At 48.7% G+C, this 72,089-nt stretch overlaps 1 protein-coding gene across 3 annotated transcripts; it reads right to left on the minus strand.

The window, feature by feature from the left end:
- Window positions 1-19,646: 19,646 nt before the first annotated feature.
- On the minus strand, window positions 19,647-51,423 carry YPEL5 (yippee like 5). 3 transcript variants are annotated; one of them, XM_069608657.1, is made up of 3 exons: window positions 51,306-51,423; window positions 40,203-40,375; window positions 19,647-20,604 (listed from the first exon to the last, which is right to left on the minus strand). In XM_069608657.1, exons 2-3 carry the CDS (start codon window positions 40,341-40,343, stop codon window positions 20,380-20,382), a joined length of 366 nt encoding a protein of 121 aa, XP_069464758.1. In that variant the 5' UTR covers window positions 40,344-40,375; window positions 51,306-51,423; the 3' UTR covers window positions 19,647-20,379. The 3 variants fall into 3 exon arrangements, with proteins under 3 accessions (XP_069464758.1, XP_069464756.1, XP_069464757.1); XM_069608655.1 differs by lacking the exon at window positions 51,306-51,423 and adding an exon at window positions 50,580-50,731; XM_069608656.1 differs by lacking the exon at window positions 51,306-51,423 and adding an exon at window positions 49,682-49,821.
- Window positions 51,424-72,089: the final 20,666 nt, after the last annotated feature.

The following is a 72,089-nucleotide window of genomic DNA, read 5'->3' on the forward strand; positions in this document are numbered from 1 at the left end:
GTCATTATGTCATTGCAGGGGAAGACGCACCTGATACTGCTGGGGTTGTGGAGATGGTGCAGAGCCAGGAGGGGTCCGAGGGCCGACCAACCACCAGTGAGGGACGTGGTGTGCTGGTGGGTGAGAACCCACAAGTGCTGCAGGTCGTGCTCTCAAGGGGTGTCTCTGGCTGCACCTCCCCCGAGCTGTACTCAGCTGTTGACTCGGATGATGAGACCTACGTGCCGTCGCAGGTGAGTGTTCCAGGGAGGGATTCTGTTCTGTCCCACCCACCTGCACCAGGGTCAGAACCCTCAATGGGGATGTCAGTGTTGGCAGCTAGGCCTTTGGTGGTTACGGATGCAGGGTCACACTCCGCGACATCTGATCCTGTTCCTGGGCCAGCAGATCAGAGGGGGAATGCAGTCCTGCAGCCTCAGGCAGTGCCAGCACAGCAAGGCGCAGTCCGCCTTGCCCCAGACAGGTGTGGTGCCCGCCGACGTGGTGGCCGTACGCCACCTGGCAATACCGCATGGGAGCAATCCATTTACGGTATGGCTACCCAACAGGCAGCATCATCCGAGATGATGGCTCAGGCCATGGATAGGGTGGCCACTTCCATTGTCCCCCCTGAAAGGCTGATGGAGCGACTAGAGCAGGCAACCGACTCCATCTGCCAGTCACACAGGGAGGACATGTTGGCGTCCAACAGGGACAGGCGGGCGGCACTGGCGACTCTGCAGGAGGCCATCTCCATAGAGTCCCAGGGCCACAGGGAAGCCCTGAGGCAGGAGCTACATCAACTCAGGACGACTCTTGTTGAGCTTGAGGCTTCAACACACCAAAGGACAGAACAGCAGCTGGAGCGTCTCACCCGTACGCTCTCAGCTGAGATGCAAGCAACGAGGGCGGAGGTCCGGGCATCCCGTGAGTTGTTGCATGGGGACCTCCGCACCCTCATCCTCCAGAACGAGACCTACCACACCCGCATGCTTGCAGCCATGGAGGAACAGAGTAGGGCCTTGCGTGGGCTGCCTCCCATAGTGCAACCACCTCCGGATGCAGCTGCACAGGGTGATAATAGCGACAGCAGTGATACTCCCACAATAGGGTAGCCGTGTGGGCCATGAGCCCATGGAGGTGTTTTTTTTTTCCCAGGATCCACAAAGGTGGGTTTTGGTGTGCACCCTGACCTCGGACCTCCTGGGTGGCCTCCCCAACCCCCCCAGGCCCTTTAATGGCCATTTTTTATTTTTTTTTATTTTTATTTTTAATTTTAATTTTATATTTTTCCCAATTTTTTTGGGACAATTTGTTGGCTTCCGTGGTTCCTGTGGGCATACGCTGCATTGTGGCTGGGCACATGCAGGCTTGTCATGTATTAGGTTCAGATGCCTGGGTTTGAGTCACACACACCCCTCCTGCTTCCCGTTTCCATGGGCTTGCAAAGGGTGTGCCCAAGTGACATTGAAGTACATGGTGACATTGGACTCCCACTACATGTGTGGGTAGTCTAGTCAATACTGTGTATACATTCCTAGTGCATATTGCTGTTGTGTTGTACACTGCATGTTGCATTGATGTGTAACTCATCATCTGTGTCTGCCTCCCAATTTGCAGGTCCCTACCTCATGTCTACACAAGGCCCTCTAGTCTGGAGATGGGGTCCTTGTTGGCAGCAGTGCACCTACAACTCTACATGGCGCCAACACTGTTCAGTTGGAAGTGGTGGGAGTGCAGGCATTTCCAGGTGGTGAGACTACTGATTTATCACATTAGTGAAGTCATGTCAATGGTAGTACCTGCTCAAGTTTGTTGTTGGTCCTGCATTACAGTGAGTATTTCAGGTGTAGCAAGTTTCAATTGGGGACACTGTACATCGCAACACTTGTCATGTTGTGGGGATTACTTTGTTTACCTGCACATAGCATGACATGGCACGGTGTGTTGTGTGGCGGTGCTGGGGATGGGTTGGGTGACATGGCACTGTCCTCTTGTTGCATTTAGCAAGTGGGTATTCATTTTAGCTGCTTGAATGTGTTTCTTCACAACACTGCATTGGTTGTGTGTGTGGGTAGGGATGCACACATTGTAACACTTCCAGGTGAACAATCTCAGGCTGATATGCTTTTCACGGTTGAATCTCCAGACATTCAGGATCAGTGTCAGGTTGAGTCATCATTGACTGTCAGATGGAATGTGCCAGGCCAGTGTGCAGTCCACAGGGGTGTGATTACTATGTGAAGTAATTAGCCACTAGCTGTGTACGGGCTGCCTCCCCCCGTGCCCTTTCCCCTCCCATGCGCAGCGGCTGTGCATGTGGTTGGGGATGTGGGGCCACCACCATGTCCACGGCCAGGCCCCGGCGTGTTGCAACGTTGTGCAGGACACATGCTACCACTATGATCCTGCACACTACTGGGGGAGCGTATAACAGCTGCCCGCCAGAACGGTCAAGGGAGCGAAAGCGTGACTTTAGCACTCCGAATGTGCGCTCCACTATGCCCCGGGTTGTAATGTGGGCTGTGTTATATCTTACCTCAGGTGGCGTGGTGGGGTTCCGAATTGGCGTCATCATGTGGGGGCTGAGAGGGTAGTCACTGTCCCCTGTGGAGGTGGTGATTGGTATCATTGGTGGGGTTGTGACCTTGCTCAGTATCCAACATGCATGCATGTGCAGTGGCATACATACTCACCAAGGAGCCATGTATCGCCATGCCACCCAGCATCTAGGTCCCGGCATAGGGTGGACATTCGGTAAATGAAGCTGTCGTGGGTGGAGCCGGGATAGTTGGCATATACTGAGGTGATGATTCCCTTGGCATTACATACTACCTGCACGTTGATGGAATGCCAGTGCTTGCGGTTCCTATAGATGTGCTCAGATGCCCTGGGGGGACGTAGAGCCACATGGGTGCAGTCGATGGCACCTAGCATTTTGGGGAATCGTGCCACACCGTAAAAATCCAGGGCGGCAGCATGCCTTTCTGCAGGTGTTCTGGGCAGGTATATGTGCCTGCGGACTGATGGGCGTGCAGTGATGATGTTCAAGACCTGGTGTAGGCAGCGTGACTGGGTGGCCTGTGACACCCCACCCACTATGGCACTTGTCCGCTGAAATGATCCAGTGGCTAAGAAGTGCAGTACATTGAGAACCTTCTCCAGGGGGCTGAGTGCTTGGGAGCACAGGGTGGGTGATGTGAGGTCATCCTCCCACTCACTCACTCACCAGGTCCAGTATTATGTGTGGTGGAAACCTGTACCTTCCATACACCTGGTCATCAGGCATCCCGAAAAGGCTGGTTCTGGGTGTGAATATTCTGGCCCTGACTATCCTCCTCCTCCTCCTCCTTTGGTAGCCCACTGCCACTGCTGCTAGGAACGGTATGTTCATCCTGGCTTCTGGCTTGTTATTGTTAAAGTGCGCAAATTCATGCTTTGCGCGTGTTCTAGGCGAGCGTGTGACCCGCGCACCCCTGGAATCCAGTTCCCAGTCCAATAGCGTGTGGAAATTCACACGCACAACGGGATACAGGTGCGCTGACGTACTTGCGTGTGTAAGTGCCCGCGCACCCCTGAAATACACGTACATAGGCCAATCGCGTGTACGGCCAATTGCGTGTACGCGCACTTTTGTCCAATTACACGCGATGACACTCTGACGTGCAGTATTTACACGTGTGCTCCGTCATCACGTGCTGGGTGGGGAACACCCGTGCGGGTCACGTCACATACGCGCTTACGCGCTGAGGGATTCTGGACCAATAGAATCGCGTATGCGTGCTTACGCGCTTACGCGCTAAGGGCCTTTCCTCGGATTTCACGCTGACGTGCCGAATTTTCACGTGCCAAATCACTCCGTATCAAGCTGGCCACGCGAAAACACACGGAAGACCACGCTCCTGCCCAGAAGGCCGAGTTACTGCCCCCCAGTGCCCCGAGCAGCCTCCCACGTGCCATCTGCTGCTGCCTGCCTGCCTGCCTGCTGCCACCGTGCCCTGCCATTTGGTGCCTGCACATCAGCCATCTGCAGGGGTCCAGTTGCTGTGTCCACCCCTGCTGGAACTGAAGACTCCCGACTGGGATTACATCGCTCCACAGCCCAGCCCCAGGACCCAGTTGCCCACCCACACCTGCCTCTGGGGTTGCCATGTCGGGCACTTCCACATCTGGCACCAGTGGCAACCCCAGGACAGAGGGGCAGAGGGGCACCAGCTTCACTTCCACCGAAGTTGGTGTCCTGGTGGAGCATGTCCTGGGGCAGTATGATGCCCTCTTTGGATCGTCCCGCGCCAGCAAGGATGGACGGGAGAGGATCTGGGCCGACTGTGTGGTTGCCATCAACGCGGAGGGGGTGGCAACCCGCAACGTCCAGAAGATCAAGAAGCGCTGGGAGGACTTGAGGTCCAGGACCCTTGTGAAGGCCCGGCGCCTCGTGGAGGGGGGCCAGGGCCGCATGAGTTCCATCCAGATGAGGGTCCTGGAACGCGTACGCCCAGCGCTCCACGCCCAGATCCTTGAGAGGGAGGCCCGTCTGGAGTTGAGCGGTAAGTGTCCAAGCATTACTGTGTGAGACAGGGCATGTTGCTGTGTGCTGGGTCTATGATACTTGCCTGTATGTGTGCCATAGGCCATGTATGCATGTATGTGTGCATGGACATCATGGTAATGCATGTGCAACCAGTGATGTGTGACCCACATGGTTGTTGCATGTGTTCAAATGCCGCATGGGGAGCCCTATGCAGATTTTGAACATGAGAGCATGCCAGTCTCTGTACCGGGACATGGGTGGGGGTGAGGGATGGGTGCTGATGCCAGGTACATATGTGGTAGCCATGTCTGTGTGGCTGACCTGCGTGTCTGTGACTTGTGCATGCCATGGATGCATGACACATGTGTGTGACAATGCACAGATTCAGTGAAGCAGCCAAATTGCCCTTGTATCCGCTGTGTTTGTTGTGTTTGGGGCCAGATGGATGTGACTGAGGTGAAGTGTGTGCATGTGAAAGGCATGAGCCATGATGCATGTGAGTTCCATATCATTGAATGTTTCAAGAGTCCATTGGACATGCATGGAAATGTCCATGGCATGCAGCATGCCTGTTACTGTGTGTGTTTTGCCTGGACTGACCCATGTGTTGTGGAGGGACATGATGGAAGTGTACTTTGACAGTGGTGGTCATCTGCTATTGCTTCCTGTCTAGGGGACCATTGTACAGTACCCTGATGCTTGTGTTCTTTGTCTCCCTCTACGCAGCGGCTAGTGAAGAAGAGGGCGGAGACGGCGCTGTGGAGCAAGGCGGCGGGGATGCCCCCACGGCTGCAGCGGAAGGGGTGGGTGAGCCCCCACAGGGGCCTGCTACGGTGGGAGACGGTGAGGAGCCATCCAGGTTGGTGGTTTGCACAGAGGAGGAGGAGGCCGCCACTGGGGCACACATGGGGCCTGGTGGGGGCATCCCTGCTGGTGCAAGTGGTGCAGTCCAGGGCCAGGGGCAGGAGGCAGCACAGGTCACCGTGGAGGGGCCTGTGCATGTCGCTGTCCCTGACCCTGTGAGTGCACCACCATGCCCCAGCAGGGATGCCCCGTCCGCAGGTAGAGGGGATGTCCATGTCACCTGACTCCCCTCCACCTGCGGACGTGGGAACCCCTGGCCGTGTGGAGAAGGTCCTGATTGGGGTCGCGATGCACACCCAGATTGGCTGTGATTCGTGATGCAGTGCGTGCTTCCCGGGAGGAGCACGCACTTCATCACAAAGTGCACCGTGCCGACGTGGCCCAATTGGGATCGGCCATGTTCGGGGGTTTCCTGCATGTGTTGGCCAATGTGGCGGCCCTCTCCTCCTCTGTGCAGGCTATACACCAGTCGTTCTCCTTGCCGTCTTCCAGCCCAGATGCCACCAGGGCCCCCTGTGGACCTGCCCCGACCAATGCAGCCAGCTCGGTGGGGATCCCATACCTGCCACAGTTGGGAGTCGGAGGTCCAGCAGGGGTGGACAACACAGCAACTGGACCCCAGCAGATGGAAGATGTGACAGCATCATCAGGCAGGGCACGTGCACGACGGCGTCAGTGGTTTCCATCAGCCTGGATGCCGTCGTGCTGGCAGAGGCAGTGGCGTCGGAGGCAGCAGCGGGCTCGACGTGGGAGGCATCATGGCTCGGGGCCATCAAGATCAGAGGGGCATGCATCGGCCGGAGGGCAGGGCAACCCTGGGATGGTGGTGTCTTCCGTGTGGGAGCAGTTGGTCCAGCGTATAGGTGCGCAGCGGCTGCGGGTGGAAGAGGAGCGGCTCGCCATGGTCAGGGCGGAGTTCTCCATGCGTCGGGCGTTGAGGCGGGCTGAGTGCCTCGAGGAAGCTCGCAGGGAGTTTGAACTGAACATGGGGTTATCCCTGCGAGACCTCGGGGCCAGGACAGAGTCCCGCCTCCAGGACATCGACATGGAGTTCGATGATGCCCTGGCCAGCAACATCAACAAGTGAGCCGCAGGACTTGCCCGCTGCCTTTGTATATAGTTATATAGTTAGTTAGTGTTAGGTTTCCTTTATTTGTTTTTATTATTTTGGACCGCTCGGACAATGGCCACTTTTTTGTATATATTTTTTTCATTAGGTAGTAGTAGGTTTCCTTTATGGTGTTGGGCTCATGGACCCTGGTACATTCCTGTATATAGTTTGTTTTTTGAAGGAACATTTTCTTTTTTTCGTTATTGTGTTCACCGTGTGGAAATGGTTTTTCATTCTTTTCCTTCTACTTGATATTGCTTTGGTCAACATTTTTTTTTTATTTTTACTTTTGTTCTCCGACATGGACCATTTATTTTGTTATCCACATAGTTGTATGTTTGATTTGTTTACTTATTTTTCATCTTTAATACATTTGTTATTTTTACTTCCACTTGTGTTATTTTGTCTTTGGTTTCATACATGTCATGATATGGGTTTTGACATTCACTTGCAGCCATTGTGTATGTGTGTGTGACGGACATGTGTTCATTTACATACTTGCCATTGGGGTTGTGTCATGTAATTGCATTCACTATGTGGGTGGATGCAATCCTTGCCTGGGTGTTTGTGCTGGGTATGCTGCCCATTACTGCCATGATTGTGTATCGTCAGGACCTGGGGGCAGGGGGACATGGGTGGGGGCCTGGTGGAGGCTGCCCCTGGATGCTGGATGGTGGGTGACATGGGTGGGGGCCTGGTGGAGGGTGCCCCACAGTGCTGGGGGGTGGGGGTGGTGGGTGACATGGGTGGAGGCCTGCTGGCAGGTGCCCCACAGTGCTGGGGGGTGGGGGTGGTGGGAGACATGGGTTGGACATGGGTGGGGGCATGGTGGAGGTTGCCCCTGGTGGGTGGGGGGTGGGGGTGGTGGGTGACATGGGTGGGGGCCTGCTGGCAGGTGCCCCACAGTGCTGGGGGGTGGGGGTGGTGGGTGACATGGGTGGGGGCCTGGTGGAGGGTGCCCCTGGTGGCTGGGGGGTGGGGGTGGTGGGTGACATGGGTGGGGGCCTGCTGGCAGGTGCCCCACAGTGCTGGGGGGTGGTGGTGGTGGGTGACATGGGTGGGGGCCTGCTGGCAGGAGCCCCACAGTGCTGGAGGCTGGGTGACATGGGTGGGGGCCTGCTGGCAGGTGCCCCACAGTGCTGGGGGGTGGGGGTGGTGGGAGACATGGGTTGGACATGGGTGGGGGACTGGTGGAGGTTGCCCCTGGTGGCTGGGGGGTGGGGGTGGTGGGTGACATGGGTGGGGGCCTGCTGGCAGGTGCCCCACAGTGCTGGGGGGTGGGGGTGGTGGGTGACATGGGTGGGGGCCTGCTGGCAGGTGCCCCACAGTGCTGGGGGGGTGGGGGTGGTGGGTGACATGGGTGGGGGCCTGTTGGAGGGTGCCCCTGGTGGCTGGGGGTGGTGGGAGACATGGGTGGGGGCCTGGTGGTGGGTGCCCCTGCACTGCTGGGGGGTGGGGGGGTGGGTGACATGGGTGGGGGCCTGCTGGCAGGTGCCCCACAGTGCTGGGGGGTGGTGGGAGACATGGGTTGGACATGGGTGGGGGCCTGGTGGAGGTTGCCCCTGGGGGGTGGGGGTGGTGGGTGACATGGGTGGGGGCCTGCTGGCAGGTGCCCCACAGTGCTGGGGGGTGGGGGTGGTGGGTGACATGGGTGGGGGCCTGCTGGCAGGTGCCCCACAGTGCTGGTGGGTGGGGGTGGTGGGTGACATGGGTGGGGGCCTGTTGGAGGGTGCCCCTGGTGGCTGGGAGGGGTGGGAGACATGGGTGGGGGCCTGGTGGTGGGTGCCCCTGCACTGCTGGGGGGTGGGGGTGGGGATGGGGGTGGTGGGTGACATGGGTGGGGGCCTGCTGGCAGGTGCCCCACAGTTCCGGGTGGGTGGGGGTGGTGGGTGACATGGGTGGGGGCCTGGTGGAGGGTGCCCCTGGTGGCTGGGGGGTGGGAGACATGGGTGGGGGCCTGGTGGTGGGTGCCCCTGCACTGCTGGGGGGTGGGGGTGGTGGGTGACATGGGTGGGGGCCTGCTGGCAGGTGCACCACAGTGCTGGGGGGTGGGGGTGGTGGGTGACATGGGTGGGGGCCTGGTGGAGGGTGCCCCTGGTGGCTGGGGGTGGTGGGAGACATGGGTGGGGGCCTGGTGGTGGGTGCCCCTGCACTGCTGGGGGGTGGGGATGGGGGTGGTGGGTGACATGGGTGGGGGCCTGCTGGCAGGTGCCCCACAGTTCCGGGTGGGTGGGGGTGGTGGGTGACATGGGTGGGGGCCTGGTGGAGGGTGCCCCTGGTGGCTGGGGGGTGGGGGTGGTGGGAGACATGGGTGGGGGCCTGGTGGTGGGTGCCCCTGCACTGGTGGGGTGGTGGGTGACATGGGTGGGGGCCTGCTGGCAGGTGCACCACAGTGCTGGGGGGTGGGGGTGGTGGGTGACATGGGTGGGGGCCTGTTGGAGGGTGCCGGTGGGGGTGGTGGGAGACATGGGTGGGGGCCTGGTGGTGGGTGCCCCTGCACTGCTGGGGGGTGGGGGTGGTGGGTGACATGGGTGGGGGCCTGCTGGCAGGTGCCCCACAGTGCTGGGGGGTGGGGGTGGTGGGTGACATGGGTGGGGGCCTGGTGGAGGGTGCCCCTGGGGGGTGGGGGTGGTGGGTGACATGGGTGGGGGCCTGCTGGCAGGTGCCCCACAGTGCTGGGGGGTGGTGGTGGGTGACATGGGTGGGGGCCTGCTGGCAGGTGCCCCACAGTGCTGGGGGTGGGGGTGGTGGGAGACATGGGTTGGACATGGGTGGGGGCCTGGTGGAGGTTGCCCCTGGTGGCTGGGGGTGGTGGGTGACATGGGTGGGGGCCTGCTGGCAGGTGCCCCACAGTGGGTGGGGGTGGTGGGTGACATGGGTGGGGGCCTGCTGGCAGGTGCCCCACAGTGCTGGGGGGTGGGGGTGGTGGGTGACATGTGTGGGGGCCTGTTGGAGGGTGCCCCTGGTGGCTGGGGGGTGGGGGTGGTGGGAAACATGGGTGGGGGCCTGGTGGTGGGTGCCCCTGCACTGGTGGGGGTGGTGGGTGACAGGGGTGGGGGCCTGCTGGCAGGTGCCCCACAGTGCTGGGGGGTGGGGTGGTGGGTGACATGGGTGGGGGCCTGGTGGAGGGTGCCACTGGTGGCTGGGGGGTGGGGGTGGTGGGTGACATGGGTGGGGGCCTGCTGGCAGGTGCCCCACAGTGCTGGGGGGTGGTGGGAGACATGGGTTGGACATGGGTGGGGGCCTGGTGGAGGCTGCCCCTGCACTGCTGGGGGGTGGGGGTGGTGGGAGACATGGGTGGGGGCTTGGTGGAGGGTGCCCCTGGTGGCTGGGGGTGGGGGTGCAAGGGGACATGAGTGGGGGCCTGCTGGAGGCTGCCCCTGGATGCTGGGGGGTGGGGGTGGTGGGTGACATGGGTGGGGGCCTGGTGGAGGGTGCCCCTGGTGGGTGGGGGTGGTGGGTGACATGGGTGGGGGCCTGCTGGCAGGTGCCCCACAGTGCTGGGGGGTGGGGGTGGTGGGAGACATGGATTGGACATGGGTGGGGGCCTGGTGGAGGCTGCCCCTGCACTGCTGGGGGGGTGGGGGTGGTGGGAAACATGGGTGGGGGCCTGGTGGAGGCTGCCCCTGGATGCTGGGGGGTGGGGGTGGTGGGTGACATGGGTGGGGGCCTGGTGGAGGGTGCCCCTGGTGGGTGGGGGTGGTGGGTGACATGGGTGGGGGCCTGCTGGCAGGTGCCCCACAGTGCTGGGGGGTGGGGGTATTGGGTGACATGGGTGGGGGCCTGCTGGCAGGTGCCCCACAGTGCTGGGGGGTGGTGGTGGTGGTGGGTGACATGGGTGGGGGCCTGCTGGCAGGTGCCCCACAGTGCTGGGGGGGTGGGGGTGGTGGGTGACATGGGTGGGGGCCTGGTGGAGGGTGCCCCTGGTGGCTGGGGGGTGGGGGTGGTGGGTGACATGGGTGGGGCCCTGCTGGCAGGTGCCCCACAGTGCTGGGGGGGGGTGGTGGTTGACATGGGTGGGGGCCTGCTGGCAGGTGCCACACAGTGCTGGGGGGTGGGGGTGGTGGGAGACATGGGTTGGACATGGGTGGGGGCCTGGTGGAGGTTGCCCCTGGTGGCGTGGGGGTGGTGGGTGACATGGGTGGGGGCCTGCTGGCAGGTGCCCCACAGTGCTGGGGGGTGGGGGTGGTGGGTGACATGGGTGGGGGCCTGGTGGTGGGTGCCCCTGCACTGCTGGGGGGTGGGGGTGGTGGGTGACATGGGTGGGGGCCTGCTGGCAGGTGCCCCACAGTGCTGGGGGGTGGGGGTGGTGGGTGACATGGGTGGGGGCCTGCTGGCAGGTGCCCCTGGTGGCTGGGGGTGGTGGGAGACATGGGTGGGGGCCTGGTGGTGGGTGCCCCTGCACTGCTGGGGGGTGGGGGTGGTGGGTGACATGGGTGGGGGCCTGCTGGCAGGTGCCCCACAGTGCTGGGGTGGGGGGTGACATGGGTGGGGGCCTGGTGGAGGGTGCCCCTGGTGGCTGGGGGTGGTGGGTGACATGGGTGGGGGCCTGCTGGCAGGTGCCCCACAGTGCTGGGGGGTGGTGGGAGACATGGGTTGGACATGGGTGGGGGCCTGGTGGAGGCTGCCCCTGCACTGCTGGGGGGTGGGGGTGGTGGGTGACATGGGTGGGGGCCTGCTGGCAGGTGCCCCACAGTGCTGGGGGGCGGGGGTGGTGGGTGACATGGGTGGGGCCTGTTGGAGGGTGCCCCTGGTGGCTGGGGGGTGGTGGGAGACATGGGTGGGGGCCTGGTGGTGGGTGCCCCTGCACTGCTGGGAGGTCGGGGTGGTGGGTGACATGGGTGGGGGCCTGCTGGCAGGTGCCCCACAGTGCTGGGGGGTGGGTGACATGGGTGGGGGCCTGCTGGCAGGTGCCCCACAGTGCTGGGGGGTGGGGGTGGTGGGTGACATGGGTGGGGGCCTGTTGGAGGGTGCCCCTGGTGGCTGGGGGGTGGTGGGAGACATGGGTGGGGGCCTGGTGGTGGGTGCCCCTGCACTGCTGGGGGGTGGGGGTGGTGGGTGACATGGGTGGGGGCCTGGTGGAGGCTGCCCCTGGTTGCTGGGGGGTGGGGGTGCAAGGGGACATGAGTGGGGGCCTGGTGGAGGCTGCCCCTGGATGCTGGGGGGTGGGGGTGGTGGGTGACATGGGTGGGGGCCTGCTGGCAGGTGCCCCACAGTGCTGGGGGGGTGGTGGGTGACATGGGTGGGGGCCTGGTGGAGGGTGACATGGGTGGGGGCCTGCTAGCAGGTGCCCCACAGTGCTGGGGGGGTGGGGGTGGTGGGTGACATGGGTGGGGGCCTGCTGGCAGGTGCCCCACAGTGCTGGGGGGTGAAGGTGGTGGGTGACATGGGTGGGGGCCTGGTGGAGGCTGCCCCTGGTGGCTGGGGGTGATATGGGACATGAGTGGGGGGCCTGGTGGAGGCTGCCCCTGGGGGGTGGGAGACATGAGCAGGTGTGCAGGGTAGTCCCCTGTGGTGTGTGCTGCCTGCAGGGGCCGTGGAGGGTGTACAGGTAATGCCTGGGAGCACACAGCCAAATCGCGTGTGGAACTTCCCGCGCACCCCTGCAATCCACGTACAAATCGCCTGTGGAACTTCCCGCGCACCCCTGAAATCCACGTACCCTGACTAATCGCGTGTGGAACTTCCCGCGCACCCCTGCAATCCACGTACACGGCCAAATCGCGTGTGGAACTTCCCGCGCACCCCTGAAATCCACATACCCTGCCTAATCGCGTGTGGAACTTCCCGCGCACCCCTGAAAACCACGTACCCTGCCTAATCGCGTGTGGAACTTCCCGCGCACCCCTGAAATCCACGTACCCTGACTAATCGCGTGTGGAACTTCCCGCGCACCCCTGAAATCCACGTACCCGGCCATGTCACGTGTGGAACTTCCCGCGCACCCCTGAAATCCACGTACCCGGCCATGTCGCGTGTGGAACTTCCCGCGCACCCCTGAAATCCACGTACCCGGCCATGTCGCGTGTGGAACCTCCCACGCACCCCTGAAATCCACGTACCCGGCCATGTCGCGTGTGGAACTTCCCGCGCACCCCTGAAATCCACGTACCTGGCCATGTCGCGTGTGGAACTTCCCACGCACCCCTGAAATCCACGTACCCTGCCTAATCGCGTGGGAGACTTCCCGCGCACCCCGGTATACACACACACGTTTTTTTTTCTGTCAGCGCCTGTCTGTGTTTGTGGGTACCCCTTTGCACGTCATTTGTCCTGGAGGGCCACAGTATTGGCCATTCATCATGGCTGTATATGGGTGCTATTTGTTGGCGCACATTTCTTCCAGGCGCAGAGACGCTACCGCCTGCTTTCTTGTGGCAGTCGTGTTTGTGCCTGTGCGCTGGTTTGAGCGTGCGCTTTTTTGCCCTATTCTATTCCATGAATACGTGTTGGAGGCGAGCGTGTGGGCGTTCTGCGCACTTGTACACTGTGCTTCCCCCGTGACGCCCACTTTTTGGCAAGTTGTTCCCCATTCCGAGTGTTACGCCCCGTGTTACGCCTACTTTTGTTGCGTGCGCCGCGCTATATGCGATTTTCGCTGTGGCCTGTGCGAATTTCGCTGTAACCTGGCGCACGCCGTTAGATGGCCTGTGCGCCAACGTGCGCCGCGCACTTTCTTATCGCACATCCGATGGTCTTCTCGCGCACGGCCTTCCATGAATCGATGTGCGCTGCTTTTCGTGCGATTTTCGCACTTGCACTGCGATTTTCGCTATTCCACTGCGATTCGCACGTTTTTGGCCACTTGCGCCGCACTAATTATTCCATGAATCGGCCTAATAGTGAGGTCGGGGTGAAAAATCACAGGCCATGGCCAACCATGGCTCACCGCCTGGTAGAGTTTTAAATTATAGAGTGGGCATAGGTTTCATGGACGAAGGCCACGGTAGTCATCTAAAAAAAATAGAGTGGGCACAGCCGGAGGCCATGGCCAGTGGTCTGGTCGTTTTTGGTGCACAAAAAATTATGAGATAACAAACCCTTATAATTCAATTAAAAAACGTAAATTAATGATCAATTAAGGTAAGAAACGTATCGCAACAAACCCCTTAAATTCAACGCATTGAGGAATTCAGGACCATTTTATCTTATGGCGGATTCACAATGCCAGTATGATGGGGGAGATCAACATGAATGCTCCGAGTTAATCCAGTCCCGAGTTGCCCAATGCGTTGAATTTCACGGGTTTTGTGGGGAAACGATCCTTACCTTAACTGATAATTTTTTCATGGAATATATAAATAAAGTCAACGAGAAATTCAATTGGGATTTCTGAAATAATGACACCCTTTGTGTGTGCACAGTGTCATATTTTGACTACAGAGATCAGGGTTCGATGGAAACCGATCCATAAAAACTAAAAAAAAAAAAAGTAACTGCTCCCAGATTAGCCTCTATACATATGAGAAAGCTGCCCATTTGCCCTGTGGACATGCAAGGCATAAATTGGCACATCAGGTGACCAGAAGAAGCTTTCAACGATTTGGAAATGCAGCAAGGTTATCTTTGTGAAATGTAAAGCATATCGCTGCTAATTGCAGTGCACCAATTGGATTTATTGTTAACAGTAGGCACTGGCAAATTAAAAGTGTGCAAGAAGTTCCACAGTTGAAACTCTGTACTTGGAACAGACTTGTTGAGAAGAGGTCAGTGATTTTCACCATTATATTGCGTATCGGTGTGCAGAGTTGTGCCTCTATGCTGGATTAGCAGGTATTGGAAAGGTGTATGGCAACCCGGTAGAGTTAGGGCATTTGAAGGGATGCAACTCAGTCAGTGTGCTCCTCATTTATGAGGAACCAGCAGTAACAATTTTAAGGGCATTCACCATCCTAAGGATATTGGAAGGTGCACAGAAAGGAATTACCAAGCAGAAGGTGCCAATGAGCGAGAGCCAATCCCAAGACTCATCAAACCACTACTCCAAACCAACCTGCTCTCAGCAACTTGGAGTGGTCGTTCTACGTTAAGGGTGTCAACACAGTGCATGAAGACTGGAGAATAAAGTGTAGAGTGCATTCATCTAAAGGACAGCACAACTTCAACCTCGATCTGCTGCATCTAAAAACATAATGTACTGCGGCATGAAAACCGATGTTCACAGCGCACCATCCCAAGCTGAGGGCTGTGGGCAGTTAATGGACAAGCATGCTGACTAACGTAGATTTGAACGTCATTAGCACGCTGGAAGGGGGAGCTAGCCAATCGAAATGCTCGGAACACAGGCTGTATAGTATGGTACAAGCCCACCTCCCAAGCAGCCTGGGTAGCCAGCTCCTCCTTCACCACTTAGCACCTGTATATTTTTCAACAACAAATAAGAAACTTACCTTTGCTGTGCAGTGATTACCCAAAGTGTAGGGAACTACATGGGTGCTAATAGCAATATGCCCCTCGGCAAGCAGGCAGACCCTGTCGGTAACAGCAATGCGACAGGGGCGGAGGGTCGGCTCGGCATATTGCCTCATTAGCACCCTGAGACTCCCTCCAAGAATGCCGATAGAGGTTTGAACATTTTATGGTGTAGCGGTTTTGTGCTGTGGGAGCAAGCCAATTCCTGTAGGAACAATATTTGCACCGTAAAACTAGAAAGGGGGTCAGGGGAAAAGTCACAGCCATATTCCAGGGGTGGGGGCAATTCCACGAGTGGGTGGGTGGGAACTGGGTACTAGGCAGAGAACAGGAAGAGAGGGGGCGGACAGACCCGAAATGGACAACGGAGAAAGACTTGCAGGCCAACAGGAAAAGACGCCGGTCGCAGGAGATTCACACAAGTGTTTCATGGCACCAGATTGGCTGGCATTTCTTCCTGGGTGAAAATGTCTGTTATGAGATTGCTTCTTTATTTGATTAACACGAGTTGCATGCACCTTTCTTCACCTCCCTGCTTCCAGTCTTTAGAATAGGATTACACTACAGCAATCATTGCTTCGGCCATACGAAGAGCATATTTATCATTATGGATTCCCCACGCCCCCTAATTTCTGCAGAAATAGCCTATATTCTGCATAAGAGCAGCTTCCCCAGGCACACTTTCCTAATATTTTATCCCTGTATTATCCTACACTTACCTTGTAAGCACCCAATCGTCCAAGGAAAGCCTTTTAGGCAAAATCTGCATTCACAGAGGATTACGGTAACTAAAAAGATTGGTTCTCACTTCAAGCCCCCATATCTACTTCCAGGCCCAGCTGGTGCTGCAGTTAGGTATCTTACGTAACTGTCGGGCCACACAAGCACAAAAGAATCATACGCTTTCTAAAGCTATGCGTTTTGCACTACACAGTTGCATCAGCGGTCTTTTATATTTAACATGCATTACATAGGCTTAAGAAAAGTTGCTTTCCAACTCAACGGCATAAAAAGGGCGAAGGCACGTTGACATGGCAGGAATGCAGGTTTGAACTACGCAGCATAGCATACGCCTGGAGGAAAACAGCACGGAACTGAAGTTAGTTTCCCTTTCCATTAGAATGCAGGGTATAGTCCCTGAGCATCTTACTGCGGAAGTGAAATCAAGCAAGGTGGTAAATGTCCTGTAGAGAAAGCGCATTCCAATAAAATGTCAAAAGAAATCACAAGTTCAATCCATATGAATATTACACAACCAGGCATAAGCATTAAAGGATGCCACAATACACACAGCACTGAAGATCGAACTCAAGGCACAAATACATCCATGAGAAAATACTAAAACAAATAAAAATAACTGGACCAAAACATTAGGGTTTCCAGTAGAAAGGGGACAAATAAGATATTGTGGTATAATTGAGAAACAACGCAAGAAAAACGACTCAAATAATAGTATGGAAATATTAAAAATGCACAAAACAAAGAAAATATTTTAGATTGGCCATTTTTTTTTTTTTTTAACCCAGCAGTCAGACAGAATATCCTACAACGGTTAAGTACTGTGTGACATTTGCGATGAGAGCAAGTGTAATGACCAGCCTCATTCTTTTGTAATGGTGTGGAGCCTATAATAAGCAAAACATTTTACAGAACGTCTGATATCCAAGAGAAATCATGTAGTGTTCTGTCAATTGTACGCATCAATATGATGCACTTGTACATAGACGTTGAACATTCAGTGTAAGGTAGTGTTCTCAGTGAGCACAAAGTACACTGCAGGTCAAAGGCAACAGGACGGAATAAAAAAAAATAATAATAAGTACAGAATTGGTTCATTTTAATTGTCCTAAAAACCGATTTTGTGTGTGGTGCAATTACAAGTGACAAGCGAGTCTTCACCATTTGCTAAAAAAAAGTAAAAATGTGACTGTGCCAAGTCCTACACTATGGAACAAACGGCCACTTCCCACTCATGAGCTGGCCAACAATACATTCTTATGGCGAAAACATAATCTGTTTCTGGAATAGGAAAGCCAACGCGGAATCTCGCAGCAAATGATCATGTAGAGGAGCATTTTATTTGAGCTTAAACTGTCAGAATTCTATTTCCGTTGCCCTCGTAGTGTAGAAGAAGAATTCTTCCCACTAATGTACCCCTCTGAATGTGTAAATAAACATGCAGAGGTATCAATTAATTGAAAGATTGGACCCCAATGAGACACTGATGGCTGGAAAGGAAAAGCACGGCACAATTATTACTTTACTCGAAAAATAAACAGGCATACAAAGCCCACAAAGAACTTAGACTGACCTGTGTAAAAACAAGAGAACTATTGAATAGAAGACACAGGAGCGAACAATGCCAAAAGAAACAGCCTGCAAAACATTCAGTCTGGTCAGTACGGAGGATTAAACGAAAACTGAGAAAAGAAAGAAAAAAGCTACATCACTCCTTACCGTATTCAGTCCTTATGAGTTCTCTGTGAATTGTCCTGACAGCAGTGGAGCGGTATCCCAATTCCTGATCAGACGGCACGAGGACGCCTAAAGTTCAAGAAACCTAACCCACCGGCACGCAGATGCCTAATGGGCAGGCACGCACAGGAAATCTAGTCCATGTGCCTGTGCTACGAGATTGTTGAAGATGCAAGGTTTCCTGAATTCCCAAGGATGAGTTGAGGCGGATAACAGTTTGGAGCGTCGGAGTAGGAGGAGTTGTGCAGGGACAGGATTTGTTTTCACTAGGTTGTGCAGTGTGAAAGGTCTATTCAAGCAGCCCTCCCACTAATACACAGTTACAAGGCGAGGCAGACGGCTGCAAAAGCAATCCAGGTAACGTTCCTAGTCGCCAGGTAGCGAGCAATCGGGGCATAACAGTACGATAAAGCAAATCCAATAACAAGGCAGGGTCAGAGATATCGCCACAGCAGACAAGGGCAAGATCCAAAAACACAAGAAAAAGGTTGTAGTCCGAGTAACGAGACAAAATGCTTTACGAAGAAAATTCAGAAGCAGAGAGTCAAAGAAGGAGGGGCTTAATAAGTGCAAGGTTACATGACCATAACCTACATCTCCCTCACGGAAGAGCCATTCTACGCTAATACAGAGGACTCCACAGTTGCCATGAAACTGAGGATTCATAATAGTAGTCCTCTTGTTGGACAACAGTGTTTTTGTCAACAAAATTTTGCACGAGACAGTTTCAGCATCAGCCTGTCTTGTTTTTCTTGATAAGACAGATCTCCCAACTTGAATCCTGGCATAAACGTCAACCTGCTTTTTAAGAGACAACTTTTGATCATTCATGATTGAAAGACCGAGAACTAAGCCAATTAGATCTGAACAGTGTCCCTACTTACATCTTCACTTTTGCTTGGATGTCAAGCTTTCCATGACCACCTCTGCATTTACATAGCTCTGCATTCTGCTTTCATGCCCTAGATATTGCCAGATATATCTTCGAGTGTGTGTGTTTGCTTTATGCCCTCTTCACTTCTTCCCAACTTTGGTGAACCAGAAAGACTCGGACTACAGTGGGTCATGATTCAAAAGTGTTTATTAAAATAAACATGCCTATCTGGCCCTACTGCTATGAGGGAAGCACCCCTACCTTCTAATACAAAACTAAGGGTGATCGTCGGACTCCAAAAGAAATAGTCCTGAGTCAAAATCCAAGTTAACCACCTGGCCCTACCACTTTAAAAAATCCAACTAAAAGAAAAAGAGGATTTTTATTTTAATTTTATTTTTCCTTGTACCTTTGCTGGCTTTCCCAGCCTTGGCATAAAACACTTGAATCTCTTCCACAAGGTTCTACATAGGGTGTATGCCCGTTCAGCTCTCTCAGGCTCATGTACCTTTGTCGGCTTTCCCAGCCGTGGTAAAAAAGTGAAGTGAGTGTGTGGTCAATCTTGGAAACCAAAGTTCATAGCCCTCACAGACTTTCACTTCGGGAGTGTTTGTTCCCCTATTGGTGCTCATCTCGGCGGTAAAGACATTTGTAGTGTAGAGCTCTGGGTGCCGGGCTCCGGTCTTCTCTCTGGTTCTCGGCGTCGGTTGGCAGACATCAGGCCCACCACTGCTCTCCTGTGGTCACGCCACCAGTTGAGACTTACATTACATTTCCATCTTTCGCCTGACTGGAGCTTATTGCTCGGTCAGAATGCCAACATTTCAGCCTCCAGCGAGTGGTTCACTCTTCCTGCATGCCACTGCTCGTTCAGAGAGCTTGCTTGGCTCCACCCCTCCAGGACATCACCTCTACAGATGCTTGCCTCTGCGTAGTCCACTCTGCTCTCAAAAGTCATTAGAAACAAAATAAATATTTCTGTCTTCTTGGATTATGGCATTCAGATGACATTCTAGTTTACCTGAAGCCAAAGGAGTGAAAGAAGGGCCCTTGCTTGTTGTAGTCATACCAGAAGGTTCCAAAGTCTTTCCAACACCCACATAGGCAGAAATTCTGTTTTGGACTGCGAGTTACTTGCAGAATGGGAATCCTTGTCCCCAATAGAGGAAGTCACTCCCAGTGAGTTCCCACTTTCCAAGACCCCTGGGGAGGGTCTTGCTTAGCGGGCTCATCTCTGTAGCCTCAAAGTAGGTGGCTTCTCTCTGAGGAGAAATGACAAATTGTCCAGATGAGCGCAGAGTGTGTAATCCTCCACTGGTTTTAGGATAACTTCTTTGTGCGGCAGACCCCTTTATTTCACTGAATAACTTTGGAAAAAACTAGGACCTGAAACAGTGAAGTTGAAACATATCAGGTTTAATTTAAGTTCAAGAAAAGAAAAAAATAAAAGAAAAAATACTTAGTCAAACCGTACAATTTCTAGCAACTTATTACTGAACGAAACACTTTATTATATTATTACTATACATATAAGTTATATAAAACAAGCTTTTTTGCAGCATTTCAAAACAAAGTTCCCAATCAACAGTTTACTCCTAGTAGTAAAAACTTGACAAACCTAGGAATGGTGATATCTCTGGCCCACAAATGACACAATAAAATGAGTTCTCTGCTACCAATCAACCTCAACAAGACAATGGCGTGATGGCCAGCACAAGCCATACCAACACTGGACCTTTAGCGCTCATCACAAATTCAGACCCCTTAAGATTGCATTAAGGAAAAAATATAGAACTTAAATAAAATGGATAACAAATGTGTACCTATATTGTTTTCTGATATATTGAGAGTTTATAGAATCTAAATCTCAGACTAAAAAAGAAAATCAATTTCTTCCGACCCTACTTGGTATTTTGAAAGTATCTACATGTAAGGGAATATGACCACCACTCTTCAATGGCGGTTGAGTAAAAAAGCAAAAACAAAAAAAAAAAAAGGTTTTCAATTCTTAGTCCATTTCTCACGTTACTCAATGCTAATCCAATTCTGATGCTAAGGTGACAGTGTATGCAAGTCGATGTTTTAACGTTTTGCTTAAGAAAACCTCAGGCAAGAGGAAATTCCATTTATGATTCAGGAATTGTCAGAGGGCACATGCTCCTCGAAGCCCTCGCTTTCTCGGACGAGGGCTCTTTCCAGAATGACACGCCCTTCCTTGTAGCGCTGGCTATCTTCAGTGGCAAATTCATAGATCCACCCTAGTTTGCTGTTGCAGTTCTTACAGCTCACATCTCGAACCATATGACGGCCAGTGAGCATTACACGATCCTGAACTTCACTGTACTGAAGATTTACCACCTAGGAGAGAGAAAAGGAGAGAATTTAAACATTGCTTTAAAATTCCAGGCATAGCTATCTGGCAAATCTATAAAAAAAAGCGAACAAGCTTCAAGGTATCTGGAGGAAACCAAATCACATTTCTTTCTCACCCCAATACACACAAACCCTACCATTTAGCCTCAAGTTAAGATCACATAGAAAGCAAGAGGGACTTGGCTAAAAGTCAGTCTGGCATTAAGTTGAAACACATCACTACATCTGCACTGGTGAATTTCTGGGACAGCATTCTATCCAAGGCACAGGGTTGTGCTCCCTCCATGCTACTGTTGCTAGGTTTGCTACCTTCAACACCATCAACCACTCCTGCCTCCTTTCTGACGAAAACTGTTACAATTGGTATCATCTTAACTTCCCCACCCTCTATGAAGTACCTCCAATATCCACCGATCCTTCTTTTATTTAACTTTTACTTACATGAAATGTATTCATGGATCTTCTACACAACCACATCAAATTTCACTACTACACGGATGAGCAGCAAACCTACGTATGAATTGTCAGCTAAGAGAATTTCCACTGTCATTAGTAAACCTTGCAAGGAGGCTAGCTTCTCTTGAACAGCGACCATATAAAAACAGCCTTATGCTCAATGGTGACCAAACAGAAAAAAACCCAGACGAAAACAACCCATGCTACATGAAACATATATTCTAAAGACAAAACTCTTTGCGAACAGAAGTTTGGTGCGAAGCCAGCAAAGCGTTCTTGGACCATTGCTACAATGTCAGAAATCGACAAGATGAAACCGAATATAATGCATTTGAATTCCTCACACACCACACCTGCAAAAAGAACTCCACCCAATAAACATTCCATGTTCTCCAATTCGTGTGCAAATAACACAAGCTGAACTAACAGAGACTGAAGAGTCAATGCAATTGACCGAGGAACTTGCCAAAGATCTTGACTTCAGTCTGGGCAGCTTGGGCGATTTGTCCTCCACAGCTGAGTCACAAACCACATTAATGCAGGACGATTGGCTAATAAAGTGTTTCTAGTTCTTGAAATGCCAGAATTACCAGCATAGTCCAAGTGCCAGCAACGCTGGTAATTATGTAGTCCCATAGGATTCCATGGGGGGAATTTCCGGTATTACCGGAGGCAGTAATACCAGCACTTTTGGTGGTGGGGTGCGAGAATTACCTTAACATGAAGTCCCAAATGGGATTTAAAATCATGCTTCTCCATCTCTAATCAAGACAGTCATCTACTTCTTTTCACAAACGAACTATACTGCAGCAATTGGCTCCCTTGTTAATTCACACCTTGCATAGGCCAACGACCTGTATGGCAATCTCTCTGCTTGACTTTGATCAGATCGTAATACAGCAGGCCATCTCATCGCTGGCAACATCTTCCTAACTCCCTTTCCTGAAAGAACTCCAAAAGGTTTAACAAATCTGAAAACCATGCCTTTGGATTTTTCACAGCTGTAGTCCGTCAGAATTACTATTTGATTAGCATCATTCCTTCAGAAATAAGCTGGCACGCAATATAATTTACAATTATATTTAAAATAAATCCTGCTTCTTGTCCACTTCAAATTTATACAGTACCTGCCAACAAGAGCACTGAGCCATTGGTGCTTCAGGGCATTGGTTACTGCGGAGTTAGTCACAGTGTGCGTAGAACTTGAAATTAACAAAAAGGACATTTGTTTAAACAAAACATCATGAAGTCGCTGCCTCTATTCTAACTCGGATCCAGTGATCTACTGTAATCTCAATCAATTACTCTGACACAAAGTCGCAGGTATCCTGAAAATAGGAATTTGAAGGATTATATTGAGAAAATAAATTAGTAGTGAATGGCAATTAAGCCTAAGGAGAGATGAAGATCGATTGGGATGCATGCAGTGGAACTAATGAATATGAAAGTGAAAAGACTAGTAATTGGATTTTTCAAAGAGCTGTGTTTAACATAGGAATATATTTCAAGAGTAACTGGTGAGAATACTGTAGATCACTGAATCTTAATTAGAATAGGGCCAACAATTTGATTTTGTTCAAACTTCCTATATGTTATACATTTTCTTTGCTCCATTCAGTGAAGCATTCTCATCTTTTAACAGGCATATTGTCTTCTTTATTATTCAGAATGTACATTAAGATCTTAATGAGGGTACTAAATTAATCATTTGACCTTGATGTACCAACTCTTGGCTGGAAAAGGGACCCACACATGCATATGATTTCGTATTGGTTGCATACACTGTTCAGGGTTTGAAATTGCTATTTAGCTCCTGCTTATAGCAAAGGGGAGCCTGGTTAGCTTGCAATCAGCAACTACCAGAAGCTACTTGGTGCTGTACAAACCTAGCTATGTGATATTAACTATGTATTTTTGGGGATGTATATAAAGGACGATAAAGAACATTTAGACCTTATTGATAACATGAAATGGACAAAATGTTAGCTCCAGCCAAAAAAATGGTTATGCTGGATACCCAGGAGCTGCTTTTTTGTTCCTGGTCAAGAAATGCCAATTTCGATCCGTGTAGCTCATGTGCTAAAAAACCTGGTCAATTATTAAAATAGTTGTAGGATGAAGATGGATTTCAACAGTGGTAAACCTTAAGTAGCAGCAGTAGAATAACTGTTGAAAACGTGGGGGTGGGGGGCATGCCATCTAAAGGAAAGGGGCCCGTGCCAAATGAGGGGGACAAAACGGTGTGCCACGAATGTTGGGGGGGGACAAACACCATTGCCCCCCGTCCCCCACTCAAATTACACCCACGAGTAGCGGTTGGGGGTGCAAGAAAGAAAGTCACGTTTATTCCTAGGTCCCTTCTAGCTCTGCTGAAAGAGTTTTATTATTTAGGTATGTGATGTAACAAGATTTGACAGTGAACTCCTACACGGCTCAACTCAACAGCCTGCTTAGATTGTCTCAAGATTGCCCCAATCAAACAATGGCACCCGCAACTTATCCACTGCCTATTCACACCTGGTCCTCTCCAATTTGCCCTCCTCTTATTGCTTCGCCTTACATGCTCATGTGGTTAGTGGGTGATGTGCAGTGACGGTGGACATGTGCCTGTTGAAATATGTATAGAATCAGGGCCAGTGTGATTTTGAGCTATATGTGGGAGCTTGCAAGTGGTGGAATTACATGCGTGGTGTAGGTTTTCGTCTATTGTGTATCTAGAATGTGGCAATACGCCTGTGTGAGGATTGAGGGTGGGGGAGTGGGTGAAATGGGGAAATGATCCCAAGGGGGGGTGGGGTGCTAGTGGAGCCATTGATGGAAGATGGAATAGGTCTTTAAGAGGAAGGTATGGCTAGGTTTGCGGTTGACGGGGGATTCAGGAGGAGTTGAACATACAATAAATGCACTCTGATGAGCACAATTAGAGGGAATCCTGCATGATGGGACTGTGGCCAATCCTATCTTTATAGGTAATCCCCTGCATGCTCTATTATTGCTGATCAGCTACCAATTGGCCATTAGGGTAGATCCGATAACTGCTCATCAGCATCGCTAACCCTGCCTTATATAGGTATTATTGCTTACAGTTTCTGGGGTTAGTACTGCAAATGCCTGCCTGCAATTACTACAACAAATTCTGCTACATGACCCCTCATTATTGATCAGCGGGCGGAAGCAATGTGGATCTTGTTGGTCAATGCACTTGAAGAACATTGGATTGAAATGTGAAGTTTTAATCCTAATACAACAATGTTATTAGGTTCGCTGCTTACTGACTGAAGTGGTTACTATTCCACAGTGATCCAGGGTTTGTACAAAATTCCGATTTTTACAGATTATGCAGGACTAGAGTAAGAAACGCATCCCAAGGTCATCCTGCTGATGTTCATAAATTCATTCATAAGCAGAGGGAATGTGCTTGTAGATTGACATTTTCTGCACAGGTCAATTATTTCTTCTACTAAACCTACTTGGAGTGATTGCAGAAAGTTACAGTATAAAATTGGCCTTTGGCACATTAAGTAACAAAAAAAAGATGACATTTTATTAACACAATTTAAGAATAGCCAAGCAATCAGCAAAGCTGTGTATAAGTACCCCTGAAGTGGTAGGTTGTCTTTGGTAAACAGTGATAGTGTGTGGTAAAGTGAGTGTCTGGTGAATTGAAGTGCATTTCACAATGCTTGGGGTGGCACTGGTTAAATCTTTTGGAGGCTTTGACTAACAGCATACATTTAAGGCCATTAAAGGCTTGTCTTCCTTCCATTTGCAATAGATTAGATTTTCCACTACACAAGGGAGAGTTCATATGTGAGAAGATATGCACCCAGTACTGCCCTGCAAATCAGTTTGCCACAATAAAAAAAGCAGCATCTATCTTTTTCGGTAGTGTGATAATATAGATTCTTAAAATCATACCCAATACATTTGTTGAAAATGTTGCGATATAAGGACAATTCCTAAATATAATTCAATAATCAACTGTCCATTATGCTCTGCCACCCAACATGGTTAGAGTAACTAGGACCCCAATCTGAACACAGTTTAAGATGTGCACTTCAACATAAAATGCATTGTGATTTGTAAGCATGGGGCCATAATCAGTCATGCAAGTTATCATAATGCTATATGCTCAAGCATAGTCCTAAATTTGACCTAGGCCAAAGTGTTAATAGCAAGTCCAACTACCTCAACTACTTCCTTCTTGTCACATTCCCAACAAATGGAGATCTGCATGTCCTGTGTTGAGGTGAGTTTACAGGGGTGAATCAGGGAGCCGGAGGCCTGCCCAAGCCAGTGGATGATGGGCCGGGAAAGCAAATGGTGAGAATCTCATGGGCACCCTCAGTTGATGCCCTTTAAGTTACAGGAACAGTCACAGAACCCTTGGTGTGGACACCCCCTCCCCAACCAGAGGCCTGAAGGCTTCTGTAAGCAGAGCCAAATTCCTAAAGAAAACAAAGGCTTTGATTCAAAAGAAGTGACTTTCACTCAAACTAAACTTGTATGGTTCATCCTGCTATTGGGACCAGTGAACACACAGTAGCAGGAAAATCAGTTCAGATCCCAAGGGAGATGCGGTGGTTAGGGAAAATATTTCTAGTTTGTGGCTTTCTGACCGTGGGTTTAACCGCATGTGATATCTTACCGATCTATTGTCTCTCGGCAAAGCGTTTCCTCACCAAGAATACAAAGCTGCGAAATGGGCAGGAACCAGCATTCTATGCATACTCAAGGAGTTTTAAAAAATGAATAGCTTTCCAGCAGTCAGTTCACATGCTGGTGAACGGGGAGACCAGGGTCCTTTCCACACAGTGTAAGGAAATAAAGGGGAAGGGGGACACAAATTCCCAGAAGGCCAGGCATGATAAAGAGATGGTCTGGCCTAAGCCCAAACGATCAAACATATAGCGAGAGACACTACCCTAGTATATCCAATGCATAACACAAAAGGACCTTTTCATAGAATCCTGTAGGAGTAAGTTCACAAACACTGCACTCTTTGCTTTAAAAAAAATACAAATATTTAAATGACAAAAATCTAGTGTTTCATTTTAAAATTCGACATCACCATCACCACTTGAGAATTCACAGTTGATTTAAACGCCTAGATTCACTCAGCTAACCAGCCTGAGATTGACAATTAACAAGTGAATAAGTTGTATTGAGTATATGTCACATCAGCCCAACCGGTTTTGTCTCATAACTATTCATTACAACATAATAAAAAGGGACTTCTTCAGGGAACAGTGGTATATGCAGAAACTGTCACAGACGGTCTCTTTGGTAATGTAGACTTCAAAGGAAAGCATTAGTCCCAGTCACGGAAGTCCCTGCGTAGCCATACACTGGCAGGGATATCACACAACAAACCACACTAATTAAGTCTATGTCCAACCTTCTGGATTTGGTTCATACGGAAGATGTAACTTCAATATTCTGCATGCCTCAATACGGGTTATGGGTGGCTACATAGGAGTTCCTTGTGGCTAGTTCACTATTATACACATGTGCTTTTACTAAATCAACTGTAGTAATTTTACTACAGAGCTAGCAAGTGTATTTCATAAACACAACACATAGTTGCTACCATAACATTCTTACTACACATTATTAATTCCATCTCATTTACTATACATGTAAAACTAATACTGAACTTTGTACAAAAAGAATTTGGTTAGATGACATTTCTTTTATCCTTCATTTTTAGTTTGGGCTATTAGGTGGCACTGAAAGCGCTACCTTAAAAGCTGAAACTATTGTCATTAGAGCTTCAAATATTGGCTTTGAATGACGGTCTGTAATGCTTTCCAATGGGGATGACATTTGAGGAGGGATACACAGTTGTAATCCCACCCATTCCCTGGCCCTAGCCAATGTAATCTCTATGGCCAATCCCACCCATCTCTTTGATTTTGAGTGAGCTCTACCAGGGATGCAACCATCAGGGATGACTGTCTCGAAGGAGGCTCTCTGGAAACAAGCCAGGGTGTGTGTGCGCAATGTTGGACTTTGGTATTCTGTAGGTGCTTGCTAGAACATGTCTATAATAGGTTGTATAACCTAAACAGTGAGTGAATATTGCAGTGATGTGCTAGCTATATTTTTTATCTACAGAAACAATAAGTTAATGCATACCAAAACATGCACAATAAGCATGTAATTATGTCGAGTTGCATTAACAACTCATTGTTGACAAACTTTCGTTAGGCATGCTACAATTGTTCTTTATGTAACCAAGGCAACAGATCTTACTCCACAAAAATAAAAGAACGGTTCACTTTGTTGTTCCCTACTCCTGCAGGCCTGGGTAGCAGAGATGTTATCGGGGGACGTGTGCATGCTGTTTATGATTAAGATGGATCGCTAAAACACCAAATTACAGAACCACTTCTATTAGAATGCAGACACATTGTAGCCATTTGGCTTAAGTGTGCAATTAGTTTCATTCTTAACTACATCTAAGATGACATAAAACAAGTATGTTGGGTAAATGGAATTAACTTTCTGCCCATCTAGGCTCAAACCCAATTTAGAAAAGAACACCCACCATTTAGAGATCTTGCTAAATTGGTAGCCTGGATGCTTTATGTGAATGCGTTTGTTGCGTTAGGAAAATAGCAATGTGTGCTAAAAATAGGCTGACAGCACTCCAGCTGTCCTTTGACTTAGGTGCTGTGAACAGATGGGTTATCTCGTGCTTCCAGGGACCCATGCATCTTAAAAGCTCTTGATTTAATGCAATTTGTTTTGTTCTATTCTTTGTGCCATTCTTAGTTTGGGCTATTAGGTGTCGCTATACGCCCAAACAATTGCATTTGAGTACAGATAGGTAGAAATGGCGTACAACTAGAGACACACAGATTGTAGGTGTTGCTAAGTATTTGCTCACCCATTGACTGCACATGGCAATTTCAACCCAGTTCCTGTCCCATCCAGCCTAAAACACCTCCTCATGGGAACTCTTTGAGCTTAAGCCTTTCCATCAAACTTTGCACTCAATTGGCCAGAAAGTGTTTTTTCAAAGCAGTCTTCTGAGAGTTATGAAATTCGAATTGTAAACCTGCTACCAGTGTAATAAAAATATCTTAACTAGATTGCCTTCAGCCACTTTATTTATAAGCACTATGCGTGTCCTTCACTGAAGTCCTGTTTCAAACAAGCATTGGCAAAGCCAACAGTTTTACCTTGGCAAAAGCTTAAAACGTATGCACAGGTACTGCTATTATATAAGGGCCAGCACATCCAGTGTGATGCACCCATCCACCACTATTGCTACCACTGCCAGCTGTGTGCTGGAGGATCTGAGAGTTCATGGCAATGGAGGATCTGAGAGTTCATGGCAATGTAAACTGCAGGCATAGAGTCCCCACTCAGCATGTGAGTGCGCTTTACACAGGAATGCCCCAGAAACTGCAGATGCATTCAGTTAACTGCAGATCTTTGCTCAATCCTGTGAACACGACTGTAAATATGGAGCCAGAAAGTGCATTTATTATCCCAATTATGTGCATTTTTTAAGTGCACTCCCTTAACAGAGCAAGGCTCAGAAGCATCCTTGAGACACAAAGTTTATCTGCTGCTCTCATGATGCAGCTATCTGTGTGCCAGCAACAGAGTTTCACTGGCCAAAAGCACCAGTTTAAAAAACGTATATTCAAGGTTCACGCATTACCACCTGAATTCCTCCATGCGCTATGGAGAGATCTGACCGATGGATGGATGCAGTGCTCCAGCCGAGGTGGGAGTATTTTACGCATGCTTTTTCAAATTAGAGAGTAAGTTCAATATAAAGAGAGTAAAAATTAGTTTTCTCCTCTGGAAGAGAGTAAAACGTATCCAACACATACTATCGAATAGTATATTTTAAAGGGCAATATGCAGAGAGGTGATGAAGTCTTTCTTGAAAGTAACAGCTTTAAAGATTTACTGCGTTTGCTCCAAGTACATTTTTCTGAACAAATACAGTAAAACTTAACACTTCCAGTTTCGGGGAAAGGCTTCCCTCGCCTCTCTGCCTAACAGAATGAGAGTGTGCACATCCAGGGGTGCACCTAGGCTAACATTTAGGCGGGTGCTAACCCTTCAAATGTTGGGAGGGGCACCAACTTCAGAGACGGTGGAGGAGTGGCTAACTTACTTGTGTAGGGGTATCTAACTACATTACTCATTGTAATGAGACTATTCCAGTGCAGCTTCAATGTTGCAATCAGTTAACTCTCTCAATTTAAGTCTGAAACACCCACTTCTTGCAGATCCTGAAGGTCCTAGAAAGTGTGAAAATGGCAGATGGAGTGCAATGAAAGATTCAATATCATAGCATAACAGGACATTGTAGAGTGTTGGGCAGTTCTCTGGAGGGCCCAGGCAACTTCAGTGGCTGGGAGCAACAGGGGAGAAAATGTAATGTTGGTTCTACCACAGTCGCTATACTAGAATCTCTGGTGCAGTGACTGACTGGTGAGACTGTCTGCCTGTCAAATCCAGTGTTATGAGACTGGGGAGGGCCAGTGCAGCAATAAAGCAATTCTATATGCCCCATATAGAATTGCATTATTGCTGCACTGTGATGTGCCTGTTTAACAGTTAACTGCTCACACACGTTTACTGGTAGATTGGCTGTTCCTATAGGAAAGAGGGGCTCAGGGAGAAACTGTCACACAGTGGCTGAATCCACCTGTTATTGATGTTCAAGTGTCTGCATCATCACCTGGACGATTTGCAGATTCCACTTGCGAGGCTGCCTGGTCAGACTCTTTGTAATTGCCCAACCTTTGAAGATATTTACTGCACTGTTAAAGTCAGCTGTAAATGCACAGGATTGTGTGACTAATTGTGCTGCGTGGTGTTGCAGAGCAATGAATGGGTTTGCTAGGGTCACACTTAGCGGTCTGGTTAAAGGCCCTGCTTCTATCACTGAAGATGGATAAATCATATTCAACTCAATGTTAAAGGCTATTTATACTATGCACTATCGCCACTGGAGTGGTCCCCTGGCGCTCTTTCGGATCTGAATGGAAAAAAGGGTAGGATGGGTTAGCAGGCTCGAGTGTGAAAAGTGCAAGAGCTGTGATGTACTGTTGGGAGCTTCAGTTCGGTTAATACCGTTCGCTGTGCAGACATCACACAGGTCCCACCACCCAGAAACTGCAGTCTGCTAGAGACAGCACTAATTTGTGAGGGACATTGACAATTGCCCAGGCTACATTAGCCGCTGCAGAGCCCCGTCATTTATTCCATAGCTCTAAACATGCTTAGTGTTCTCCTTAAACAGAAGATAGTCCATGAAGAACACTTTTTAGAGAGTTATGTCTGCTTGAGGGATGATCCCGTTAAAGAGTACCCGAAAGACTGGGCTTTTGTCGAGGCAAAATTAACATACCACATCCAAAATAAAAACATGTTAGGTCCCAGCCAAATAAATCAAGGGCCATGCATGACATTGTTGGTACTTCCGTTTCAGGCTAGGCCCCGTTCCCAATCAAACTCACCAGACAGAACCTGTGCGTTTTGAAGTATTGATTTAAAAAAGCAACCGCTTGCAGCGATTCCTGTGCTAAGCACATGCCCTTTCCACCATGCCCAAAAGTGTGTGTCCTACTCCTATAACAGTAATATGGCACTGCAGTTCACACAAAGCTAGCATTTGCTAAATATATGTGTTCCAGCGCCATCTACTGGAAAGAAAGAATAGGGGAATTCTCAAAAAAGTACTGTGGCCAGCCTGCGTAAATGGTACGAAAATAAAAATGGCGTTTTTACTTTATTTTACTGCGTAAAAAAGCCCGAAAAGCTCCTTATCTGGAGGGCTGGATGGATGAATGGACAGACAGCATAGGTTGGTGCATTTATTAATGGATCCATGAATGGATGGGCAGACAGACCGGAGTTGAGCAAGCTGGTGGTTTGTGACAAAGAATCTCCATATCTGAGTTTATTAAACAACTTATTTTAACCAACTTTATTTATTTAAATATCATCATAATCAGATACCGTATAGGCCAAAGATTTAAATACTTTTAACATATATCATTTGATTATGCTGCATTTTATCCTTTGGTTTTACAATTATTAGGTATAGCTTTGAACATTAACTTAACATCACCTGCGATCACTCAACAACCCTTCCCCTGTCCCCCTGCCCCGCCCGGTTCCCCAGAGACATAGACCAGTCTTTCTGCTTTCCAATGAGATCCTTGTGTTCTAGTTAGATGGCTTCTGCACCAAGTCAAAGCGTTTGTGCTCAGTTTTGAAGCGCTCTCAACAGGTTTGGTCTAAAAAAGTATGCTTCTCTGTCTCTGACCTAGTCGAAGAAGGGGTCCCAGGTTGCCCTGAATTGCAGGTACTTGCCGTCCTTTAGGGCCCCCACCTTCTCCACTTCCATTACATTCCAAGTTCTCACCTACCAGCATGCTGTTATTGGGCCTTCTGGGTTTTTCCACGCTTGTGCCAGGGTCATCTTTGCTGCCATTAATAGCAGAGTAATAGGCGTAGCATTGTTGCCGGATGCCGCTTATATATCCTAGACCGCTGTACCCAGGAGGAGTATGACCTTAGGTGCTGCTGTGATTTCCTTCATGTGGCCCAGGACTTCCTTCCAGTACATGGTCGCTTTGGGACAGGACCACCACATGTGGTATAGATCTCCTCCACAGTTTCTCCAGCATGTAGGTGGGTAATTGGGGTTCATTTTGTGCAACCTCTGTGGGGTCAAATACCACCGAAAACAAATCTTATATGAGGTCTCCCTAATGGCTGTGCATCTGTTGGATTTCTACACTCTTTTCCAGATTTGCGTCCACTCCTCCTCAGTGATGGGGTCGCCTATGTCTTTTGCCCAGTTGTCCATAAATGGGAGGGTGTCACTCTCTTGTGCACTGTCCAACAGCTTATATATTTGGAGACGGCTCCTGCCTCGTCCCCTTCGTGTAACATTAGTTCCAGGCCCACCGGTACCCTAGTAGCTGCGTTCTTGATTTCCTTATGCGTTATCCAGTGCCAGATCTGGATGTAGGTGTATCTGTCTGCTTCCCCTACCCCAAATTTCTGTTTGCACTCTTCGAACTGTAATGGTATCCCTTCCTGATAGAAGTCCTTCAAATATAAGGTTTGGCCCTGTTCCCAGTTCTTCCAGAAACTGGGCCGTTTACCTGGTGTGAAGTTTTGGTTGTTCACCATTGGGGTGAAGGGACCCAACCCCGGGGTGATGTTCCGTTTTTTCATTGCTCGGTCACAGCCTTTCAATGAGGTCTTAGTTGCTCCTATCGCCTATCTGAAATCCGTCTAGAACTCCCAATGGGTTTGTGGTCCCCCTCTTGCTCAACTCCCACCCATCCCCTTGACGTGTCCTCCCTTTTCCAGGCTAACATTGGTGCTATTTGTGCGGCCAGGGAATATCTCTCCACCTCTGGGACCCCCAGCAACCTCAGGCACCGTGGCCTAGTTAGGATTCTTCGTTGTATTCTAGCTTTTCCTTTGTGCCAAATGAAGGTGGTCATATCACCCTGTGGTGCTTTGCTTACCTTGGGGGGGAACCTCTATTGGAAGCGAGCTTATCGTATATAGCAAGCGTGATAACAGGGTCATTTTGAGTGCTGCAATGCGTGCGAACCATGATAGTTCCTGAGCGTCCCACCATTATAGGTCCTCCCTCAGTTGTTTCAGCAGTGACTTTATGTTTGCTCCGTAGAGGTTTTTATGACTGTTAACTGGATCCCTAGATATTCTATTGATTCTCTCTCCCAGGTTAGTGGAAATCTTGACCCCAGGGCTTCAACCACCCCTTCCCTCTCTGTGATGTTCAGGGCCTTAGATTTAGTAAAGTTTATGGTGAATCCGGATATTTTAGCAAATTCTTGTAGGGCACCGAGTGCTCTCGGCAAGGTGTTCTTAGGATCCCCCAGGAACAGCATAATATCGTCTGCATACAGTGCTTTTTTATGTATGGTCCCCTCGCATGGCAGGATCTTGTCTTATTATTTCAGCTATGGGCTCCATTGCCATGGCGAAAATTAAGGGTGAGAGTGAGCAACCTTGTCTTGTCCCTCTGTATATTCTGATTTTTGCCGTGGGGTTCCCATTAACCATAAACGTCGTGCTTGAGAGGCGAAGGTTTGCCAGGACCATTCTGCTTAAACTGGGGTCGCATCTGAATTTCTGCAACACCAGTTCCAGATATTTCCAGCCCAAGCTGGTAAATGCTCTCCTGGCATCTAGGGCTGCTATGGAGAACCTTTGTCCTGTCCTGTTTCCCAGGTCTAATATATCCACTGCCCGCCTGATATTGTCTTGGGTGTGTCTCCCTTTAATAAACCCAGCTTGGTCGGTGTGAATTATTTTGGGCAGGACCTCAGCGAGTCTAGTTGCGAGGACTTTAGCGTAAAGCCTGGCGACGGTATTAAGTAGGGAGATCGGCCTATAGCTGGTGCAGTCTATGGGGGTCTTTGCCCGGTTTGAATAATAGGATAGTGGTGGAGTCTCCCATGTCGGGAGGGACTGTGCCACTATTTCTTATATGATTAAATAATTTTACACAACTTATTTTATTGTCAAATCACTGAAAGTACAGTGGGCTTAAATAGATTTTTCAGGTTGGCATTATCTTGCATTCTGGGATTTATAGTTTACTATTCAGGATGTGAAAATTAAGGCCATGATGATATTCTTTTGGCTTATCATATTGCTATAAGTATTTAGATGTGGCTCGATTATGCAATTTGTGTTTTTTGTAAGTAAACACTAAAAGACAATGGGCCTCATTACGAGGTTGGAGGTAGCCAAGCCCTTAATAAGGGCATGGCTACCCCCAAACTCTGGTCCGGCACTGGGTCCTGCAAAAGGGGAATAACCGGGCCATTCCGACCTTTGTGGGCTCGGTAATTCCTCTTGAGCGGGACCCGGTACTGGTACATCCCCATTCACATTCGAGCCCCCATAGGGCTCAATGGGAATGGGAAGGATGGTAGCAGCGGTACCATTCATAATGGCACCGTTGCTACCATCTTGTTCTGCTCGCGGGTGCCGCTCTGCATGCCTGGTCTGACCAGGCATCCAGAGCAGCACCCGCAAGCAGAACTCGTAAAGTGGTGGCATGGTAACAACGGCGCCGGTAGCACTACCAGCGCTGTTGTTGCCTTACAGCCACAGATGTAATTAGGCCCATTATCACTGTAGGCCTTGAAATCCAAACTATGTGTACTAAGTCAAGCTTGGAAGGTATGTGGTCAAATTTGAAGTGTGGCACTTCGGTAGTTTGCGATCCTCCTAGTCCATTCCCCCACCCCCTCCGCCAGCTGCCCGGCCACCCCCACCCCCTCCTTTTTGGATGCAGCCAGAGTACCAAGTTTCTTTTTTCCACTTCCACCACTGCACACATCACAGTTCCCAGAATTGTCCAGCACATGCAATAACCCACGCCTTTTCATACATAGCCTCTTCTTGCGGGGGTGGGTTGTCGGATTGCGTTGGGGTATCCGGTGGCACCAATGGAGAGGGGTAGATTCAGGGAGCGTAGGCCAGCCCAGGTGTTAGGCAAGATTGTATGCAGTATCCTTTGGGTGCACTACAATAACCTTGACCTCCTGGCAATAGGGACCAAACCTTTGGTATAAGACTGAACTACACAGGTTGGTAGTCTGGTTGAGCAGCCAGCCAAGAGAGGTCAATATGAGCAGTAATGTTGTGACACACAGTTTCACAGTAGCAGTTATTCAAATAAACACTTACACTCAAGGTTTCTTGATAAAACAATTATTAATTTATTTCACAGTCAGTTGTATAAGCCTTCTTCAGAAGGGAGCAATATAAGTAACAATTAAAATACACTTCAAAACACACTCTTAGATTCTCCAAATCAGATGATACCCATTGGGGATGGCACACAGACACTTCCTACACCCTCAGGTGACTTAAATAGCTAGGATACTGTCGACATTGATTTATCACTGGTACATTCAGAGAAATACTGAGTTTGGTGTAAAAGATAGAATAGAGGACTAAAACTAAAAACAAATAATTCATAAACAGTTGTACTTGTAATACCTTCCAATGAAGAGTAAACTAACCCTTTCCTGGAGGAAAGGACAAAGCACAAAGTCGGAGGTAAAGAGGAGTCTTTCAGGTAGCCAGGACAGCCAATGTTATTGCACAATTTCTAGGGGAGCTGAAGCTCTTCTTTGCAGGTAGGTAAAAAGTCTTGCCAAGTTTTTAGAAAGTTTGTTGAAAATAGCACACTGGAAGGGCCACAAACTGGGAGGCTTGTGAGGGGCAAAGCTTTAGCAACTCTGCAAGGTAACCAAGACAGGACTCAACTTAGAGCAAGTAATGCTACACAACAAGAGGTAAGATCTCTTAGACTTTACAGTATCTCTGGTCAGAAGAAATGGTTCCAGCTGGCTTCTGTTCCTGTACAGCTCTGCAGATCCTGTTCCTCAGTCGTGGGGGACAAGAGAGAGGACGTTGGGGACTGCTGCTCTGCAATGGGACGGTCAGCGGCAGCAATGGGCACACTCAATTCAGTGGTCCTTCGGTGTTTCAGCTCCTCGCATCTGACAGCAAATAGCAACACTGCGGTTCTCGGATACCACTCTAGACTTTCCTCGCATCTGGGGTCCAGCACTCTGTTGAGGTGGGTCAGACTTTGGGAGTCATGCTTCAGGAAATCTGCAGGATCTTCCTGGCACTTGGGTTTGACTTAAAAGTAATGCACGCAATCTGGTGTTCCTCTCCCTGGCACTTTGTTTCCAACAGCAGCAGCAGTGGAAATACTGCCAGCTTAGAGAGGATGTCCAGACAAGCTTACTTTGGAGTTGATAGGTCCCACCAACTCAAGGGGAGAAGTCGTCCTTGTAGGGCTTCTCTAGTCAAGGCGAATTCGGAGCTTGGGCACAGCAGCAGGGCTTCACCGGGCAAACCAACGGTCCAGCAGTGGTAGCAGGCGTCTCTTACAAGTTCTTCTTCAGATTCCTTCATCCAGTGGTAGACTGTCTTCCAAGCCAAAAAGCCTGGCTTTATGTAGGTTTCTCTCATTCATTCCAGCCTGTCACACAGCAGGGTGGTGGCTGTCCTTACCGGACAGCCAGCCGGCCAATCACCTTTGGGTGCATTCCTGTAACCAAGGGGCTTAAGCACAGGGAGTTGCGGGCACCTCGCCCGCTTCCTGCCCCTGCCAGACATACTGGAGCCAGAAGGCGGACTTCACTCATGAATCCTGCCAAAGCCAAAACAGACAAAGAGACCAAACCTGGTTTGTAAATCTCAAGAAGGACCTTTCCAACAAGAAATGGCGTAAAAAGAAGACTGGGGCCATTTTGATGAATTGGGCACCCACGGGTGCCTTACTGTGTGGCTGCTAACGCAGCCCGCGGTAAAAACACACAATGGTAGTAAAAAGTAAACCACTGCCATCAGTCATTAATTGTAGAAAGGGTAACAAAAATGTTACATGATAAACTAGACAAAGGGGATTCTAAGTAACCCCTCCAGCACCCTGTTGTAAGATAAGTGTGAGCTGGTTCTAGAAAGTTACAAAATGTAAGTAAAGTCCATTTCACTTCACTGCTCTTGAAAACAGTAGTTTCACCAAGAGAAGGTATTTAAACCTTTGGGAAATCTAAGACACATCCCTGCGCCACTGCCCTGAAGGTGCTGTGTGTCACAATGTAAAAGATGATGCCTATGGAGCTTGTCAGACTCCACATTTAAAAGAAACACAGGGACTAAATCACAATAGAAATAAATAAGAGGGTGAGAAAAAGGGCTCACTCTATAAAGGTTAGAAATGAAAAAGTCATAAAGACCAGCAAAAGAGCTGGGGGTCTCTAAGGTAGAAGGGAATTAGCACATTTCTGACAATTCTCCCTAACACCAGATACTCACATCCAGGACATGGGGTGCATCTGTGATTCTTCTGTAGGGGCGGGCGATGCCTATGCGAGACACAATCTAATTTGTCAGATTACTGCAGCAGGTACATTCACCCACTGGATTATCATATCGCTGCATGCTATCGAGCATAACCTGTTCTTGCAAGAGCTATGCCCTGCAAGTTCAGAGAGTTGTGGGATCGCCAGCGGTACCAGGTGGCACCAACGAAACGGGGCAGATGTAGGCAGTGTGTCCCAGGTACTAAGTCCAGCTTCCAGGATGAGAGATGCCTTTGTAGGGCAAGTCACACTTGATACCATAACTGCCTCCACAGATCAGCAGCAGGTGTAATCGCCTATTTGGTTATCTTACCAGTGCATGCAAAGTATTGAATTGGCGCGATTCACGGATGATGGTTTGAGGGCCACTTTTTATTTGTTAGCGATGTGCGGGCCACTTTTATTTAGTTGCCCAGGCCAGTTTCTTGTCCCAGTCCAACCCTTGACTTTGGATGCTTGAAACGGGCTCCGAGCTCTTACTCTTTATCCTGCACTCCAGCCCAAGACTTCCTGGGATGCTTGTACAACAGGATTGCCCTTTGACCTAACTGATGTCCAAGCACAATATATGCTGCGCCCCTCCCACAGAGCCCCTCCCACAGAGCCATGACGGTCCTCTAGCATGACACCCCGACGTGTAATTGTAAATGTTCCTCCTTGTGGGAAGTCTTTAAGCGCGCTTTCCACTCAATTTATGAGCACTGTGTAGCCTTCTCTGGAGTCTTGTTACAAACATTGCCAAACTGCAATAGTTTTGGCTAGTGTAGAAGTATTAGGCATAGGCATTTGGCAGGTTACAATAGCCCAAATTATTGCCATTGCCTATGCTGGTTTACCATTATACCAATTTGCGAGAATTTATACTTTTAAATTGTAAATCCTGTTGCATGTGTTCAAAATAACCTATTTTATGTTCGGAGCAGCCAGGAACACATTTTAGCTTGTCATTACAATTCCCCAAGTTGCAGGTGGATCAATTTTATTTCGACAAAATAACTTGGAATTGATCTTAAAATTGACACACAAATAAAGGCTGTACAACTTGTGTTTGTTGAGAAAAATGCACATTAGGAATGTTCTAATGGTAAGTCTTCATGTTATGCAGATCTTCTCTCCTTTCTTCTGGCCTTTTGCCATTCTGTTTAAAGTTGTTAGACTGGCAGTCAAATACTTGGGAGGCATCGGCAAGAGAGCTCCACCACTGCAGAAAATGAGCTAGGCCGGCCCATTGAAATCACAAGGCCCTGCAGACATCGAGCATTATGTCCCGTTATCTGAAGCAGATCACCATTTCGAACTGACAACCTATTTCCTTTTGTTCCCCCTCCGCCCCCCAAGAGTTCAGCTTCCCTCGATTGCAGCCCCTCACCACATTCCAGTCACGCACTGGCTAGGCCATTTTCCCTGCACAGAAAAGAGCCATCACAGACAACAGGTCTGGGGAAAGTTTGTTTTCATCTCCCTTAAGGACAGGCCACACTTCATTGCGGTTGTAAATAGCTGGGACGCAAGAGCAAGCCTTGCAATGGTGGTTGGGGGTGTCCTTTGTAAAGTCTGCCCAACAACGACCTCGGGCCTAAATTAAATTTACATGTGACCCATGGAAACAAAGTAGCCTAAATCGTTGCCAGTATTTTGCATGTGAAGCATAATATACATTATGACAACACACCAAGTCTTTTCCCTGACATCTTTGTGTTAGATGGGGAACATTTTTCTCATGTCTTTCTTTAAAACTGCAAACACACAAGCAAAGCCATTTTAGTGTCAGTGTTCGGAAATCCTGCTTTTAATGTGAAAGGGGCCTTTGAATTTCTTCTGTCACTGTGAATTAACAGGCTGTTAATTAAAACGCTGCTTTTCCTTTTGTAATGACTGATAGTACTTCCTTGTGTTACTTGCAGAAACCCCCCCACAATCTGCCAAACAGCCCATTTTCAGTGTGAAGGCTTTTTTAATGAAGGCTGGCAGGCCCTTCAGTTCTGTCTAGTGGGGCATTTGATTAAACCCTACAAGGTCCCGCTTACCCCAACCCCTCATTTTATTATACATCCACAAGTGCGTTCAGAACAGGCATACTAGTCAGGGTGTACAAAGAACTCTTATCTAGCACTGCTGACGTTCCAGTATAAAGTGTAGCAGTCGGCCACCATCCTGCGTTCTATAAATGTAGGACATTACTGCTCTACAAAACATGTAGTGTACAAAAACTCCTCCCTCCCTTTTTAGGAGACTCTGGAAATATTCAAGAGATTGATGTACATTGAACTTGGGTGAGAATCGTAGATGCGTTTGAAACACTACTTTCTCCTGGTTTATAGCCATAAAAGGTTCTTCCAATTTCAGAGACTAAAGCTCACTAATTCTTCGATTGGAGGTTTCCGCTACCATACAACACAATGCTTGAGCAAGCACTTGTGCAGGGGTTCAAAAGGTGGCAGCACAAGTCTGTGCAAAGTGTGGAGATGCCAAGATGGGCACAGAAAGGAGCAGTGTTTTGGACGTTCCAGAAAGGTTTTGACAACTATTACGTTCCACATTAATATTTTAATAGGATGTAGTGTATGCCAAAGTGGATGGATTATAATGGTGATTGTTAGAGCGTATGAGGAAGGGAATGTTTATCCAACAGACTACCCGAGGTCTGTTAACTGGGGGACTGACTTGGGGAGAAGTTTGGGAATCCACTTGGATATTTTTTGCTGAGCTACAAGAGGGGATATTTTCCACCTTCATTTTTACCATGTTTAGGCAACGGTCTCCGAAGAAGCATTTGAAGCCTTCTTCATTACAATAAACAGCACAAAGAAGGCTGGGAGCATTAGCAGTCATTCATGAGTGTTACAGCGTCAAGTCATTACAACAGGTTAATTTAGGTTCCAGTGTCACAACCAGATAATGTGTGGGTGTAAAGAAGACATATGGGAAAGTCTGGCAAAATAAATTATAATCCCTATAGCAATGACCTTTTCCTGCCCTGACACAGTACCGAAACAGTACTCCCATCCCTCCTACCTATGCCTAAAGCCCTAAGACATGAGGAGAAAGGTTGCTGAGGTAACATTGTTGGACATCAATTGGTGAGAATTGCAAAATGCACCATTTATGATCAAGGCATGTTCTACTTTGTAAACAAATGTACTCTAAGGCAGATTCCGTTTCAATACCATATTTTAAAAACCTACCTAAATATTGATAACCAACCTTATTAAAAAGGAAAGCTCTCCCTGTAGCTCCTGTAAAACGAGTTGATATAAGCTCAGAACGGTTGGTCAGGATTGTATCACAATTTGCACAGGAAAATAGGCGAGTTCCTCCAATATGATCCAAGAAAATTCTGCCCATTGTGTCAGCTTTCCTTTCTCAAGAGAAATCGCCTAACAAGAAAAAAATACAAGAATTAGGACAATTGCACTTCAAATCGGTAGCTGCTCTATATTTATGAGTGCCTGCATACCAACTATCTGTACTGCATGATTTCTGCAAGTAATGTGTGTTTCCAATAGCACTTGCAACTTAAATCGACTCATATATCAAACATCAAAGAATGAACTATACGTCACATAAAAGCAAAGTAACAAATGTCATCAGAAATAAAGCATGGTACTACAAATTAGAACTCAACCAATACCTGCATAGAAGACTGCTCGCAAAGACTGATTACCCATGGTGAATAATTCACTGAATGTCACATAGCTGAGAGTATTGGGGCTGGAAACAAGGAGACTAAGAAAAATTACAAAACTGAAGGTTAATGGCTGGGGCGTTTTGCATTAATCATAGCCACCGGCATTACTCTAGGACAATTTGGCAGGCCATTGTTGTTTAGCCTGCCATGCTATTACAGACGTTGAAAGTGATCTCAGGGGTTTTGATCAACATAAAACCTTCCAGCCATCACCTTTCTGTTTATCAAAGGTCACCCAAATTTGGAAGGCTATTCCCAGCCTTTGCTCAGAGACCCAAGCTACACCTCACTGGTAATGCCTAATGAGGTTGAACCATATCTGGGGTTGGTTGTGGTCTTGTGCAGAAGGGATACAGACTAACAGTTCTGGCTGGACTGCCCCTTTAGAAGTGGGACCAAGCCTGATTTGCATATGGTCTTTGCCCTTCTGTAATGGTATAACAAGGTGGAAAATTGTCATCTGGAAATTTTGCGGAACACACAAGAATCAAAGTAATCTCTTATTTTCTGAACAGGGAAAGGCCAAGAGGATAAAGGGAAACGCAACAGATAGTAAATTGCATAATAGCAGTGTTAGGGTGGAGGATTAAACAATGTGCGTGCACAGGTTCCAATCTACGACGACCTAATGTGCTTGACAAATGTCAAACCAGGTCTTCTTAATCGAGAGCTAAGAGAGGCATCCTCTGAAAACGTCCTTCAGTTACATCACAGTCTGTTCGTTTTACAGTGCCCCAGCATGTTTCTTTCTTTATCTTTAAATGTGGAGTCCATAGGGTGTTGATTTTCTATAGGACTAATTGTGGCCAGCAGGTTTTTCCCGACGCGTCAAGACATTGCCTGACCACCCACTTGCCCTGGGGGTCTTCAGGCAAGTCCATTTATTTGTATTCCCTTGCCCCAAGGTTGTCTGCGTAGGATGGTCTTCACCTGCCTCGTTAGCTTAAAAGCACAATAAACATTAGCGCCAGCCTCCCAGCCAATGCTCTCTTCGCTCTGTTCCCCATGACAGTCTTGATTTCACATTTCACTACTCCCCCTGCCAAACTCAAGCCACAGCAGGATAATAAGTTCTCCTAAACTGTGGTGGACTTGTTGAGCCATTATTATCAACAACTTCTCCTTTTCTGTAGTTTCTAGCTGCCAACAACTTTGGCGTACCTGACCCCCCACCCGACCCCCCACCCAGCCCCCCCTCCGCCCCAGGCAGAGAAGGACTTCATTCTCTAAACTCCTGAGGGGTTTGGGGCATTTTCCTTAGTCAACTAGTGTTTGGTCCTCTAATCTTGATATTAAACACACCAACCCTCTATAACGCGTCTCTAGCTCAGCAGAAATGGCCTGCTTCAGTCTCACTTTACACTGCTGAATTAAGGTTCCAATTACAAACTAAGGGCAGTGTTTGACTATTAGTGCCTTTCCTGCTTTGCTCAGGTTCAGGTTATAGGCTGGCAGCATTTTGTGGGTTCTCCTGCTTTGCTGGCATTCTGTGGGTCCACCTCCTTTGCGTGAGTTTCTCCTCACCCTTCACATTTGCGACTCATTCACATTCAGGTTCCTGAGGTCTGAAAAGATGTCAACCATCTTCGAATCAGGCAGATTTAATAGGGTGGCCCGGCAGACCTACATGCTGCATTCTCCCTTCAGTTGCATACTGTTGCATGCAGGTCATCAGTGTTAAGACTTAATTCTGATTACAAACAATTATTGTGTCTTGCTCTCCACTCTGTGTCCTCTGGAGCCTTCGGGAAGAGAAGGGCTTGGACATAAAATTACAAGCACAACGGTTGCCACTGCCGGTATTCACTTACCTGTGATAACCATGTTTGCCCAAAAACCAGGTCGAGTCCCATATTTCCTGAAAAGAAATAACTAACCGCATTCCTGGAGTAAGGATGCCATTCAACATACAGCATCTGACTGGGTTTCTACAGGATTTCTGGAAGCTGCCCTACTTCATCTGACTGCTGCAACATATTTTCAGTTCAGAAATAGTGTCCGGTCTTGTGGAATGTCCCTCTTCCCAAATGCATGTTGACAGGTCAACTGAGATTGCATTGTGGGGCAACGGCTAGGGTGTCTGACAATTTAAGTGCCATGCAAAATGTTCGATTAATTTTTTCCAGCAAAAAACTGTTGGCAAAAATACTCATCGAAAAGGAACTGTCAATGTAGGAAAATAGACCCCCTAAATCAATTTAAAAAAATTGTTCGGTTTACTACATGTTCAAGCTTCTGCATGTCCCCAACCTGGCTAATGGTACTAAAATCAGTAATGCCATGTCCATCTTTCTCATCCAAGTACTTGAGAAGCTCCAGCCTCCCAAAAGGACCCTTCTGCCAACTTCTTTGCTGCCGCTCATAGTAGAGATTTTGGACTACAGGGAGAAGACATTGGATGAATGAAAGGATCCGGGGCACATTTGAATGCAAGGGTTTAGGTCTAAAATGCATCCTCTGAGGGGTGGTGTACTCTACCCTTTGCAGTCTTCTAGGAAAATTCAATGGCAGCAAAGGAGGCTGTGATTCAGAACTATGTGGACAAAATGTTGCATTCAGCATTCAAAAAGGCCTGTTTCAAGGATCCTTTGGCCAATACATATGGTTCCTACATAGCAGAGACAGTGCTGAACGGGTTGAAGTAGTTTTACAGGTCTGGTGAAGATGGGAGCGATTGTGCTCTTATTTTGGGTAAGATACAAAACAGGTGAAACTGCTTTCGGACATATATGATGGAGTCAGAGGGGTTAAAAATAAAGTGTCAATGGCAGACAAACCTGCTGACCGGCTCCGGAAGGAGAAGACATCAGGGGGCTTCAAGATACTTGGGATACCCTAAACCTAAAATGAGAGAGGTTACCAGGAGCAGGTCAAGCCAGAAGACTAGAGACAGGCCTCCATTAAACAAGGTTAATGGAATATTTCCTCAGGACACACAGAAGTCCTGACAACCACTGTGGCATGGTGGGAAGCAAGACTATTGCATTTCTAAGAGATATGGGATAAGATAGGCAGGGGTATTAAATCATCTTTACGGTACCCAAGCACAAGACCAAATTCTATTCAATTGTGAACCTAAAAGGCTTGCACATCCAAGGGGGTGAAGAGGGGGGTGCTTTAACTTTGCCGAGGCCCAAGGGACTCTTATGCCTTTTCTCCCACGATTTCTCCGATTCCTAGGGTGCTGGGAAAGATCAAGATCAAGGTTTCAAAGGTCCCAGGACGTTATTTTGCCAGTCTTCTTTCAGATTCCTTCCTCTCCAGAAGAACTTGCTTGGTATTGTATTGGCTTGAATGAGGGTGGTTTCTGGTGCTTCTGAAATTAGCAGGGTCGCCAGTGTGGGGGACACCCTCTTGGACTCCCCCTGTGAGCAGACAGGAGGGTGTGCGGAAGGGAAATGCAATACATTGGGCAGTCTTGAAATTGAGAGGTGGTTTAATGAATCTGTAAATGTTCTGATCAAATGGCTTGGCCAGTTCCATGTCGCTTCGCTGACAGTACTCACTTTATGGTCATTACTTCTAAATTGTTAATCTCTTTTTTTGGGGCGGGGCACATGCATTCCTGTCAATAGCCTAAACCCTCTCTGTCCCCTTTTCAACTCCATTGGACAAAGAACTGTATTTTTTCAATGACATTTTGAAGTGATTACTTCATGGTAATTTACCACAAAGTAATTACTGTTTGGCGAAAACAATGGGATACTGGCTTGGTCATTATAAAAATGTCAATGGCCTGCTACGCTCAAGTGTTGAGAAGCACCGAGGTAATTTCCAGGTCTTGTGTGAGTAGCTTTGACTGTTATCATGGTGTGGTGTTCCCTGTTTTGCAATTCTTTCAGGATGGGTATGACAAGGGGTTGGCACTGTCATCCCTTGGGGCTCAGTGGGAGGCAATCAGAGCCTTTAGAGAACTTTGGGTCTCGGAGGGAGAGTGTCTGGTAGGAAAGCTGCTCAAGAGCTTTTCCATCTCTCGCCCGCCAGTGCGTGCAGGGAGTCAAGTTGGGATCTTCCATTAGTGTTCTTGTCTGTTCGGGTGGGCCCTTTTGAACCTGTGTAAGAGCTAGATATCAAGTTCCTAATTCTAAAAGGCTACCTTTCTTGTTGCCATTACTTCAAATCAAAGGTTGGGGGAAGATAGGGGCTCTTCTTGGTTCCCAGTCATATCCTTAAGGTACTGCTGGATGCTCTGGTGATGTGTTCTTACCTTTCTTCGCAAAGTTGTATCCTGGTTTCATAGGTCCCAGGCCTTTATTTTTCCAGCCTTCTTTCAGAATCCTTCCTCTCGGGAGGAACTTGCCTTGTATTGTCTTGGAAGGCCAGCGACAGACAGAATCCATCAGAAATAAGAGTCTATTGGTTACAATTGGGTAGCTCAGGCAGATCATAAGGTCTTGGTTGTTACTATGATCTGGTTGGTCATTTCCATGGGCTGTGCAATGACGGTGTAAGTCACCTCCACGGAAGGTCCAGAGTGGTTCTGCCAGGAGCGTGGCTGCATCCTGAGCTAATGTTTGTGGGGGTCTGCCTGCAGGAGACATGCAGGGCAGCCAAATGGCCTGACCCCAACACTCCATCAAACAGTATAAACTTAATGTACAGCATGACAATACCAGGTTATTCGGTGCAGGGGTCTTTGTAAAGACTCACCGGAGGAGGGTGTCTGTACTTCTGCTCTCTATATGGTAGAGGAGAGGCACAGAGGACCCCAGCCAAGATTCTCTATTACGGTAGCTATGGTCGAGCAATCAAGGCCTAGCTTATCAGGAGGTGTTGCGGGCTGGTTCTTAAGTACAGTGTAGTCCCCAAGCACCCACAAAGGAATGTCCACACACTGCATTAGTTAAAACTCAGTCTTTATTTAAGGTTCAATGTTATATACACAAACTATCACAATAATACACTTTGTGCTCCGACAATTCTAAAATAGCAAATATATACAGTTCTAGGTGGTACCATGATTACTCCGATTCCATTAAAACGCATCAACTGTACTCAGTTCAAATAGCATACGAATCAACACAGCAAAACCACATCAACCATAGGCTTAGGAGGAAGACAAGTTGGTTAGACAATTGGCAGAATACTGAGTCCCTACCAACCAGACACAGTTCTGTATGAGGATCCTCCCACCTGGGCAACCTGTAAGTGAAGATACACTACAAGTCCAGTCCATATATTGTCTATTAGAGTCTTATCTTCTTCTATAGTTCTGCAACCCAAATGTACCTTGTGTTATAGAGTTCTTAGTCGGGGAATCGACAGGCCCTATTTGAGTGAACTCCCTTTCAAGCAGGAGCCACGGGTCGTCGAACTTCCGAGATGAAGAAAGGGTAAATAGTGTCGTTGAGGCAGCAGATTTGGTCCTTGCGGTGCTCGTTGACGAGTGGTCGAAAAAACATCCTGCAACAGGGGAGGCGTGCAGTGCACCTCGACGATGGTTTGTTGCCCGAAAGAGTCAGTGAAGAACTTTGGCCCAGCAAGGGCGTCAGCGTCTGGGACGCGACCACGGCTGGCTTCAGTAGCTTAGCGTTTCTGTAGTCTTTGGGTGGCGGGAAACACACCGGCGGATTCTCCTCGATCGTCGACGACCTTGGCTTTCTCCAGCAGGATGAAAGCGGTTGACGATGATGAACAAGGGAGTCCTTGGATCAAATGTTCTTAGGAAAAAGGGAGCACGGCGGCTACGGTCAGCAACAGTAGTCGGCGACTGTGGACGGCTGTCCGGTGCGTCTCTTTGTTCTCCTCGCCGGGCCCCTATTCCGGTCAGCAGCCTTTTATAGGTCTGTCTACCAGGGAGCTTTGGCAAAGATCAGCTGGTGCATCGTAGCTCGGGGAGAGGTATCCTTACCAGATCCTCTCTTGGATCAGTTCTTGAAGACACAGTAGCTTTCAGATTACACGAAGGGAACAGCAGTTCACCTTCTTCTGGCTCGGCTTCGAGAGTAAGCATCAAGTATCAACTTTAACTTCTGAACGATTTCTAGCAGTGAGAAGCCCCCAGATATACTGTTGATCTCCCCTTCACTCTGCTGGGTAACACTCATGCAATCAATCACTCAGAAGGGCATTCAGGCAGCCAATCAGGTGCACCGGGCATTCAGGCCATTCTTCTCCACCCAGACACGCACAACACATAATGTGGATTCGGACAAGTACTCTGCCATTCAGCACTACACACTGCATTGATACCAGTTTTGGGCAGGGCTGTCTCAGTCATACATATTCTTCACACTCTATTCATCCAGGTCCCACCCCACGGGCATACCCACAACATACGGTTGTTGGGAAGGCTCCAGACAGTCTGGTCAGCACAACCCCACACTAACATTTATGGAACTTTCACCAGACAGCCAGTCAGGGGGAAGGAACAGAGTTAGGGCTTCCCGGGACTTCGGGAACTCAAGGTAACAGGTGATGGAAAGCAGGAGGCCACAGGGGCCATCTTGTCGCCATCAGGAATCAACTGATTTCAATGGCAGGGCTTGGCCATCCCAAAATGGAGGTTGCGCAGGGCACCGGTCAAGTAAGCACAGAGCTGCCACCAGCCTGTACCCTGCTCTGTGGGCCACACACAGGGGCCCAAAAACATACACTAGGAGTACAGGGTCATAATCCCACTCATGGGTGCCATAAGGGTATCCCAAAGGTCTGTTCACTGAACCAAATACAGGAAGAACCGCACTGCCAGGAGTCAAACATGAACTCCTGCACGGAAAACAAGTCAGAACATACATGATAAAACAATAAAGGACAAGGAGTCACAGGCCTTGTCCCTCTGATGCATTTCCAGCATCACAGTCTTGAGTTCAGGGATCATCTGAAGTCCGATTCTCTGAGTTTAGAGTCAATAAAGTGTGCGTGTTTCTGTAGCATTTTGGATGGTTTGCGCAATTCGTTCTCATGGGGCTCTCCTAAGAAGCATTGATATACGTCACAGATAATTACTGGGACAAGAAGGTAATGTTATGATTACTTAGCGATAAACGTCATTACTCCCAGCCCTACACTTTTTCATCTCAGTACTGACTTCCTGTGCCACCCTCCTGTGGGAGTTGGACCCATGATCTTAGTGGGTCATTTAAAACTGGGGACTGTGGGTAAGGAGGTATTTATATCTCCAGGAGGGGAGAGTGGGTAATAAGTTGGGAGAAGGATCCCAGCAGGGAGGCTGGAGCCTCACAGAACAGTGATGTGACGAGGAAGAGTAGGACTAGTAGCATTGACAATTACTGGTAATTAAACATAACATTATCATGCCTGTACTGTTATACTACTTACTTACTGTGCCCTTCGATCTCAGAACACATGCAAACCTAACTAGCACGAGGAAGCACAAAGAACCATGCATAATCACTGAAAAGCAGCCAGTGTCGACATCCTGTTTCGCAAGGGACTGGTACTGCAGCACTTTCTAGCCCAGCAACAACTACATGCGCATGCCTGTACAGCAACAAAAGACATGTCACAACTGGGTAGTTCCATCATCACCCATCTCGCCTATGCCAATTACCTCGTTATTTGTTATTCCACGTGTATCAGAATCACCAGAAGAGCTCTAGCAATTACAGAGTATGGCAAGGATAATGATCAGACTGTGAACATGTCAAATACATACGTTGATGAGATTTGGCAAAGCAAGATAAGCAGATAATTGTGTAGATAGTTGAGAATTACAACTACCTGCGTTATGAGATTTGTTGGCTGGTATCGTCTACGCTCTTGAATGCTCATTCACGGAATGTGATAAGTGAGCAAAAGGTTTGGAGTGTAATATATGGGTCTATCTAGTGTGACTCCTATTGAAGCAGTGCGACTGAACTTGGCTTGCTATCATTGACTACACTAATAAAAATGAATAGGAGGGAAACTACATAAAGATCATGTGTGCTGATGCCAGGTCTGTATTTAAGGCCTTGAATGATCACTTATTTAATGAAATTGCTTGGTCTCCTAAGTGGTATGAAGGAGAAGGCGTACTTATGCGATCTCTTAAGAAGGCATCGGAATGGGTTTGGGCAGTCAACTGTAACCACTTATCTAGTCATTCTTCACCGAACAACATTCTACAGAATAGACTTTACAAGTCGGATAACCACAAAAGTACATAATACACTTTCTGTGCCCCGATCTGGAAAGGATATTTAAGTTATTGCGGCTAAACAAACGGTTGTGGACGTTTAGGGTGCCTGGATAGGCATTCTGAAGAACAATCTAAGTTGTGCTGTGATTCGGGAGTGCTGGAAACGGTGTGTCATGTGCTCCCTGCTTGTAAACACATGAGAAAGTATTACGTTACATTATATATGAAACATGCCGCCGGACTGTATGAAGTAAGAAATGAATCCTTCTGGCTGAATTGGCTGTCGGGACAGAGCACCTCATTATCAACTGTAAAGATTTGGCAGGCCTTTAAAAAACAAATTGCTGTAAAGGAAATGGTAGTGGTATTCTGTGTAGCAAGTGTTTTAGTTCTTATATTCCGTTTTGTGTCTTATATTTTGTACTTGCTTTCTACAGAATGCAGTGCAAAGCAGAGGTTATTAATTCATTTTGCACAATGCGAGATTCTAGGTTGATCGAATTGTAAACTGAACTTAATTGTGTGATTTTAGTTGTATTAAGTGGTGTGTGAAAAGTTATTTTCTTTTAACTGTATCGCATTAAAGAAATAAAAAAGTACCGAGGTCCTGTCCCACCCTCCCGTGGTGATTGGGCCCATGATCTTGGTGGGTAAATTAAAACTGAAGATTGTGGATAAAGAAAGGGGTATTTATACCTCCGGGGGGCGGGGGAGGGTAAATAAGGTGGGAGAAGTTCCCAACTCCTGTCGGGGAGGCTGGGGCCTCACATGTACGTCTGCGCTATGACGAGGAAGAAGAGTAGGACTAGTAGCAATGACGATTACCGATAAACAAACATTACATTATCACGCCTGTGCGGTTAGAAGGACCTGGTGAATAAACAGTCTCTCTCAGAACTAATGCACACCTACTTAGAACGAAAGCACGAGTAAGCGCATAAAGGACCACGCATATCCACCGTCCCAGGGCAGCAAGTGTCCACATTCCGTCTCCCAAGGGCCTGGCACTGCAGCACTTTCTACCCCAGCAACAACTACCTGCGCATGCCCGTGCAGCAACAAAAGAGCCGTCACAGCTGACGGCATCACGTGACCAAGCCTCCCTACCAATAGGCAGGCGCCGCCAGGTGTCGGGTAGCGCGAGGCCGCAGGGCTGCTGACAACAAACAAAAAGACAACAGCTGACAGAGGGGGAGGGACCGAGGATCGCACGACGATAACAAGGAGGGGGGTTAAAGGGCCCCTCCACATCAGCAAGGGGGCGCTACCAATGCAAAGGCATGTGGGGCAGGCCCAGGCTGCGAAACGGGGATTGTTTACTCCTGCAAATACAATGACGTTGCAAGAGGGGACAGTTATGACGACCTACGACGCTTACTTACACCACGAATGCCCTCTCTGTACACTCCCTGTACAAGTCCCTGAAGTTCACAGTCGCAGGTTGGGAACTGGGCCACCGGGGGAATCAGGAAAGGCGCGGCCGCGCCAGTGTTTGTGAAACAGGAGCGGCCGCTTGCCTCAATGCCTCAGTAGACAATAGGGGGGCGGGTGGGGGGCTTGCTCTCTCCGGGGGAGAATGGGTGCGCGCGTGATTACGCGAAACGTACCACCGCCGAACAGAGGCGAGGGAGAGACCTGCCCAGACAAGTGCGCGACAGCTGTTAAGGGTGGGGGGGGAGATGGGGTGAAAGCACCCAACTGCCTCTAAACCCGAGAGTTCTGCTTGTAAACACTGGATAACGCCATGGGTGGTCGCGCCCACGACTCTTGTGTACGAGTCCCCGTCCCCTAAGCACTGCCGTTAACGCACCTTCTGGTGGTACCTCCGATTGCGTCAAAGGCTCTGAAGGTTCCAGACAAGCGCCTGCTGTCTCTGATCTGTCCCCCCCCGAGTTGCGGTGACTGCTACAGGAACGGCAGAAGCCCCGCCTCTTTCCCATCGCACGCCAATCTCGCGAGTGGCCACGCCTCTCACCGCTGCGCACGTAAACAGCACTGGGCGTCGCCTCTTCACCTAGCTCCGCCCAGCCCCCGCACCGCCCCTAGATGCGGTGACTGTCTGCTACAGGACCGGCAGAAGCCCCGCCTCTTTCCCCAGCGCATCCCAATCTCGCGAGTGGCCACGCCTCTCAACGCTGCGCACGTAAACAGCACTGGGCGTCGCCTCTTCACCTAGCTCCGCCCTGCCCCCCCCCGCCCCCAGATGCGGTGACTGGCTGCTACAGGAACGGCAGAAGCCCGCCTCTTTCCCTAGCACATCCCATTCTCGCGAGTGGCCACGCCTCTCAACGCTGCGCACGTAAACAGCACTTGGCGTCGCCTCTTTACCTAGCTCCGCCCGTTTTCCCCTCTCCGGCCGCCTCCTCCTCTGGGACGTAAACACTGAGGGGATTCTCCGCCCACCTTCGGATGCGAGGCCCCGCCAGCGGCCCTGCCAATATACAGCTCGCCTGCTTGTGTTCCCCAGGGGGCAAGGGGAGGTGTTATAGTGTGTACGTGTCGCCAGTGTTGTGCTCACGCGGCAGGGGTTTCTTACCGCACTGTTAGTCTCCTTGGATAGCCACTGTCCTCCTTCCTGAAAGGTCCTTGCTCTGCTTCTGCTGTCGTGACAGCTGTTGGAGTATCACTACGAGGACAGAAAACACGTAGCTGCTGCCTGCTGTGCTATTTACGGATTTGGGCGGCCCCCTGACTCACGCGTTAGGCTGCAGGGTGATTTCATCGTTGGTGGTTGGGTGCTGAACTGCCATTTCCTTCTCGCAGGCTGCAGCTGCAAATAAACCGAATCTTTCCTTCGTGTCTAGGTCTACATTTGATTAAAGCAGTTTGATAGCAATCTGGATGTAATGTAGTGCCTGTTCTGGCCCCGCTCGAGGAAAGGCTCGCTGCGCAGCACAGAAGGGACAGACATAGAGCGATGCTGTATACGTGCTTCTTTATTAACTTCCAAACTTCAACTGTACTATCCCCGCCCTCCCGCGTCACTTCCCTTTCCTTCCCGCTCCCTGTGGTTGTCCCGCCCTCGTTCCCCGGACACGTCAACGTGACATCTCCCCCCTTTTTAAACAGTTACCAAACTCTTTGCAACAGGCGGTGGTCTGGTGAGCCTCTAGTCCATTTCCTCGATCCATCGGTGAGGTTTGTTCGGGGCTCGCTGCGGTCATGCTGGTCCGGGCCTTGGTGACGTTCCACTTTCAGCATTTCCTGGCCCTGCATCCCGCTCTGACTCGTCTGCGTCCCACTGGTCACCTAAGTATGGGTCATCCGACTCATCGTCCATAGGAGCTTGCACCCTCCCACTCAGATGTCTCGTTCCTCCTTGCGGAAGTTCCTTGAAATGGAACGAGTTGCTTGTTACTGCGCTGGTTGACCCTTGAGCGGTGATCATCAACCCCTTCTTCTGAGTGACGAGAAGGGTCTCCTCTCGAAATGCTGCCGTGTGTTTGTGGGTCGATGGTTGACGAACAGCCACTACATTTCCGACTTCTATCTAAGATTGCTGAGCCCGCCGGCGGGCATCCGCATACTCTTTCATTCGGGCCTTGGCAGCTTCGTCTCGCTCCCTGAATTCCAGGCCTAACACCGGCCGTGGGCTGATTGCTTCTGCCTGCGGAATGCGAGTCTGCGTGTTACGCCCAAACATAAGCTCAACAGATGTCTTTCCTGTTGTGCTGTGGGGTGTCCCACGGTAGTCCCTCAACAGTTGATTCAGCACCTGTTCATATGGCTGATCCGTCAGGCGTGCGACCTGCAAGGCTAGCTTGAGATTGGCCGTAAACCGTTCTATCATCCCATTGGCTTGGGGCCATAAAGGAGTGATCTTTCTGTGATAGAACCCTAGGAACTCCGCAAACTGAGTGAATTGATGTCCACAGAATGGAGCCCCATTGTCTGTCTTGGGCCGTGGAAGAGATCAACTGCACGTCTGGATATCGTGAGTACTCGTCCATTACGGCCAAGACGTATTTCCCCCCTTCGATGGGTCCAAAGAAGTCTGCTGCGACAGCCTCCCATATGTTCTGGAGGAGCTCTGACATGCGCATGGGTTCTGGATGTCAATTGGGTGTGATGAGGCAGCACATAGGACACGATCTCAGGACGGCCTCTACCCGGGCGTCCATGTGGGGGAACCAGACCTTTTGGCGGAGCATGCGCTTGGTGGAGACTATGCCCTTGTGGGTCTCGTGTGCGAGATTGATGACTTTCGCCCTCATGGCCTCCGGGATCACTAATTTGCAGTCTTTGAGTAGCAGGCGATCTTCCGACACTGCCAGCTCCTCTTTCACTAGCATGAACCGTTCCACATCTTCCTTTATTTGGCCTCCCGCTGCTTTTCCTTTTTCTTTGGCTCTTCGCCACTGTCCGGACTCTAGTCCTTCGCAGATGATGCGACAGGCTGGGTCATTCTCCGTCTCTCTGGCGAGTTCCTCCGTGTTGACACCCTCCGGTGTGGTTTAACAGACAAGGTATCTCGGATATCTGTCGGCCACTGAAGGTTCAGGTATGCTTTCGCCTCTCGGTCTTCTCGACAGGAAGTCGGCTGGATTCTCCCCTTTTCCCAGCCTGTGAATGATGTTGAATGTGTAGTCTTGAAGTCTTAGCCCCCATCTGGCGATCCTCAGAGGCATTTTGGCTTGTGGGTTTCCATATAGAAACAGTAGGGCTTGATGGTCTGTGACGACTTGGAATGGTTTCCCGTACAGAAACGGGTGGAAATGTTTGCACGCCCATACAACTGCTAACCCCTCTTTCTCTGCCTGAGAATATGCCTGTTCAGTGGTTGATAGGCTGCGGCTGGCGTAGGCCACTATGTGCTTTAGTGAGGTCTCTCTTGAATCAAATTGTGCCAGGATGGCTCCCAGCCCTACGTGCCTGGCGTCCACCGTCAGTTCTGTCTTCCCGTTGGGGTCGTAATAGGACATGTTTTCTGCCTGCGCTACTCTCTCCCTTATCGTTTCAAAAGCGCTTTGACAGCTGCTGGTCCATTAATTTCTCGTTCTGATGGGTCAACCTTCTTAACGGCTCGCTGACTGAGGCAAAATCACAAATGTATCGGTTGCAGTAACTGGCGAGGCCTAGAAATGACCGGAGCTCCGACACATTGGTCGGGGCAGAGCTGTTGTTTAAGGCCGACACTTTGTCCGGGTCTGGGGTCATCCCAGACTCAGAGAAGACGGGGCCAAAGAATTTTAGGGTGGTTTTCCGGAACTCACATTTTTCCCTATTTAGCGTGAGGTTGGCATCATGTAGGGCTTTGCACACTTTCATGAGGGTCTCGTCATGTTTGTTTATGTCCGTCCCGAACACTAGAATGTCATCAGAATAGTTGAGACAGTTTGGGATGTGTTTTATTATGTTGTGAACCTCTGCTTGAAATGTTTCCGCTGCTGAGGGCACCCCGAAGCTCAGCCTTTTGTACCTGAAGAGGCCAACGTTAGTGACAAAAGTTATGTTGCGGCACTCGGGATGCAACACTAGCTGCTGGTAACCCTTTTGCAGGTCCAGTTTAGAGAAGACCTTTGCCCCGTTCAGCAGGTGGATCATGTCGGTGATCCGTGGTGCCGGGTATCTCTCCCTTTTGATGGCCTGATTCGGGCGCCGCATATCGACGCATAGTCTGATGGACTCAGATCCTTTCTTCGGGACTGGGACAATTGGGGATACCCACGTGGTGGGTCCGGTGGCTTTCTCGATAATGTCTTGTTCCAGCAGTTTTTTTAGCTCATCCTCCACCTTCTTTTGAATATTAACAGGGATTCCGCGGTATGGCTGGGCTACGGGGCGTATGGAGTCGTCCACATGGAGTTTGATTTGTCTGTTTCTGAGTCTTCCGATTCCTTTGAATATCTTGGGGTATAAGTTGTTTATCATTTCCACGGGGTCTATGTACTTGTGGACCATTATGTTGTAGAGTATATGTATCAAGCCCATGTCAGCGGCGGCCTTGAAGCTCAGAACACACCCACTGTCTGTCTCTGTGGCCAGCACATGTATCGGAACTTCAATTCCTTGTCCCTTATAGCGGCAGAGTCCAGTGAATTGTCCAACGCATTTCAGAGGGGTTTTGGCTCCATAAGCGTATATGTCAACTGTAGCCGGCTGGAGTTTGGGTTTTGGAGTTAGTTCAGAGTATATATATGTTCACTCACCACGTTGACGGTGGCGCCGGTGTCTATGAGGAATTCAGTTGGTCGTTCTTGTAGCTTGATGATAAGCGTCGGGCTATGAGACGTCGCCGTGGGGTTTCCCAGGGCGTAGACGTATGTCTTCTTTTTCTGGTCACTTCCTGATGAGCTGGGATCTGACTCGGTAGGGGATTGTTCAACCAAGTAGCGTACGTGTCGTCTCGATCTTCTCTCTGGTCGGGCGCGCATCACAAACCGTCTCCGCTCCCTCCGTCTCTGTCGGTCTTCACCAGAGTCTTTGTCCCTCTGATCACCCTGAGGCTGATTCTGAGTGTTGGAGGTGCTAAGGGCAGGGTTGGTGTTGGACGGCCCTCCATATCGACTTATTGTGCAAGCAGTGTTGTCCTTGGCCCGTTCCCTTCCCCGATCTCGGAATAGCCTACACACCGCTTTGAAATGACCTTCGCCACAAGATGTGCAGCGCTGTCTGACAGCAGGGCACGTCCCTTTGTGTGGATATTCAAATCTGCATTTGTAACAGAAGAGTTCTTCCGACCTTTTTTCTAGTTTTAGTCTGTTTAGGTTCTCTCCTGCATTGGTGGTCCCAAAACTTTCGACTTGATAGTCAATGGCCCTTTCCACCCTGGCCAGTGCCAGGATTTCTTCAAGAGTGCAGGATTTCTGGAGCAGTTTCCTATGGAAAACTTGGGACTCGCACCCTGATATAATTTGTGACCTTAGGGCCTCAGTGTTCGAGTAGTTTGCGAAATCGCAGTGTTTCAATTTGGTGCGTAGTCGCATCACGTAGGCAGCCATAGTCTCCCCTTTTGCCTGTTTCGTGCTGTGAAACAAGTGCCACTCATAGTCAACATTGGTATGTAGGCTGCCAGTGCGTCTTTCAGATCTTGTATTGAATCTATAGAGTCTTGGGGCATTTCGTCAATGATGTCAAGGTTGGCAGCACATTCAGCCAGCTTTGGGAGGCACACTTGCCTTGCGTCTGCGACTGGTCCCGTGGCTCCCATGTAGAGATCAAAGTCCCTCATCCACTTGGTCCATTTGGGACCCATGTTGCTGATGTTGGTCACATCAAAAGCACCTGGCATCTGGGCTGCTAGTGTGTCTGGTAGTTGTTAAGGCAGATGATCTGGTGTCGGGGCCACTAGCACTGGGGGCCCATTCCCTTGAGCTTGTGCTCCTTGTCCGTCGTCTTGACCTGAGATTCTGATGGACGTGCACCTGCTTGCTGTGTTCGACTCGTAAGTGGTGACCTCTTTCCCTGGTGTTGGATGGCCGCCTGCTAGGGCACGAGCACCATCCGCTTGTCCTCCCCTTTTCTGGGGGTTTTACAGCACCACGTGCTGTGTTCTTTGGTCCCGGGCACCTCTATGTGCCCCTTCCTGGTGTATGCTGCTTCCCTTGTGGGGGCTTGGGGTGCCACATGGGATCACTTCTCCAGGGCTACATGCTCTGGGTGCCCCTGATCTCCTTCAGTAGGCCCAGCATGGTGCAGGAGCCTTTCCCGTGGTACTACGTGTTCTGTGGGCGGGCCGTACCTTGCTTTTGTCTGCTGGACGCGGGCGGGGCTCTCAGCTCCTCCGCACACGTTCACCGCCATGGCACGGCCTTTGTGAGGAGAGCGGGCGAGCTCCGGCTCCCTCGCGCGTGTTTCTCCCCAAAGCCTGCTCTTGGGGTTGGGCTCTGGCTCCTCCGTGAACGTCTGCGCCTTCGAGCACTCGGCTTCTTGTTGTGGGTGCGCGTCGGGCGGACTGTGTCTCACCGGGGAGGACACGCCGCTCCTCATCCCATCCTCGTCGCTATTGTTCTGGGCTCGCTTGAGGCAAGGCGCGCTGCGCAGCACAGAAGGGACAGACACAGAGCGATGCTGTATACGTGCTCCTTTATTAACTTCCAAACTTCAACTGTACTATCCCCGCCCTCCCGCCTCACTTCCCTTTCCTTCCCGCTCCCTGTGTTTGTCCCGCCCTCGTTGCCCCGGACACGTCAACGTGACAGTGCCACTTTAAATGGGGACGTGTTGGTTCCTGAGGAGATGCAGTCATCACTAAGTGAATAAAAGGGGGCACTGCAGGCACGTGCGGCACTGCAGTGGAGACCCAGTTATTGGCAACTCCTGTCTCCCGTTTTCATTGTGTCCGGTCTCATTGACTGGTGCTGTGTGACCACGGCCTGGATATCTGGCTGGTGTGACCACCAGGCCAGGGGTGTGCGTGTGCAGCTGGGTTCCCCCAGCACCAGAGAGAGGCCTGGTGACCTAGGGTCCAGAGAGTGCCCCCTCTGGCTTGATCTGCTGCGTGTCCGCAGCCCTTGAACAACTGTCGGGTGCTCCTGACAGCAACGTCGTGCTCCGGTGACCCGGAAGCCAGGAAATAACACTGGGGAGCAGCGCCTCCCTTGCTCACTTTATAGAACAAACATAAATCCCCGACTTGCAAGAAATTATCTTAAAGAAAAACCTTTCAGTGCGGGGCTGGTTGCGCATACAGTTTTGAAATATTGAGCAATCTTGGCGCAGTTTAGTGTACACAAGAAAACATGAGCAGGTTTCTCCCTGGTAATCTTCATTACCTCCCTGTTCCTCTTCTTCGTCATATTCATTACTGTCATGTTGGTATTCGAGGCCTGTTAGCATCATTATGTGGGAGCGGCTAGTTGGGGTGTGGGTTGAGAAAGGAAGTGACAGGGACAAAGGGAAGCTTGGCAATATGTTGAAAAAAGAGATGTGATATTTTCCCTGTCCCCGTTATTTGAAGGCCTGACATTTACTCTGGACAGCGGGCCAGTTGACATCGGGTGCTGCCAGTAGAAGCGTGAGGCTGAGTATTCACAAGCATCACTTTGGCGACAAAAAGGTTAATGGTCCCGCGTGCACAGACAAGCACTGCAGCTGGTGAGACCTCGCCTCCTTGATGCACCTGGTGGTGGCGGTGCCCATCGCAGGCAGAGAAGCCAGCTGAGGCCGCACCACTCCTTTGTGACTTCCACGGGTGGCTCGGTCTGTCTTGGGGAGCCCTGAGCGCTGGCCACCCCCTCCGCTCACTGCACTCGCAGGACTGAGGGACGCTAGGAGTCCGGCTCACCACCTGTACACTGGACGCTCCTCTTAGCTGACAAGGAACAGCCCGGCCCGCGGCAGTAAGTGCAGACGTTGCCCCTTTCATACCAGCCCTAGGAATAAAGGGCACAGTTGCAAAGCAAGCACAGTGGGAGAGGCAGAAGGTCCCACAGTCGATGCCTGACCCTCAGGCCCAAGTAATGAAGTAAAGAATCGGGGACTCTGGCCCAGTGGCGGCATAAGTGCTGCAAGTCCACCCCGTTTTGGACATTCATCCACGTAAAGGGGGGGGCGGGGGCACGCCTCATACCGAGTGCTCATGACAGCGCGTGAACGGGTTACTGCGCAAGCATGTCTGGAGAGGATATCCCAGCCACCATATTTGCATGCCACTCAGAGACATTTTTCATGGCCCAGGGCAAAACCATTCCATGGCAGGTGCCTGTGGCAATTGACCTGAGGAGTACAAGTAATCTGGACCCAAGGTGGGTCCGATGGTTAAAGGACTTTAAGGTGTACATAGGGGTGATGGGATATGTAGATGATGACAGAAAGAAGAACCTCATGACCTTGGCCGTAGGTGCAGCAGTCCAGGACATTCTGTATGAGTTAGTGGATGAAGAAAAAGCGAAGTTCCAGGAAATCCAGGATGCTCTAGCCACATACTTTGCACCACACACTAACGTCGACTAAGAGCGGCTCATATACCACACAATGACCCAGGACATGTGGGAGACCCTTGATCATTTCTTCATGAGGCTATGCATCCACATGAAACACTGTGCCTTCCACCGTTACAAAGAGGTGCTTAGATCCCAAGTGATATCAGGATGCGAGTCATCATACCTTTGCAAAAAACAACTACAGAAACAGTGATCGCTGGATGAAATTCTGGCCATGGCCAGGTCAGACTCTGCTATCTCCCTCCCCGATATGAATACCCGCATGAGGACACACGCCCTGCTCTGGGACAGAAATGCACAGCATTTGGAGGTGCGGAGGGGTGACATTTCCAAGCGGTGTACAAGAGCGCCCTTCAGACGTCGCCATCCAGCGGCAGGCGACACACAAAGTATCACAGGGAGGAGCGCAGAGGCACCCGGGATCCCAGAAGACACAAACCAGTGGAGGGGGAATGCAACAAATACCACGAAAGAAAATCACACAAATCTCCCAAAAGAAAGACCTCACGCCGTCCAAGACGAAACCTCCGATATGTAGCAGCAGGCTCCCAATCCGAGAGTGACTCATCAGGCTCATCTGCTGATCAGCAGAAAAAGGGCTAGATGTGGGTATTACATAACACCACGGCCAAAGAACACAGCTCCATGCTTACTCTACAAGTTCTCAATAAACCCACAGAATTCCTCATTGACACGGGGGCATCTGTAAATGTCACGAGCGAAGAAACATACAACAAGCTCCCACGACCGCTGAAACGGAAGCCATCAATGGTTGACATGTACCCATCTGGATCTGACACCCGCTCCCCTGCAAGGGCATGTTCACCGCAGTGTGCGCACTCAAATCACACACCCCACGTATACAACTGCATGTGCTGTCCACGGCAGCCAATAGTGGGTGCATTTTGAGTTTCAAAACAGCACCAGACATGGGCCTTGTCCACATTCTTTATCGCATCATGGCACATAAATACATGGCCCTGGATGGTGACGTGATCAAGATGTTCCCAAACTTATTCAAGGGTTTGGGGAAACTGAAGAACTGTAAAGTCAAACTGCACATCGACCCCACTATCACCCAATACTACAGAGAAATCTCCATTAATATTCAGAAACAAGTGTAAGAGGATCCATCCACCTGTGGGTAGACATGTGCCGGCCAAATGAGGTCATCCAAAGAGAAAGACACCAGGCACCCCAGATCACCGACATGAACCACCTCCAGAATGCCATCACCATCTTCTCCAAGCTTGATCGCAATAAGGGCTATCACCAACTGGAACTGATGCCCAAATGCTGCTACATTACTAGCTCTGACACGCATGTGTTTTTTCCACTACAAGAGACTCCATTTATGTGTATCATCGGTGGCGGACATTTTGCAGGAAGAAATACATCAGATCATAAAACACATACCAAATTGCCTGAACTACATTGACGAAATCCTTGCATTCAGCAAATCCTTGAATGGGCATGACAAAACCCTACACCAAGTCTGTTTGGCCCCTGAAGCTGCAAGAGTAACATTGAATAAGGACAAGTGCAAGTTTCAAACACAAGCTGAAATTCTTAGGGCACATCTTCTCGAAATAAGGGATGAGGCAGGACCTGGAGAAGGTAGCAGCCCTGACGGAAACATACAGGCCAAACATTATCTCGGATCTAAGATCATTCTTAGGCCTGGCCAGCTATTGTTCCAGATATTTGAAAAATACACTACTATCAGTGCCCCACACCATGAGCTCACCACGGAGGGTTAGGAATTCATCTGGTCACCGGAGTGTCAGGCCAGTTTTGAGGACATATGCTCAAAGATCACTTCAGCAGCAGACATAGCCTACTTCAGCTTGGCAAAAGACACAGAAGTGGCAGTAGACACCAGTCCTGTGGGGCTCGGCACCATCCTGTCGCATTTCGACCCAGAGACACTGCACGTCAAACACGTGGTTGCATACACAGACACTGAGCAGAGATACTGCCAGGACGAGAAAGAAAGCCTGGTGGTAGTCTGGGCTTGCAAATACTTCCACCTTTTCCTGTATGGCAAAGCCTTTACAATCATCATAGACGAACAAGCCCTCCTCACGATCTATGGCAGCGTAAAGGTAAGGATGCCTCTAAGCATCGCCCGGTGGGGTCTCCATTTACAAGACTATACATTTAAAGTTCAACACAGGCCGGTGAAGGACAAGAACCTGGTAGACTACCGGTCGCGTCACCCATGGGTACAAAGTTTGTGCCTTGTCCAAGAGGAACTCACCGTCACGGAAGACATCGTTCTCAAGGGCTGCAAGATCGTACTGCCTAGATTGCTCTTCCAAAGGGTCTGATCTTGCCCATGCTTCCACTAAGAAACTGATCGCCAGAAAGTCTGGCAGAGTGAAAAATTTGCTGCAGAACTGTGCCATGTGCAGGGTGGTAGCACCTCCACCAAAGTCTCACCCGTTGCCTATGTCCGGCCTGTCAGATGGTGTCTGGCAGGAACTGGCGATTTACCTTTTTGGGCCCATGAGATATGGCTCATATGTACTTGTATTAATTGATGAACACTCGAGATTCCCAGAGGTCCAGATCAAACCCTCCACGGCCGCTACCATGGTCATCCCAGCACTGGACCAGATTCTTATGGCCTATGCTATCCCAAAGGTCATTAGGTCGCCTTTCACAAGCAATGACTTTACAAATTTCACAGATTACATGGGATTCAGACATTGCAAGATAACCCCCCTCTGGCCGCAAGCCAACGGCATGGCCGAAGGCTTTATTTCCAGCATTAAGAGGACTCTACAAGTAGCACAGGTCACGGGCAAGCCATTCAAACAAGTTCTATATCAGTTCTTGAGAGAATACAGGCATACCCACATTTCTCCATGGGCAAGTGCCCCACCGACCTCATGTTTGGCCGTCGGATCAGAACCTGGCTCCCACATAACCCGGAAGAGGGAGAGAACCGCCACAAGTACCATGAGGTGAGGACACAAGACGCGGCTGCCAAACAGAAAATGAAAGAGGCGGAAGATGCCCAGAGAGGCGCTAAAGAGACTGTGTTGGACATTGGAGATCAAGTCCTGGTCAAGCAAGTGAAACAAAGAAAGGAAGACTCCACGTTCGCTCCTAAGAACCTCACGGTGTCACTCTGAAATGGTCACAGCGAGTGAATGTGTCTTACTTCAAGAAGACAGGGAATGAGACCCTCAGGGAAAGTGACACGGACGAGGACACAACTGGAGACTCAGATGAGTCCTATCTGTGAGACAGTGGGGGGTCAGAGAGTTTGCGACAATCCACAGCAAGAGCGAGCCCAGAGATCCAGACAGTGGGATGCCCAAATCCTGCTTGTCCTCCCCTGACCCACTACTTTTCACTCCCTCCTCACCTGATTCACTTGACTCTGAGTTGTCCTGTGTGAGGCGTCGCCGGGAAAGGTTTTCTTTTTTGTGAGGAATGGGCCTGCCTCGGAAGGAAGCCACAGTGGGTGCCTGTAGGCGGCAGCCCTGTGGCCCCTCTACCGGAGATGGCTTGAAACAGGGAAAGAAACCTTAGAGGCAGAAAACACCCAGACAGTCTAACTGGCTTGATTATGGAAGACCTTCTCAGCAGAGTGGTAAGTTCTCTTGCGGACGAGTTGTAGTCTCCAAAGCACTGCTAACAGAGTCCAGAACGAATGAAAAAGTCCTTCTGTGCTGGGTCCAGAAGAGGCACAGTGTAAGCAGGAAACAACTGCCAGAAGTGCGGTAGTGCAGCAAGAGTGAAGATACCTGCAGAGGCGGGTAGAGAACCTGCAGTGGAACGCGGCAGGAAGAAAAAAGGAGCAGCAAAAGGGAAAGCCGGAGAGCAGCGAGTCCTAGAGAGGGAGAGGTGATGGAAAGCCGGCAAGGGAGACAGCAGAGGGAGAGAGGAAACAGAGTTAGAAGAACCTGGAGGGGAACTTCCGAAAAGTAGCAGACGAAAAGGAAGAGTGAGAAAGAGCGGGGATGGGACCCGCGGAGGAGAGGGACCGAAGAAAGAGTTAGTCAGAAAAGGGCAAGGTTAGCCGTCCGGAAATCGGAACAAAAGACGAAATAACAGCGCGTAAACTGGAAAGGAGAAAGTAATCCTAGAGGTTGTATCGCGCCATCTGTAGGGAGCACCAGGCATAAGAACCTCCCCACAGCTGCCATGTTGGGAAAGGCTAGAACGTCAATATAGATGAACGTAAAGGCAACGTGGTGGAACTTTCAATGGCGGCGCAGTTGCCACCGGTGCCAACTGTGCCAATTACCTGAGTGAATTACAGATGGTCATGATAAAGCCCATGAGACTGATAGAGGAAATGGAGTGAGCCCCTTCATGTTCAAGAAGGGAGAAGGTGTCATGTTGGTTTTCGAGGCCTGTTAGCCTCATTATGTGGGAGGGGCTAGTTGGGGAGCGGCGTGAACAAAGGAAGTGACGGGTACAAAGAGGAATCTGGGCAGTATGTTGAAATAAAGGTTGATAAGTTGCCCTGTCTCCATCTCCGTTATTTGAAGGCCCGACCCGTAGTCCGGACGGCAGGCCAGTCGACATCAGGTTCTGCCGGTAGAAGTGTGAGGCTGAGTATTGTCCAACATCACAATTACATATGGAAGAATGCCCTCAACCCAGATGTGGATTTAGCAGTTGACCAGGGACAAAAGCCCACAGGCCCCGCTGCTCAGCCTCTCTCACCTGAAAGGACAACTGCCCAGGCTACACAGGACCTCCCATTGAGATTTTCTGATAACGTGTAAATGGCAGTCACCATTACTGTGGAACATTTTTGTTCTTACAATTCTATAAGGTTTTAATATGCAATGATTACTGGTGCATCAGACAAGAGAGGGGGTAGCTTGCTGAGCTGCGTGCAAGCAGTGTGAAACAATCACATGGTCATGCATTTTAATTCACCTTGTGTCTTTTGGAGGTGTTTTGTAGGTTCTTATTGATTTGTATTCTAGAATGTGTATTATTCCGTTCAGGCTCAGGAAAATACATGTACAATCATATGGGGTAATTTTCCATGTCCCTCGGAGTGGAAAAAGTGGTGGTAGAAGTATTTACATCATACAGGATTTTGTATAATTTGGCAGACAAAGTTGGAGAGCCTGGCAGACTGTAGAGCAGGGGGAGTCTGGCGGCCCTCCGGCCAGCCTCGGTCACAGCTGGCACTTGGGCTGGAATAGAACAGGAACACTTTTGGTGCGAGTGTGCAGTGGCTAGCGTTGCAGCAAATTTAAAAGTAAGTGAATGGTGCTAGCTCCCCTTGTAATAAACAAGCTGTCCCTGCCCCTTTTGCCCTTGTGTTGCCTTCCAGCTCCCTTTAGTTGTCCTTATTCATTAGTCCCCTTTGTTGTCCCAATCTGTTTTAGCCCTTTTTTGCTCCTAGTCCCTGTTTGTGTCCCCATCTCACTTTTCCCCTGTTCTTGCCCCCTTTAGCCTCTTTTGTTGCCCCAACTTCTTTAGGGCTTTTGTTTCCCCAATCTGATTTAGCACATTTTCTGTCCCTGGTCCCTGTTCTTGTCCCTGTTCTTGTCCCACCCCCCTTGTGCCCCTGTTCTTGCCCCCTTTTGTTGTTCCCTTTGGTTTCCCTTAGGCCCTGGTTTTGCCCTTTTTGTTTCCCCAACATCTTTAGGACCCTTTGTTGCCCCAATCTGTTTTAGCCCCTTTTTAGTTTGGACTGTTAGGTCACACTGAAAGTGCTTCATTTAAGCCAAAACTATTGTCATTAAAATAAGTGCTTTAGCATAAGAGCTTCAAATATGGGCTTCGAATGAGGGTCTGTAATGCTTTTCCAATGTAGATGACATTTGAGGAGGCCTACACAGTCGTTAGGTTATTGAAAAAAGTTTGTATATCTCCCAAGATGGCCACCAGTGATGGTTACAGCAACATATGCTAAGTAACAGACTAGCTGTTGGTTTGTTGGTTTACATGCAACCACTGCTGAAGTACATAAAATCAAAGTTATGGACAGTCTTGGTTGGCTTATGGATGCCGACGGGAGAGAGTTTGAGAAATCGGTACTAAGTGTTGACACTGGAGTTTATTAAGGGTCATTACCATGAAACGGTGCACAAGTCGGTTATACCGAAACGAGTGATCACGCTGAAAAACTGATATGAGCCACCAGTTGTGTTTTTGCAGAGTCGGAGAGTTGTAACAACATTTAAACATTGACCTATTACAAGCTGGGTGGCAGTCACCCTAGTATACTGGAGTGAGATGACAGCTTTGTGTAGAAAGATAGTGTTTTGTCATAAGCTGAATAACTGATGCAAGTCACTGGCTATCTTTTTGCAGAGTCAGAGACTCGGGAATTGACAAAAAATGTTTTACGCGTATGAGGAGAGAGAGCACAGAGAATATTATTTCAGCATTTATGTTTACCAAAGCTAAGTGTAAGTATGGATAGAAGAACAGAAATAATTGAAAATGTGGCATATAATCTTATGGTGCAGTAAACAGAGGAAGTGTCTACATTAATAGATTAGGTGTTTTTCTGCTACACTGCTAGTTGAAGTTTAGTACTAGCATATGAGTATTCTGCACAAGCTGTAACAACATTTAAACATTTACCTATTACGAGCTGGGTGGCAGTCACCTTAGTATACTGGAGTGAGATGACAGCTTTTTGTAGAAAAATAGTTTGGTCATAAGCTGGGAGCTGATGTGTAAACATGCAAAAGAAAAATATTTGTTGCACATAATTGGTAAAACTGGCTTATTCCAGCTACCAAAATATTAAAATAATGTAATGAATCCTTGGATGTAATCACTTCTTCCTGAGGGGGGGCCCCTCCCATGACACCAGGGAGGTGAGGCTGATACCCGATAGTCTCACTATGGGTGGAAATTCAGCAGCAGGATCTCATGGGGAGGGACCCCCCCTATGGGACTAGGGGTGACTATCCAGGGAGAATGTGGTATATGTCCCCTCAATCCCCCACACCTACCCATTCTTTACCTTGCAATCCCATGTACATGTCTCATGTGCATTGTACTGACATTAATGGGACGATGAAGAACATAGTTGACTAAAGAGAGATCGATGGTAAAAGTCCTGATACTAAGAACAGTCAGGTGTACCTTAGAGAGAGCTCTCAGGGAAGTACTGGGATGAGTAGGAGGAGGAGCAAAGGTATGAAGAGAGAGCCTCAAATCACTATGGATCTGTGTAGTGTTTCAGGAATTCTGATTGGCCAAGGTCAATACAAAATAGAAGAGGAAAAACCAAGTGGAGAGAGGCCTGCCCTGGAGGAACCGCAAGTGCAGACGCCGAGCGGAGAGAAGAAGCAACAGCGCTGCTAGCTGAAACCCAGATGGACAGGTGGTGGGGTTCCAAATCGGTCCAGAGAGGAAGGACTGAAGGGCAAGCGGGGAGTACCCACGTCCTGGTGAAATCAGTGGTCGAAACATGCTGCCAAGGAAAGCAATACAGCCCCACTGGAGCGATACACTGCAGAGTCACCACAGCTTGTAGAGAGCAATAAGTAATTGCAGATAGCACGGAGACGCACAAGTGAAAGCCCAAAATCATCCAGAGAAGACTGACACATGGGCTATAGATACCTGGCTGAATGGGCGGTTGCATGGGCTGCGAAGGAGAAAGAGAATGGCTCTGGGGCCCACACAAAGTTGAGAAGAGCATTATGAGTCCTCTTCTGCAGCACAGTACTTGACAGAGGGGTGAACCAGGACTTCTAGAGCAATCAGAGAGAGAAACACAGGCTGGGACCCACATCCAATTGAAAAGAGAATCACAAGTCATCTTCTTCGGCACAGTACCTGGCAGAGATGTAAGCCAGGGCTGTCAGAAAAATCAGCGAAGGAAGCACAGGTCTGAACCCGCAGCCAATTGAGATGAGCCTGAGAACAAGACCATACCTGGGCGGTTAGTGAACCAAGTTGGTGCAAGCCAGTGGAAGGGAGTTATATCCCCTAGTACTGTAAACTGTATGATCTAGTCTGAGAAGGGCCTGGGGAAGAGAGTCATTCCCCCAACTATTGCGAACTGTGATAAAGAACCGGAAAAGGGCCTGTGGAAGGGAGTCATTGCCCCAGCCTTTGTGAACTGTGATGAAGAGCCTGAGAAGGGCCTTCGGAAGGCAGTCCTTCCCTCAACTATTGTGAACTGTGATGAAAGACCCAGAGAAGGACCTGAGAAGGGTGCCATTTAGCCAGCCTTCATGTGCTTTGAAAAAGGGCCTGGGGTAAGGAATACATTCCCCCTATTACGGTGAAACTACAAGACAAGAGAGATCAGAGAAAGGAAGCCCTACCCCTTGGTGTTGTGTACTGTGAAGAAATGTCGAAGAAGGCCCGCGGAAGGGATTCATGCTGCTGGCACTGTGGAAATACTGAGAACAAGAAGGGAGACATTTTTCAGGAACCCAATAGTGAAGAAAAATGGGTGCGATAAAGTATGTTGATCGTGATGTTTTAGCTGTAACTTTACTCTTTGAGTTTGAACTGAGAACGTAAAGCCATTCCATCCAGGGTGCATTCTTCTCCATGAGTCTAATATGTGCAGTTCCTCCATCAGTGTGCAAAGGGGTCTATTCTTATTGGGCAATCAGTGGGGTATACCGGCAGCAGATTGGTGATCTATTGTCTCTGACAATGCAATATTGGTGTCACCACCTATGAGTGTGTATTGCCCCATAAATGGTGCACAAGTTGCAAGTTGCAAGGCTTTTATGTGACCTGATTGGCAAAATTACAGATCAGAGATATCCCCGATTCAGGCCACACTGTAATCACACTGTAATCCCACCACAAAAGGGATTGTGTATTTGAAAACCCTAGGAACAGAGCTTACACGAAGGAATATTTCTCCGAACCACACAAAAAATAGGAGTAGTCTTTGACTATCTTTGGTCCAACACTCCAAATAACACTTTTTAATAAATACTACTTGTGAAATAAACTCATGAGTTCTGTCTCTCGATTTATATAATCCTATTTTCAGCTGAGAGACATTAGATCAACACCTCTATTTTTAAAGGGTTGCATTCCAAAAAACAAAATAAATATTAATGTTTATTTGGGAAACAACATACAATGTGTGAAATCTTGAAGGCTAAAACAAATCAGGAATTCAACAGTGTGGATTTAATCCTCAAAATAAGAAGTAATACCTGAATGGAATTGACTCAAATCAAACTGTGATACAGCATAAGTTGCAAGGACATGTGTGAAGAAGCCAGGGGTATGCTCTGTTTGGCCATATATATTAAGGAGGGTTAATCGTTGTTGCGATAGTGATTCATGTGCAAGTACATATTAAGCAAGGGTGTGGGAGCCCCTCTACTAAGAACAATCATAGTTCATATACCCTGTTCTATGGGAGTTCTCCCACTCAGGAGGATCTACTACCAGGTTTTAGCTCACTGCACCCTTCACAGAGGAAAAATATGCAACAAGGCCGAAACACGTGTCTGGGGTTGCTGACAGTACTCTAGTTCATAGGAGAACTGCCTTGCATTTTGGTGCTGGATTGCCCTTCTGGGTGGGACCAGACTGATACGCAAATGTATATATTTCCTCTGTGGAAGGTGCAGTGAGCTGTACTGGAGGGGGTAGCGACCTCTGAACGGGCCCATGAGATTCAGAGCTCGCCCTCCGGCACCCTAAAACGAGATAGCTGCACCTCTAGGTGGATGGGGTGCTGGATTCACATACTCCAACACCAATAAATAGAGACAACTCAAGGATTTGGCAAAGATACTGTAAAGTTCATCAAGTTTTATTTCATGCCGTGCTGACACATAGCACAACCAGCGTTGTGATCAAATACTCTGACTCAACCACCCCAGACTCAAAACAGAGCTCCCTCTTATAGCCCTCAGAGGGAGCATCCTGCCCCCACCCTCCTACACAAGACTAGGCAGACTCATCGTTAAGCCTTAGCTCACCGGCAATTATTTTTTAATTGAACAAAACCTTCCAAAATTTAATACAATCTGCGCACAATCTTACTTTTTCCCCGGTGCTCTGCCCAATTATGGTTGATGCAGCTGGAACCTATAGATACATTTCCAGACAGGGCCCAATTAAATGTCTGGTTTCTGCCCATTCATCAACCTCCTGAAAGCATGCTATCTTTGACTGTTTCAACTTTAGAACTACCTCATTCTACACACTCTGAATTTCTCTCGTTGTAGATACATTTTCAGTTACATGCATTCTCAGTAAAAGGCATTGTCAGAGCCCTTTAATGTCTGTATACAGAAAACCTTATTTATCCATTCTGTGCTTTGCCACCTTACCACAACATGATAATAAGAATTTCGACCTTATAAACACAACACCCTTTTGAATACTAGTATATACTAACATTATGAATACCATTTCCACATAATTACAACACCAGATTAGTCCATACAAATATTTCTGCTTAGGTTTAAGTGGGGGGTGCTGCCCCCTACTGCATTCAGTTGTTGGTCCCCTATCTTTATTTCGGCTCCTCCAGTACACTCTCCCGTATTTAAAGTTCTTTGTTTGTAAAACAACAATTTTGAACCATATCCAGTGTCTATTCTCCTTAATATTTATCTATGAACATCCTATCACAATCTTACAATTTGTCACACACCACCATATCATATTGTTATTATTTAACAACACATGTGCGTGTCATTTAAGCCCCAGTCTTTTGCTCTAAACTAACTGTATGCCTTAGATCATTTTACAGCCATTGTGAGACTCGAGAGGTTTTGGTCGAGCTTTGAGGTAACCCAATAGCCCATTGTCTCTTTGTATGCCATACCTTGTCTGCAACTCCCACCCCAACAATATACACTCTCTCCTTGATCTTCTTTTCTGCCCATGCAATAAGATATTGTTCTCGCTGTGTCTTTCCGTCTTTTCCACACTCTTCCTTCTTCCATATCTTCCACATTACTCGTCTTTAGATTGGCTTTGGTGGACCGTGTCCTATCGCCTTTGTCCTTTCCTTTGAACTGTTTTCACTGTCGATCTCCCAGGTTTCTTTGATGCTTAGACCAGGAGTCCATTGTTTTTTTCTTTTCTTTTTACAAGAAGTTCAATTTTACTGGAGTGTCTCTCATTCAAAGGGTTCATTGTCCAATGAGTCCAAAAGAGGGGACGTTTCAGCATGGGGACGCAGGTTTGAGGGAGTCTTTTTGCATACACAATTCAGTGTTGGGCTTCACTGGGTTTCTCTACGACCTCCCTCTTTCCTCACGCGGTTCGACGTTAATTTTCCACAGCATACAGGTCCCTCAACGCATACCTGTAATATAAAACAGAATGAGTTTCTTTTGTAAATTAAACATGTCCCTTCTATTTTAACACGTTTCCTACCAACCCATTAACTTAACCTCTCTTTTTCCCATTGGCTCTTATACCTTATTCCCTAGGAATTGCGAGACATTTCCTCTTATTTGACACCCCTGCCTCCTAGACAAGTTACAAAACATTTTCATTTAAATATTACCTTTTTGTGGGACATTTTCACATTACAACCAAGATACCCCCATTCCTAGCTCTGTGTCAGCCAGCTACAACCAGAATTTGCTTTCAATAATATGTACACGCTGTCCTTCATGGGACACATTTTCCCCTTCCGGGTGCCATATGCAACCTAAGGAGACAAAACAATTATTATTATTATTTTTTTATTTTTATTTTTTTTATTTTTTTTATTTTTACCTTTGAAAAAATTGTTTGTACAATTAAATCAAATGTTTGTACAATTAAATCTTTTCTAGTCTTCTAGGCACATCCGTAGTAGATTATGAAAATGTCCTTGGGGGTCCCGTTGTCTGTAGAAGGTCAAAAATTAGAGACAAAAGTCATTTGGGCATTGGCAAGGGGTCAGGTTTTCTTCCCAACTTCAACCCCCTTCTTCCTTTTCTGCTATCAAAAAATACTCTCTGGATCATTCTCCCCTATTCGTTGGTGCACATAAACAACAATTTTCCAACCACCTCACAGGATACTTAGTTTTAGCTTGGTTCTTTGCTCAGCTCAGCTGTACATTCTTGCTGGTTAGCTGCACATTCTTCCTCAGCTCAGCAGCCATTCTTCCCATTCTTTTCTTGTTGTTAGATGGACCATGGTCTATGCTTGTGCTTTGTGTTCATCCTATGGAGATAAAACAGAGGCGTTTTGCTGCACACCGTCCCTGTCTAACTTGTTCTACCGTACCCCTGTCTTCGTACTATGTGCCTCCATTTTTATCGTTCCCATTAATGTTTGCCTCTTCTAATGATTGCATACCCCTATCATAACAATGTTTTGACATTATGAACATGAGAATGATTACTCACCTTCAATTTTACTTCTGTTTTCTGTGGTTGTCTCAAATGACCATGCTGTCATCTACTTCATACTCTTTCCACTCCTAATTGTACCTATCTTGGGAAACACAGATAACTTTTGAAGACATTGGGCCTCCTTACGACTGAGGGGGATCGGGTTAATGGGCTCCGCTGAAGGAGGCAGACCCGTTAAACCCGTTCCGCCTCATTACAATCTCCCCTCGCGGGACCCGGTAAGTAACGCCTGGTCAAACCAGGCTTCCTTACAGGGTCAAACGTGGGGAAGAGGGAGCAAACAACAGGCCGCTCTTAATCGGCCCATTGTTTGCACCCTCTCCCATTCCCATTGAGCCCTATGGAGGCTCAATGGGAATGGGGAAGGTCCAGGCCCGGGTTCCTGGAGGGAGGAATTACTGGGCCCTCTCAACCCGGAATGGCCCGGTAATTCCCCATTCTGGGAACCCGGACCCGATTTTCGGCGGCAGCCAATAGCGGCATGGCTGCCGCTGAAGTCGTAATAAGGCCCATTGTGTCTCTTACTACCTTTTCCTGTTACTCACCTGGATCCTCTTACCTTTAGTGCTGATCAATTGTGTGTCCACACCCTTGTAGCGTGAACTAGTACTCACCTTCTTCTCCCTAATATTAAGGCTATGCAGACAATGTCTTGTGCTTCCACGCAAGAGGTCCATAGCTTTATCTGTAAAATAAATCAGAATCGTTACAGGCAATCAAACGTTGTTTTTACTTACCTCACTATATTTTCTTAAAATGGCTTGTGCAAGTTTCCTTTGTTTATTTGACCCATTTTATTTTGTTAGCCATACTCCTTTTCTTGTTTTTCATGGTCTCTGATGCCTTTTATTTCCCAATGCTCCTTTTTTGCTGTTGGCCAGGAAACCTCATAAGTGCTATTTGTTTTCCACTTTTTTGCTTTTTTGGTCCGTTTTATGCTTTTGAGTGTATCCCTTATCCTTTTATTCATTTGCCCAATTGTTCCCTTTCTCAATTTTTCTTTTTTTATTTTTTATTCAAGATAATCAATCATTTTCATCCTTTCCTTATTTATTTATTTATTTATTTATTTATTTATTCCTGTATCTAATCCTTTTGGGCTTCCTCGCCTCTTCTCTGACCTTATCTTCTTCCTTTTCC

This window comes from Ambystoma mexicanum, chromosome 4q, assembly GCF_040938575.1.
Source record: "Ambystoma mexicanum isolate Mex_15411 chromosome 4q, UKY_AmexF1_1, whole genome shotgun sequence".
In the NCBI taxonomy this organism is placed as follows: Eukaryota; Metazoa; Chordata; class Amphibia; order Caudata; family Ambystomatidae; genus Ambystoma; species Ambystoma mexicanum.

Bases quoted from the DNA above. Each gene is read 5' to 3' on its own strand.
- YPEL5 (XM_069608657.1), bottom strand. From the start codon at position 40,343: ATGGGCAGAATTTTCTTGGATCATATTGGAGGAACTCGCCTATTTTCC. The intron at 20,605-40,202 runs GTTGGTTATCAA...TCTCTCTCCTAG, and splicing joins GAGCTTTCCTTTTTAATAAG to GTGGTAAATCTTCAGTACAG.